The sequence below is a fragment of the Lissotriton vulgaris genome, chromosome 5, assembly GCF_964263255.1.
Source record: "Lissotriton vulgaris chromosome 5, aLisVul1.2, whole genome shotgun sequence".
In the NCBI taxonomy this organism is placed as follows: domain Eukaryota; kingdom Metazoa; phylum Chordata; class Amphibia; order Caudata; family Salamandridae; genus Lissotriton; species Lissotriton vulgaris.
This window is the reverse complement of record NC_141693.1, coordinates 4,126,685-4,198,128: the sequence shown is the minus strand read 5'-3', so window position 1 is coordinate 4,198,128 and position 71,444 is coordinate 4,126,685. Positions and strand designations below refer to the sequence as shown.

Here is a 71,444-nt window from a genome sequence, read left to right as displayed (position 1 = left end):
TACAGATTAAAAATCCTAATACTGTATCTCGGCAATGGAACTAGCAAGAAAAATAATTAAGCAACTATTTTTAAAACGTATTACATATCCAATTTAATGGAGAAGTCGCATTTAATAAATATTAAGGAAAAGTAACTTTTAGAAAGGGTAGGCTAACAGTAATTAGTATTTGAAGAGGTGTGACAACTGCTCCAACAGCAGAGAACAAAGTATTGAGTGTGGGTAAGTGTTTTGATCCCTTGACAGAATACCTAGTGGGGACGGGCCAACAAACTGGATTAACTTCAAAGAGGCCTTGCTTGTCACAGGCAAATGTTAGCGGACATCTGGGCAGGGGCTTTCCTTTGCCCCACCCGGGCAGGCTCTAATCACAGCGGGCGTCTTTTTGAAATTACACTGTAGAATCCTGCTGGAGTATCATATCCTGCTTGACAGGTCTGCTGCTGGGGTTTACATATAACACTAGGAGTTCACTTGAATGTCAGGAAAACAGGATGCCAAAACAATTCTTGTGTATCACCTGACTGGTCGCTAGAAACCCCTGCTTTGGTCTACCAGATTTTGGTCTCTGGGTTTATTTAGGGGCACAGTGACTGCCCCAAAATGGATTTTGGTGTTAGATGTGAGGTAGTGTGGCTCACTGGTTAGAGGCGGCAGACCCGAGAGCAGAGGACGGCCCGGGACCAGGGTTCGATTCCCGGCGCGGCAGGTTTCTGGACCAGGGTCAGCGGACTCGATAATTCTCTCGCCTCGGTGCCCACTCTGATCAGCGATCACACTCGGCAACTCTCGGCATTAGCTTGCCTCATCCTCACTAACGGCCCCACCAGACCGCCGGGGATGCCTGGTCTCACCCTGGAGATACCCATTAAGGGACCATCTCTCAGGGAAACCAGGAAGGGTTTCGCAGCGTTGAAGCGCCTTGGGACCCTCCGGGTAAGTAGTGCGCTATATAAATGCCTATACATTTACATATGGGGAACGACAATAGGGTTACCACAGTACCCTCCACACACACATCCTCAACCCTCAGAGACCAAGTTTAGTATGGCTGAACATTGCTGCCATACTAAATGTCTTGAAAATGCCCAAAGTGGGTGGGTTGGCCCTGGGAACTTTTACCCCATTGGTATGGATCTTATAATGCGCAACTAAGCCCGGAGGCATCAAGGCGCGTACAAAATAATATCATTAAAAAAAATGAACAGATAACAAGCACAATGGTAATAGTAAGGATCTTATAATGCACAACTAAGCCCGGAGGCATTGATTAGGGCGTGTCCAGGAGTCACTCCTCTCCACCTGATCGTGCAAGGCATACATTTTGCCACTCACTTCACAACAATCCTTGACTTATAAAAGATCAGATTGAACCAACTGCTTGAGACCTTAGAAGGGCCTACAAGCCTAGACCTGCTCTCCATCTTGTACCCACTACAAAGAAGTAGACTCCAAGGGTTAGAAGGCTGACCTCCTGTTACAGCTACAGGGGCTGTCCGGGGAGGCCACTTCCTGCAACCACCCAACTCACGATTTGGAAACTAAATCTGGACTGGACCCTGCTGTTTGGCCTCTGCCTGACACCATGTGTCTCCCTCAAGGTCCTGGGGAATTTTAGAAGTTTACTGTTGGAGCGGAGGAGACCATCTATAAAAGCAGAGGTTGTAATAAAAAATGGAAAAAGATCTGGGGGCCTTGGAGGAGGTACAGGGGGATGTGGGGTGGATTGGGGTAGGGGTTTTCAACCTGCACGACTTGCTTGTCGTTAAAGCTGGCCATACTTTATATTGTACACTGTTAACCTATCTCATGCTATTTGACCATTGTACTGTAATGTTGCCTGTCATGAGCGATGTTTATAAAAAGAGTTTTATAAAAAAACGAAGTGCACTTTTGTGGTGGATTGGGACTTAAAGGACTAAGTCGGAAGATAAAATCTATGAGGGGGACAAACCTGGTTGGTGTACCCGACCCATACTCCAATTGCGGTCAGTGTCAAAAGTGCCAGCCCTGGTCTAATGCGACCATTGACTATCATTGGCACTTTGTGTTTCCTGGAGCTATCCCTACTTAAAACGTTAAAAATTCAAATCTTCCATTCCGCTTATTTTTTGGTCATTTAGTTTATTGACATTTACTCTATTTTTCTAATTCGATTTGGGATTTTTATTTGTTAGCCTTTTTGACTTTATTACTGTTTAGGTACTGCATAAATACTTTACACATTGTCTCCAATCTAAGCCTGTTTGCTCTGTGCCATAGTTACTAGGGGACTGAGCTCAAGTTAATTTGGTGACTTTACGGGTTAACTCTGTCAAGGGTTGTGATTTTCCCTTGAGGTGGGTAGTCACTTGCCTCAATTAAGAATATAATTTATTATACTAGGTTATGTAACAAATGTATGGTTTGCTACGTAGGAGTTTTGCAATGATAAAACGTCTTTGTCTTTACGAGACAATACGTTTTTCCTCCCAACACAGTGCAGTAAGCTGGGCACTATTCCTGTCTTAATGTAATGGTGAGAAGGCCTGACACGACTGATCGTTAAGGTTTGTTGCGATAACTGCACACAGATTACAAACCTCAAAGCATTTCCTGGTATATCATGTGCTGTAGTGAAGACAAAACTTAAAAGTGATATTCTCCACTAGTAACCATTCCGCTCATTCTTATAGGACTCGAATCCAAAGTGTGATGAACTGGTATGGCTTTCATTGGTCCTGATGATGTTTTCATGGTCATAAGAGCCAATAAAAAAAGTCTGTCAATATCTTAAACTCATGGCATACGAGTACACTTCCAAGCCCGAAGGTGAAAATAAATCATCCAAGGTGGAGACTGTATCCCACTGCTTTGTGGACTTCATAGTCATGAGCCATTTAAGTCAGGTGTGAAGCTCAAAGAATTTGAGAAAAACATTCAGAATACCAGGGCCCAACAGTTGATGGAAGGGGACTGCATAGTATGTGGATCACCAAGAGAAAGTGCTACAAGCACCACCTGAGGAAGATCCTCTGATGAAGAAGCTGGTTTGAGACCGCAACATTGACAATTCACACATCGGAAAAAAGAAATGCCCCTCACCCTGAAAAGATGCCAGCAGTACACAGATGAGACAGACACAAATAGAGGGAAGAAACCAGGATCTTCATTCTGACTTCAGTCACACAATATATAGGCGCAAGAGTCTGACAAGAGCATAACAGTACATAGCAAAGACTGATCGTCTGATCAGGATAAATACACAACAACAGGTCTAATACACTGACAAGACATACCCCACCCCATCACATCCTATCCACTTAGAGAACCTAATGGTGGATTCTGGACAAAGACAGCTTCCCCTCCCACCCTGCCCATCCCCCCTATTTGCGGTAATATCCAGTAACCTACTAACTGTACCTGCCCTGCTCACAGTAACTAGCTCCTATTCCAAGAAGGCAATGCTTCCATGTCTCCCTCCTCCACTGTCCTGGCCACTGTCCTATCTCCTAGGTTTATCCTAGGGTGCGAGGAACATAAAGGCAGATTTTATTTCTGTAGATCAATGATATCCCATCAAGTTTAGCAAGACAGGTCATTTCCATAAATTGATACTTTTGATTTGGCACTTTTATGTGTATTTAACAGTCCCTGGAAGGAGTTTCACATGTTCATATGTTTACAAGCCTCTTTGCTGGCACCTCATCATGCTAAATTCTCAACTAGACAAATGTATGATTTAAATGAGTACAAATTCAAGATAGACTGAGTTACTATAACATTGGAGAATTAAGGAACATTTCTATCTATTGTTTGGGAAAAAGGGAAACAGAATGAAACGTTTCATTCCCAGCACTGCAACAAGTGGCGGCTACTTTGCAAGTTTATCATGACAGCCCTATTGTCTTTTCCTTCGTTCATTGTAACTGGGTGAGGGAGTCCACTCACGTGTACTTCTGTGGTTTTCCACTTAGACAACCACGGTCGTAGTAGTTACATAAAGCTGTCAATCTACAATAGACCCATGCTGTAAAAGAAATCACTTACCTTTAACATGGGTTGTGCGGCTCTTGAGTATTTCTTCTCACCCAAAGTAAAACATACTTTGGTACTTCAATCTCATCATCACGCTGTAACCGAACAAGTAGACTACAGCAGGATGCTTTAACAATAGCACAGGCCCTCTCCTACACATCAGCTGTAGCTTCCACCGCTGTGCCCTTCTTATCTCACTGCTCCGTGTGAGTTAGCGAAACGTCTCCCTCATGTAAAACTTTCATTAAATATTTTACTCTTCCCTTCACCAATTATTTTTCTTGTTAGCTTCAAATAGCTAAGTATGTTCTTATAACACTGCTCTTTTAACGGAATATCTTTTCATGTACATTCAAGGATTTGTAGAGGGTAGGAATTGAAACATGTGAATGTATGGAAGAGGCACGCTGGTAGATACTCAGCTCCCTAATCCTACGTGTTTTACTAGATGCTCGCTGAGCCACAACAGAAAAGGGTTAAACAGGTGAAACTGAAGAGAAGCCTCTGTTTCTCCTTAGTTCGCCGTAGTGCATTCTCTAGTTAGTGTACATTAGTGTGCAATTACTCATTATGTCAAGCCTGCTTCTCAGAGTACTAAGAACACTTTTAAGCGGTAGCTGTGAAGATCACATCTTCAATTCGTATGTAGCCAGAAGTGCTTCAGATTTCGTGGCGGCTGCTCTGAAGCAGCTCACGTACTTTGGTCTTTACAAGACTAAGTGCTAGGTACTGTAAGGCATGAGGTCTACAGGTTGACTCCCACAATCCTGAAGGTTAAGGTGGGTGATTTTGCATCAGCACAGACATTCCAGGCAGCTGCTTTAGACTTAAAAGAAAATGTAACTTTGACTTTCCTAACTGATTTTTCCCATTAAAACATAATTAGCACGAGGGGCGGAGGGAAGGCTTTACCAGCAAGCCTTATCCATATTTCAATACAACATAGTTGTATTGGCCTTTATGTAAATTGGACTATTAGGTTTCTTCCTTCTGGCCAAGTGACTTTTTTGATCCTTTGTCCTATGGCCCGCAGTCTTTCCACTCTTTGGCCAACATAAGTCTTTGGGCGGGGGCGCCCATTCAGAGCATGTGGTGGAAATACTCCTTATATTCAGCCTGGATTCGGGTTTTATATATAAAGAAGTGGTTCTGTCAGGAATGTGACAATTCCTTTGTTCAAATGTCATTAATATATCCAAAACATTCAATTTTTTGTGGAAAACATTTACCAAATTAATTAAAGACAAAGGTTCAACATCACATTTAAAGAACCAATTAGGGATACGCGGAACACACCACAAGGACAAAATACTTTCTGGTCAAAAATGATAATTGTATTGCATGAGTATTATGCACACAAATTAATGCAAAAGGCTGTCAATAAAACAATACAACGCAAGGCGATAAAGTGACTGAAGTGCAGGAAAAGTAACTCCTGGTGATAAGTGAAAAAAGTGCACGACCCAAGGGAGACTTTGTGTTGGGGTCAGGGAAGCTGCATGGACTAGTGTAACTGCAACGTCAACGTTTTGACCCTAGGCGGTAGCGCAGCTTAATATGCGTCAAAGTCGGGTCTTCATCAGGCAAACAGAATATGCCAATATGCCAAATGAGAAGCAGACAGAATAGCTCACGTCTCTCCCCATTGTGACTATCACTTGAGGGCGGCGTTGTCAAAATCAGTGCTTAAAAATATTCTTTAACTCGTCTCCAACTAGCTGGTGGAGCCCGCACGAGTTAACATCGCTTGTTTCAGACAACAACCTCCTGTTGTGGGTCTTCCCAGTTCTTCAAAATCGGAATCTATTCGGATCCTACACTACTTACCTCATAGGATCTCCGGCATTCATTCATTGCAGCTGTCAACAATTGTTGTTCTACCCCCATGCCCTAATGAAGACCCGCCTTTGACGCATATTAAGCTGTGCTACCGCCTAGGGTCGAAACGTCGACGTTGCAGTCACAGTAGTCCATGCAGCTTACCTGACCCCAACACAAAGTCTCCCTTGGGTCGTGTATTCCTGCTTTGAAAAATAGACAGTACAACATAACTATTCTTGTCCTTACGTTTTATCTGTTTGTATAATATATGTAAAGCACTTTTTTCACTTATCACCACGAGTCACTTTTCCTGCACTTCAATCACTTTATCGCCTTGCGTTGTACTGTTATATTGACAGCCTTTTGCATTAATTTGTGTGCATAATACTCATACAATACAATTGTCATTTTTGACCAAAAAGTATTTTGTCCTTGTGATGTGTTCCGTGTATCTCTAATTGGTTCTTTAACCACATGGCTGCTGGGCGTTTTCCCCCCCCTGTGCTGGAAAATGCCATTTTAGTGGCACTATGACGAGCTGAGCTCGTCATCAGCACACAACACCCGTGGGTGATGACGAGCTCAGCTCGTCATCAGCATCGAAAGGGTTAAATGTGATGTTTAACCTTGGTCTCCCATTAATTTGGTAAATGTTTCCGACTAAAAATGTAATGTTTTGAATATATTAATTACATTTGAACAAAGACATTGTCTCATTCCTGACAGAACCACTTCTTTACATATCATACATACCCATGTTCTGAGGGACACAGGGTCACCCCATTACTGCTAATGGATTCTGGTTTTTACACTTGCATGAGTGGACATAAAGGGAAGAGCATGTCTTTACAGCCCCACTATCTTGAGACCTTGGTGTACGTATAAATTAATGGCTAATAAAGTATGGGGGTGCAGCAGTATTTCACTGTTGCCGATGCCTTTGAAGATTACCCCAAGGACATCCAACCGTACCACTTTACCATGGTCTTCCTCAGTGAACAATCACCAGATACACATGGATGTGGATGAGGCACCACAGCGCATAGCAACTTTACTGCCTTTAAAGCCAGCCATTCACTGTTGTTCCTCGCACGCCAAATCCAATCAACAAGTCACGGTGGCTACTGAACATCTCCATACAATGCTTCTGAGTGGCTGGCAGAGAAGTGGGGATGGTTGTGTATTGCTTAAACTACAACACAGCACAACGTTCAAGTGCTTATACCCTGGACAATCAAGCTCTGTCACCAGGTGCTATATACAAGAGGCACAATTTCCACCAGCTCCGAGACCTCAAGTATCCACAGGTGTCATCTCAGAAGCTTAGTAAGAAGCACTTTTCAGTTGCATTGTTTGCAGTCTGTCCAGTGCTTCATTACACCCTGCACTGGTTTTAGCACCGGTCTTTCCCCGCTGCTAGAGACAGGAGTAGCCTGGTTAAAGATAGCTTGCTCTGTATTTGCTGAGAAGGGATGGAGTCAGGGGTGTGGAACCTCTCCTTTAGATCATCTAGCTAAGTGCAGTCTTTCCAAAACGAAGACTTCAAAGAAAAACAAGTTGCAGTATTCCGAAACCAACTTTAGATGGTATGAGAGTGTAATGGGTGTGAATTACAACACATGCTGCAAACAATATGTGCTCCTGGTGTGGAGTTCTCCTAGTAGGTGGGAAGCAGGGCTCAGAGAGACTGTTTGCCATAATTCAAGACATGCGAGTGTGAAAAAGTAGACTCCCCTTAACTTCCAGCCTTTTTTTCAGCTGACCCTTCCTTCCTCGTGATACTAGGGATGAAAACTTCATAATGTGCTCCCAAAGGCTACTCCTATATTTAGAGATCATTGCTGGCTTCTATTGAACACGTACTACGGTAACACTGGTGTAGGTGTACAGTACACCTACAGGTACAAGGTGCACATGCAGAATGTCCGGACTCCATCTGCTCTGCAGACACGATGCAAATGTGCATTAGTACATTTAATATTTGTCTCGCGAAGGGGAAATATATCTCCATGCGCAGGAACCCCTTTCCCTGCACCCCAGTAACTATGGAGGTATTTCCTCTCCATTGCCATCCTCGATACACCATTGTACCTACGATTGACAGTAGTTAACCTGTGAGCATTTCACAAATGGGCAACTATCGACTAAGGGTATGTGGATAACTACGAACCTACGAGTTTCTCTACTGCTGCAGATAGGGCCACCCAGGGCTGTCCACACCAACTGGAGACCACACATTTGCAAATGAGGAAATCTGAGTTTCCCTAAAAATCAAACCCATTTGCGAGGGTAAAATTCTACTAACTCCAATTCTTTGGACTGCTGTCGTGATTTTGTCCTTGCAAATGCAGTTATTTGTGCTTCTAAACTGAGAATGGATATGTAAAAGATTTGTGCATTTGGCCATAGGATGTAATGTCAGAAGAATTAGCTGGCTTTAAATGAACATGAAGGGCCAAAGCTGTTAGGGAAGTTGCTCTTCACCCCTTTTTAGAGGGCACATTAATTTTTTAGGCATACCCCTTTTTTTCCTACGCATGGTTTTATCTGTCTGATCACGTGAATGGAACAGGCTAACCTTTCCTAAGAAAACATGGTGTTAATTGAGTGCTGAACAAGCACAAACAAAATTGCAAACTGCTGAAGGATAAGAACGCTCAGTGGCAATAGCCACAGCTCGAATCGTCCTGCAGCAGCTGATGCACAGGCCCACACACTGCTTCAGCAACTGTCCTGGAGCAACTTTATGCACGAGTACCCACACTGAAGATATAATCATTCTGCAGCAGCTGATGCACAGGCCCACACACTGCTTCAGCAACTGTCCTGGAGCAACTTATGCATGAGTACGCACAGTGAACAGATAATCATTCTGCAACAGCTGATATACAGGCCCACACACTGCTTCAGCAACTTTCTCGGAGCAACTTATGCACAAGTACGCACACTTAACCGAAATCATTCTGCAGCAGCAGATGCACAGGCCCACACACTGCTTCAGCAACTGTCCTGGAGCAACTTATGCATGAGTACCTACACTGAACAGATAATCATTCTGCAGCAGCTGATGCACAGGCCCACACACTGCTTCAGCAACTGTCCTGGAGCAACTTATGCATGAGTACGCACAGTGAACAAATAATCAGTCTGCAATTGCTGATATACAGGCCCACACACTGCTTCAGCAACTGTCCTGGAGCAACTTATGCATGAGTACCTACACTGAACAGATAATCATTCTGCAACAGCTGATATACAGGCCCACACACTGCTTCAGCAACTTTCTCGGAGCAACTTATGCACATGTACGCACACTTAACCGAAATCATTCTGCAGCAGCTGATGCACAGGCCCACACACTGCTTCAGCAACTGTCCTGGAGCAACTTATGCATGAGTACCTACACTGAACAGATAATCATTCTGCAGCAGCAGATGCACAGGCCCTCACACTGCTTCAGCAACTGTCCTGGAGCAACTTATGCATGAGTACCTACACTGAACAGATAATCATTCTGCAACAGCTGATATACAGGCCCACACACTGCTTCAGCAACTTTCTCGGAGCAACTTATGCACAAGTACGCACACTTAACCGAAATCATTCTGCAGCAGCAGATGCACAGGCCCACACACTGCTTCAGCAACTGTCCTGGAGCAACTTATGCATGAGTACCTACACTGAACAGATAATCATTCTGCAGCAGCTGATGCACAGGCCCACACACTGCTTCAGCAACTGTCCTGGAGCAACTTATGCATGAGTACGCACAGTGAACAAATAATCAGTCTGCAATTGCTGATATACAGGCCCACACACTGCTTCAGCAACTGTCCTGGAGCAACTTATGCATGAGTACCTACACTGAACAGATAATCATTCTGCAACAGCTGATATACAGGCCCACACACTGCTTCAGCAACTTTCTCGGAGCAACTTATGCACAAGTACGCACACTTAACCGAAATCATTCTGCAGCAGCTGATGCACAGGCCCACACACTGCTTCAGCAACTGTCCTGGAGCAACTTATGCATGAGTACCTACACTGAACAGATAATCATTCTGCAGCAGCAGATGCACAGGCCCTCACACTGCTTCAGCAACTGTCCTGGAGCAACTTATGCATGAGTACGCACAGTGAACAAATAATCAGTCTGCAATGGCTGATATACAGGCCCACACACTGCTTCAGCAACTTTCTCAGAGCGACTTATGCACAAGTACACACACTTAACCGATAATCATTCTGCAACAGTTGATGTACGGGCCCACACATTGCTTCAGCAACTGTCCCTCAGCAACTTATGCATGGAGTGGGCACACTGCACTGAATCCTTCTGCAGCAGCTGATGCACCTGGCATGCTTACTGCATCTGCACATGCATACTGCCTCCACGGAAAGAGAACACATGGATCAAACTTGGAACGCTGTGACAAAAACATAGAGGACCCCACAAGCTGCAAACAGGCGATTCCACCAACATGCAGAGAGAGAAGGTTTCAAGTGGGCACTAACATGCCTCTGAATTCGATACTGGCTCATGGTGAAAACAACAAATTGATGTATGTGAATGATGCACGAATCGGGGCAGAGCAAAACATATTTTCGATGACCTCCGCTTGAAATGGAAAGGACCTCCTTTCTAGCAGGTAATGTAGCATCTCCTCCACTCATGCAAAGTTACAGCAAAAAGAACTGAATTCAAACTTAGCATGCAAGAGATACCAGGAGGCTGTAAACTGCAGGAAATAGAAAAACCTAAGACGGCCTGGCCCAATAACACTTCCGACATGAATACATTGAAATACAGGAATGTACCTTGTGGGTGAGCTCGATTAGGGACATAGATGATGCTTTAGGTGATCTGCGCAGACTACGTGAGAGTGGAGAATTGCTGGGCTTCAAAACGCCTTCAGCACTGCATAGCCTGGAAGAAGCCGGGGAAAGTCCTCAACTGACAAGTGAGACGAGCCCTGGCAGTCAAAGACACACACTACACTTCAGATTTCTGTTCTGACTGTCCAGATACAGAGCCGTTAGATCTAGAAAACAATGTGGGAGCAGCATCTGTTCCTCAATCTTAATTCTGTGCCCCGCACATTGTGAGCTACCTGACAGCAGGTCTTAAAAAAACATAAGAATTCTACTGCAACAATAAAGCCATAGTGTACGATCTCATTTAAGGGAACGTTTCATAACATTAGTGTAAGTGATTTACTTCAGAGACAACATCTGAACACTGATGGGTGAGCGTGGACATGCCTTAGTGTGTGTGTGTGCGTGTGCGAGTGAAATGTGTAGGACTGTGTGTGTGCGCATGAAAGATGTGTGTAGGACTGGGCACGTATAACCCATGCTGTGAGGACTAGATAGTTCATTATAGCATGGGTAAACCCTGACAGAACCAGACAAACACTTTCTTTGTGAGGATCAGTGCATTAGGAGGACCGGTCCCCATAGTGTGTAGGTACTTTTGAGCGAGGGTATCGAAAAGACTTCAGTTATGCTTTCCTCGGTCCGCCTTTTAACCTACCCTACTATCAAAGCGCCCGTAGGGTTAGAATAGCAAATACACACTTCATTACGGCACATGGCCGGACCTCATAATAACAGGTATGTTATGCTGTGTGTGAGTGTTTGTCTGAGACTGCAAGTGCCTGTGAGACTGTGCCCAGGAGCTGGATCAAAAGGGAAGTGTACAGATCCACTGTCTGACAAGGCAGTGAGGACAGATTTGTGCAACATCTGCCAGTTCATAGAACAGGGGCATCAGCTTAAATGCAGTAAGATGCACAGCACAGATACGCATGCATGGTTGCTGAATACGGCATAGAAGGAAGTGTCACTGTATGGAGGGTTGAATTACAGTCCCATTCCACAAATCCTTAATCCCTCCTCTAGTCGCCAAAACAGTTTTCTGCCCCCTGCTAAGCAGGTGAACAGACCTAAGTCCTACCCTTCTGAAGCCGTGAGCCTGGAAGCACTGGCCACCTTCCAGCCTCCCCCCTAACACTGGAACATACGTGCTACGTAAAGAGACGATTCAGAGAGTCCAGCTGTTTTGTCCGTTCTAGAAACGAGTTTGACTAATGCTGTAGGAGATATGGTTCTCCCAAATCCAGACAGTCTGGCTCCGAAACTGCTACAAGAATGAGAATTAAAAAGTCATGGCTGCCGCAGGCAGGCTTATAATGGCCACCCATCAAATGTCCCGCTCATGCACCGCTGTGGCCGTCCGACCTGTCCCTTGCCCCGAGTGCAGCTGCCGTGTCGCATGAGCCTCCTGCTGCAGATGCTGCAGCCGGATGGCATCACCGCCGCAGGGCTCATCATTCTTGCAGGGATCGTCAGCACCCTCTTTCTTGCAGCTGCCGCTCATACGGTGCCGCCGCTCACAGTGGCCCTTGTGCCGCATGAAGCTATCGCGCCACATGAACTTCTTGTTACAGAGACTGCACTCGTAGGGCTTCAGGCCAGTGTGCGTCTTCATGTGCTCCGTTAGGTGGTGCTTCATCTTGAACTTCTTGTTGCAGACCGGGCAGTCGAAGGGCCGCAGATTGAGGTGCATGTTCACATGCCGGTCCCGCATACTCTTGTGGGAGAAGGCCTTGCCACAGTGACACATAAAAATCTTGTTGCCGTCTGTAGAGCTGCTGTTGAGTTGCACAGCACCATGCTCCACTGGAGCCTGGGGAGGGTAGACCAGGATCTGGTTGCCTTGCATGTCCATGGGCATGAGAGAGCGCTGCGAGAACTGACCTGGCATGTCCTCAAGTGCTTCATAGCTGAAATCCTCAGAGGACTCGCAGAAGTTCACTTGCTCTTCTAACCTCTGGTCACCACTGCTTGGCAAGTCCCGGGATTGGAGGGTGCGCACATCAGTGATGCTCAGCGGTGCCTCAGCGAGGTCAGGCTGTCGGGAAGCAGCTGGAACAGTCTCTACGGGATCCTCGTCCTCCTCGCAGGTCAGCACCAGGTCCTCCTGTGGCTTTTCCTTCTTGATATAAACCCACTGCTTCTGCGGCATGATACTAGGCTGAATGTAAGCGGGCCGCCTACTTGAGCACTCCCCGCTGCCACCACCATCACTCATTTCGTCATCTGTCTCCAGAACAAAGTGGCTAGCGTGGGAAAAAGGGTCACGGCCCTTCTCGGCCAGTGTGTGCTGGAATATGACATCACCATCATTGGCATCAGAGCCCTCTCTCTCTGATCGCAAATACTTGCCTGGCTCGTGGACCCCTGCAAATTCTGTAGCAGCTTCCCGGGGGCTAAAATAGTTGCTGCTGCTGGGTGACTGGTTCTCACTGGTGCGGCATGAGTGGGCTCGGGAGGGAGCTCTGGATGGGCCACGGCCCTCCTTCAGCAGTTCGGAGCATTTGTCAACGATGTGCCACATCTGCAGCACACTGCCCACAGTCAGGTAATTCACAATCTCATCTGAAACCATGCTCAGCTTCCCAGTATATGCAGACGACAGGACTGTCTCAAAGGCCAGAGGGTCCATGACGTTGGGTAGGGAGATCGAGGTCATGTTCTTCAGGAGAACCTGGTCATGGAAGTAGGGCGAGGAGGCTGCCAGCACAGCACGGTGAGCTTTGAAGATCTGGCCCTGGACATGAATGGTAATGTCGCAGAGCTTTCCCTCTCGCCGCTGCTGGTTCAGGTTCTCCAGCAAGGCACAGGTGATCTCCGGGAAGTCCAAGTGGACGATGGCGCTGGAAGAATCCATGTTGCCAAGCTGCTTTGGAAGACTTCTGGAAAACAAGAGGGAAACTGTTAGGTCGGGTGAATGTTCCATGATCCAATCACAATAAAATGCCTGTCCCTAGTTTGTCTATCCTCCATCCTGCTCAGCTATTGCTTCCCTTCCTCTTTGTGTGTCCCCACCAAGGCATCTACTATCCATCTCTCATGTGGGAGTAAACTATTTAGGAAATAGAGGGAAAGTGGACCTAGAAATATATAAATATACTATAGGACCAGAAAAGAGGAAGATGAAGATTTGTTTCAAAAATTCACATTTTTAATATTTTTATAAATTAGATTATAGTAGAGAAATTTATATTTTCATAAATATTGTAAGAAAAAAGAAATGACATACAATCTTTAGTCATATTAGTGGTACATCTATAATTACATGTACGGCCTATGCATGATGTGCAAAATACTTCTTGTTGGTGTTTTAGGGACTTATCATACATACTTGTCCATTCACACATAGCCTAAGTTAAATAATTACACAGATATCAAAATATGATGTTGTCGATAAAAGACACGGATGGATATGTGTACCAACAATAAAAGACTTAACAAAGAAAAAAATGTATTCATCAGAAGTGAAGTACACAGACATGGTCATGGCTATCATAGTTCAAGTCTACACGCGTTTCGGCTCGACGCCTTCATCAGGTAGCCATGATGGTCTAAAAAAGATCTGTAGAAAAAATGTGAATGTATGAATTGATACTGGTCACATGAAGTTCAGGTCCTACTCAAGTTCAAATACATTATTAATTAAAACGTTATACAAAAGTTTAAAACATGTCACACACAAAGAACTGCTGTAAGTTACTAAAGTTCTCACCATGAAATTAACAAAGAGAAAAAAGAAAAAAAGAAGGTGGATGAAGGTGAGGAACAAGAAAAAAGTATTCTGATACTAAATGTACCACTCCTAAAACATCTTTTAATATGTCAGACCACAACGTTTTAGAGAAACGGATAAGAACTGAAAAGAGCAGCAGACCCTTAGGTTAAGACACCAATGTGATGTATAAAAACAACATGGAGAGGAATAGTAGAATTAGGAGTCCCAATATTTCAGATACTATTGTTACACATACTATCTATCTCTCATATCATCTCCCTCCTTGTCTGTCTAGATTAAGGCCCGCTGTCTCTCCTCCAAGTCACTCCTTAGTATTTGCTTCTTCTTCCTTTCAGTTGGTTATGGCTCTTCTTTCTAATAATTCCTCTCTTTTGCTAGCTTCCCCCAGAAGGAATGAAGATGCAGAGAACGCCAGGGGTAACTAATGCTTCCCAGAAATTGGTTACAGCCACTGCCTCAAGACCAATGTCCCATCAACAACTTGTTACCGGTCCCTTGTGTACTGTTGCCTGGTAATACTCCTAAGCCAGCAACACTTCACAAGTCGGAGAAAGGGGGTCACAGATCTGCTGAAAGAAAGGATGCAGCTATTTAAATAAAGCATACTCTAGAACAAAGGCTGCTTTTGTTCTACAATGGTCTTTGTTTCTCAAGATTCAAGCTCAGGCCCGCTCTAGATGCTAGCATCATTAATAAACTGGTAGAAGAAGCAACACGCCGAGGTTGCCAACATTTGATTGGTTTTGGCAGCCACCAGCCAATCTGAGCTCAGTACACCAGCTACATTTAGAAAAAAACATGATCTACTAAAGGTTTCTAAAACATTTTTCTTTTTTCTCTTGAACTTTCAGGTTGATAAAACGCAGCTTAGAAAGAAGATGTAGACTACCAACACAATAACGTCTTGTTCAGAAAATTTCTGAGTGCTGTCAAAAAGTTCCTAACAGAGAAAAACACGTTAATAAAAGCTTAAATTAATAATAAGAACAGAGAGTACAACAATGATAAATGCTGCTGAAAGATTCTTGAGATAGCAAGACACTATTAGCTATAAAAATGCAACATTTCAATCCAACAACTGTAGACATTCGAAAACTTTGGAAGAAAATTCCGAAAATGTGGGATAAATCTAGAGAACAATTTGTTGTCCACAACTTTCCCTCCATATTTTGACTTTCCCTCCATATTTTGACTTTCCCTCCATATTTTCCAGATTCCTACTGGTTCACAAAGGCTAATCCATTACTGTTTGTACCCCAGCGTATATTGTGTTGAAGGCTATCTGATGAACAGGGAGGCAAATGTATCCCACCAGAAGAAACAGGCGAGTGAGCCTCTTGAAGGGACTTGGGGACGAGCACTGGAAGCGCGAGAGGGAATTGCAGTTGAATTCGAAGTTGAGACCTTGGGCAAGGCTTTAAGACATGCTGGCAATGCTGGTAAGCTCTTCTCCGTGGCTTTTAAATTGTTAGTGCCAGTCCTAGATGGGTGCCCCGCATGAAATTTCTAGAACTGTTTGATTCGACAACAAAGTCTTCAAACACCTATTTACGGAACGGAAATGAATCCAACAAACGCATTTGCAAAGAGGCCCTGCAGTACAAGTGGCACATGTTTTTACAAACTTTACAAACAAAAGCATTTAATATTTGCAAATTGTGAAATGAATAATTATTTCCCAAATGCTTGTTTGTTCTTTTACTAGGTAGGCACCCAGCAAAGAAGAATAGTTGAGTCTTGTGTAAGCTGCATGGTTTCTTACTGACACAAAACCAATGTTGAAACAATTCTTTATGTGTACGCTCTTGCTGCTATCCAAAGCCCTGAGGCTCACATTCCACTAGTTTAGAAACTCTTTGAACGCTTTGCTGCTGGTTTTTGACGGAGCTCCATGAAATTCCATGAAATGTCAACAATCTGCTTTCTGGACACCAGTGCTGGTGAGAGAAAGTGGTACTCAAAGTATGTCCTGATTTGGGAAAATAATAAATGAATTATGAAGAATTGAGATATTTCTGCATTGCATTCCATTCAGATGCATGGACCAAGAGGAAAAAAACTAATAGGTTTAATAATTACCATCATAATACCGGGACTCTTTAACTGCGATTTCATGAGCTCGGCTATATTAAAACCAGATATTTATCATTGGGGGGGGGTGGGGGGGGGCAGGATCTGCATTTTGATGGCTTTTAGGATTGCTGCTACAGGTATGTCACAATGGCGGTGCCAGCATCCATATTTAGGAAATACATCAAGATGCGCAAAATCAGTTCTCAAAGACACTCAAATGAATTTACAGACTTCCAGGCACAGGTCTTTCGTGAGTAGAAAAGCTTTCAAATTTAAGATAAGTTAACATAGAATGCGACTTGAAGACTGTAAAGCAAATGTAGGAGAAAGAAAAAACTGCGAGAAAACAAAAATGGCTTGGGGAAATGATGGCATACAAAATAGGATGGCAAAGGAAAAAAATAAAAGACTTGATACAATTACATATTCTTGAGACATGCTGAAAATGACCCATTCGTTATTTTAAGTGATGAATCGTCTGGTAATACAACCTCGCAGCGCTGGGCTTGATCAAGACATATGGTAAACCTTCCACGTATCACAGTTTGAATCTACCCAAGCACTTGTAGGGTGGGAGTGATGGGAGAAAGGGCCATCGACAATGACTTGGAGGCTGAATAAGCCAGGCTCCTTCACAGAGATCTGCGGCCTCACACTGACTCGAAGGCGGTGAGATGAGCAGAAACATATGCTTTGCAACTGATCTTGCAATGTCAGACCACATACCAACCTAGAAATTGCAAAGCAAGGGAGATCTCGCAGATACAGGCAAGAGAAGAGGTATTGCAACAAAGAGAATACCCATAACATAAAATGGAAGAACATCAGACCAAACGAGAGAGTCACTGCACTTGTCCTGGCAGAAAGCCTCAGTGACTTCAAGTCTGCATCATAACCCATGACAACACAAAACAGAAGTAGCTATGCTAAATGCTTGCACATTTAAATATGTATAGAGTAGTGAAAAGAAGCGTCCAGTATCAAAAACAAACAAAGAGAGAGAAGTCCTGTCCAGTGGCGTTCACATGGTGAGCGCACCCAGCCACCTAACGTGCAAAATACCATCCTGTGTGACTGTCCAGAAACCTTGGCAATCTGACACCGAAGCACACACTCTTGTTCCTATTGAATCATTGATAAGAGTGTCAAATGGATGCATAGGAAATTTCAATTTCTTCTGTTTATTCACCACACAGTTCTGTAATTAGCGTGCATAAATTAATCACAAAAGTAGACACTTGTTTCGTCCACAGGACTTTTTCAAGGCTAGAGCAGAGTTCAACTACAGAAATACTGGACTAAAATATAATCCAAACCTATTGCGTTTGGTAGGTCCTTCCAACACAAAGTCAATTCTAATAGTTGCCAAAGAATTAGACCAAGTTCTAAAAACCCGGCCCAGAACCACACCTAAAAACAGTAACAACCAGAAAATGTCTGTAGGTAACTGTCAGTCAATCAGGAGAAGTAAAAAATAGCATTTTATCCAAGCAGGAACATGATAAGCCCGACACCGGTAACGGCCTACAAAGCCAACCAACGATGCTTGGTTGATTTTTTACAGTTCACACTAATAGTTCCAGATCTTCCTAGTGCTAACAGAGTAAAATAGCCTCAACTCCAGAAAGAGTAACAGGTTATAGCTTACTGCCAGCACCAGAAACATAAAACACACTATAGATCATTGACAAAGACATACCTCAATTGTTTTGTAAAGTTTGTAAATAAGCAGTTGATGATTTTTACTCAGGGAGGGGCGTGTTCCACATTTTGGGCATAACCTAGCAGAAAGTTAGCCCCTTGCACGCACATTTAATCCTGAGAATAACAACAAGCCAATCGCTTGTGGATCTAAGATCCAGGGAAGGATGAAAGCAATGTAATTTAGAGACCTAGTCAGCTGATCCCTTGTTAGGCAGAGCAGAGTATTGCAAAAGAAATTACTTTCCCTAGCTACACACAAGGATGATATTATATCTGATGGAGGCAGCACACTGACATTGCCCACTGAGACTACACAAAGGTCGTGAATCCTGGATCACTAACATTTGTGGAGCAGGTTTGAAGCGATGGTGGCACACCTTGCACACAACATGGACGTTAGCTGTTAAAGTTATAAGATTAATGTTCTGGCTGGTTATTGCTCCTTCTCTCAGTCTGGTTATTGCACCTTCTCTCTAAGTCTGGTTATTGCACCTACTCTCCCTCTGGTTATTGCTCCTTCTCTCCCTCTGGGTATTGCTCCTTCTCTAAGTCTGGTTATTGCTCCTTCTCTCCCTCTGGGTATTGCTCCTTCTCTAAGTCTGGTTATTGCTCCTTCTCTCAGTCTGGTTATTGCACCTACTCTCCCTCTGGTTATTGCTCCTTCTCTCCCTCTGGGTATTGCTCCTTCTCTCTACGTCTGGTTATTGCTCCTTCTCTCCCTCTGGTTATTGCTCCTTCTCTCCCTCTGGTTATTGCTCCTTCTCTCTCTCTGGTTATTGCTCCTTCTCTCTCTCTCTGTCTGGTTATTGCTCCTTCTCTCTCTCTCTATCTGGTTATTGCTCCTTCTCTCAGTCTGGTTATTGCTCCTTCTCCCTCTCTGTCTGGTTATTGCTCCTTCTCTCAGTCTGGTTATTGCTCCTTCTCCCTCTCTATCTGGTTATTGCTCCTTCTCTCAGTCTGGTTATTGCTCCTTCTCCCTCTCTGTCTGGTTATTGCTCCTTCTCTCAGTCTGGTTATTGCTCCTTCTCTCTAAGTCTGGTTATGGCACCTTCTCTCTCAGTCTGGTTATTGCTCCTTCTCTCTCTCTGTCTGGTTATTGCTCCTTCTCTCTCCCTCTGGTTATTGCTCCTTCTCTCTCAGTCTGGTTATTGCTCCTTCTCTCTCTCTGTCTGGTAATTGCTCCTTCTCTCCAAGTCTGGTTATTGCTCCTTCTCTCCAAGTCTGGTTATTGCACCTTCTCTCTCTCTAAGTCTGGTTATTGCTTCTTCTCTCTCTCTCCCTCTGGCTATTGCTCCTTCTCTCTCTCTGTCTGGGTATTGCTCCTTCTCTCTCCCTCAGTCTGGTTATTGCTCCTTCTCTCCCTCTGGTTATTGCTCCTTCTCTCTCAGTCTGGTTATTGCTCGTTCTCTCTCTCTGCCTGGTTATTGCTTGTTCTCTCTCTCTGTCTGGTTATTGCACGTTCTCTCTCGCTCAGTTTGGTTATTGCTCCTTCTCTCTCTCTGTCTGGTTATTACTCCTTCTCTCTCTCTGTCTGGTTATTGCACGTTCTCTCTCGCTCAGTTTGGTTATTGCTCCTTCTCTCTCTCTGTCTGGTTATTGCACGTTCTGTCTCGCTCAGTTTGGTTATTGCTCCTTCTCTCTCTGTGTCTGGTTATTACTCCTTCTCTCTCTCTGTCTGGTTATTGCACGTTCTCTCTCGCTCAGTTTGGTTATTGCTCCTTCTCTCTCAGTCTGGTTATTGCTCCTTCTCTCTCAGTGTGGTTATTGCTCCTTCTCTCTCTCTGTCTGGTTATTGCTCCTTCTCTCTCTCAGTTTGGTTATTGTTCCTTCTCTCTCTCAGTCTGGTTATTGCTCCTTCTCTCTCTCAGTCTGGTTATTGCGCCTTCTCTCTCAGTCTGGTTATTGCTCCTTTTCTCTCTCAGTCTGGGTATTGCTCCTTCTCTCTCTCAGTCTGGTTATTGCTCCTTCTCTCTCAGTCTGGTTATTGCTCCTTCTCTCTAAGTCTGGTTATTGCACCTTCTCTCTCAGTCTGGTTATTGCTCGTTCTCTCTCTCTGCCTGGTTATTGCTCGTTCTCTCTCTCTGTCTGGTTATTAAACGTTCTCTCTCACTCAGTTTGGTTATTGCTCCTTCTCTCTCTCTGTCTGGTTATTGCTCCTTCTCTCTCTCTGTTTGGTTATTGCCCGTTCTCTCTCGCTCAGTTTGGTTATTGCTCCTTCTCTCACTGTGTCTGGTTATTGCTCCTTCTCTCTCAGTCTGGTTATTGCTCCTTCTCTCTCAGTGTGGTTATTGCTCCTTCTCTCTCTCTGTCTGGTTATTGCTCCTTCTCTCTTTCTGTCTGGTTATTGCACGTTCTCTCTCGCTCAGTTTGGTTATTGCTCCTTCTCTCTCTCTCTGTCTGGTTATTGCTCCTTCTCTCTCTGTCTGGTTATTGCTCCTTCTCTCTCTCAGTCTGGTTATTGTTCCTTCTCTCTCTCAGTCCGGTTATTGCTCCTTCTCTCTCAGTCTGATTATTGCTCCTTCTCTCCATCTGGTTATTGCTCCTTCTCTCTCTGTCTGGTTATTAAACGTTCTCTCTCACTCAGTTTGGTTATTGCTCCTTCTCTCTCTCTGCCTGGTTATTGCTCGTTCTCTCTCTCTGTCTGGTTATTGCACGTTCTCTCTCGCTCAGTTTGGTTATTGCTCCTTCTCTCTCTCTGTCTGGTTATTGCTCCTTCTCTCTCAGTCTGGTTATTGCTCCTTCTCTCTCAGTGTGGTTATTGCTCCTTCTCTCTCTCTGTCTGGTTATTGCTCCTTCTCTCTCTCTGTCTGGTTATTGCACGTTCTCTCTCGCTCAGTTTGGTTATTGCTCCTTCTCTGTCTGGTTATTGCTTCTTCTCTCTCTCAGTCTGGTTATTGCTCCTTCTCTCTCTCTCAGTCTGGTTATTACTCCTTCTCTCTCTCTGTCTGGTTATTGCTCCTTCTCTCTCTCTGTCTGGTTATTGCACGTTCTCTCTCGCTCAGTTTGGTTATTGCTCCTTCTCTCTCTGTGTCTGGTTATTGCTCCTTCTCTCTCAGTCTGGTTATTGCTCCTTCTCTCTCAGTGTGGTTATTGCTCCTTCTCTCTCTCTGTCTGGTTATTGCTCCTTCTCTCTCTCTGTCTGGTTATTGCACGTTCTCTCTCGCTCAGTTTGGTTATTGCTCCTTCTCTGTCTCTGTCTGGTTATTGCTTCTTCTCTCTCTCAGTCTGGTTATTGCTCCTTCTCTCTCTCTGTCTGGTTATTGCTCCTTCTCTCTCTCAGTCTGGTTATTACTCCTTCTCTCTCTCAGTCTGGTTATTGTTCCTTCTCTCTCTCAGTCTGGTTATTGCTCCTTCTCTCTCAGTCTGGTTATTACTCCTTCTCTCTCTCAGTCTGGTTATTGTTCCTTCTCTCTCTCAGTCTGGTTATTGCTCCTTCTCTCTCAGTCTGGTTATTGCTCCTTCTCTCTCAGTCTGGTTATTGCTCCTTCTCTCTAAGTCTGGTTATTGCACCTTCTCTCTCAGTCTGGTTATTGCTCGTTCTCTCTCTCTCTGCCTGGTTATTGCTCGTTCTCTCTCTCTGTCTGGTTATGGCACATTCTCTCTCACTCAGTTTGGTTATTGCTCCTTCTCTCTCTCAGTCTGGTTACTGCTCCTTCTCCCTCAGTCTGGTTATTGCTCCTTCTATCAGTCTGGTTATTGCTCCTTCTCTTTAAGTCTGGTTATTGCTCCTTCTCTCCCTCTGGTTAGTGCTTCCTCTCTCTTTCTCTGTCCGGTTATTGCTCCTTCTCTCTCTCTCTTTGTCTGGTTATTGATCCTTCTCCCTCAGTCTGGTTATTGCTCCTTCTCTCCAAGTCTGGTTATTGCTCCTTTTCTCTCTCTGTCTGGTTATTGCTCATTCTCTCTCTCTCTCCCTCTGGTTATTGCCCCTTCTCTCTCTGTCTGATTATTGCTCCTTCTCTCTCTCTCTCTGTCTGGTTATTGCTCTTTCTTTCTCAGTCTGGTCATTGCTCCTTCTCTCAGTCTGGTTATTGCTCCTTCTCTCTAAGCCTGGTTATTGCACCTTCTCTCTCTATAAGTCTGGTTATTGCACCTTCTCTCTCTCTCGGTCTGGTGATTGCTCCTTTTCTCAGTCTTGTTATTGCTCTTTCTCTCTAAGTCTGGTTATTGCTCCTTCTCTCTGTCTGGTTATTGCTCCTCCTCTCTCAGTCTGGTTATTAATCCTTCTCTCTAAGTCTGGTTATTGCACCTTCTCTCTCTCTAAGTCTGGTTATTGCTCCTTCTCTCTCAGTCTGGTTATTGCTCCTTCTCTCTCTCTCAGTCTGGTTAGTGCTCCTTTTCTCAGTCTGGGTATTGCTCCTTCTCTCTCTCTCAGTCTGGTTATTGTTCCATCTCTCCCTCTGGTTATTGCTCCTTCTCTCTCTCTCTCTGGTTATTGCTCCTTCTCTCTCCGTCTGGTTATTGCTCCTTCCCTCTCTCTGTCTGGTTATTGCTCCTTCTCTCTCTGTCTGGCTATTGCTCCTTCTCTCTCCTTCTGGTTATTGCTCCTTCTCTCTCTGTGTCAGGTTATTACTTCTTCTCTCGGTCTGGTTATTGCTCCTTCTCTCTCCTTCTAGTTATTGCTCCTTCTCTCTCTCTGTCTGGTTATTGCACGTTCTCTCTCTCTCAGTTTGGTTATTGCTTCTTCTCTCTCCTTCTGGTTATTGCTCCTTTTCTCTCCTTCTGGTTATTGCTCCTTCTCTCTCTTTGTCTGGTTATTACTTCTTCTCTCGGTCTGGTTATTGCTCCTTCTCTCTCCTTCTGGTTATTGCTCCTTCTCTCTCTCTGTCTGGTTATTGCACGTTCTCTCTCTCTCAGTTTGGTTATTGCTCCTTCTCTCTCTCTGTCTGGTTATTGCACGTTCTCTCTCTCTGTTTGGTTATTGCTCCTTCTCTCTCTCTGTCTGGTTACTGCTCCTTCTCTCGCTCAGTTTAGTTTTTGCTCCTTCTCCCTGGTCTGGTATTTGCTTTTTCTCTCTCTAAGTCTGGTTATTGCTCCTTCTCTCTGGTCTGGTATTTGCTTTTTCTCTCTCTAAGTCTGGTTATTGCTTCTTCTCTCGGGTCTGGTATTTGCCCTTTCTCTCCCTCAGTCAGGTCACTGCTCCTTCTCTCTCTCTCTCTGTTTATTGCTCCTTCTCTCTGTCTGGTTATTGCTCCTTCTCTCTCTCGGTCTCGTTATTTCTCCTTCTCTCTCTTTCTTTCTTTCTGGTTATTGCACATTCTCTCACTCAGTCTGGTTATTCGACCTGCTCTCACTCAGTCTGGTTATTGCTCCTTCTCTCAGCCTGGTTACTGCTGCTTCTCTCAGCCCGGTTACTGCTCCTTCTCTCAGCCTGGTTACTGCTCCTCAGCTCTCAGTCTGGTTATTGCGCCTTCTCTCTCTCACATTCTGGTTATTACTCCTTCTCTCTCACATTCTGGTTATTTCTCCTTCTCTTTCTCAGTCTGGTTATTGCTCCTTCTCTCCAAGTCTGGTTATTACTCCTTCTCTCTCTCTCTGTCTGGTTATTGCTCTTTCTCTCTCAGTCTGGTTATTGCACCTTCTCTCAGTCTGGTTATTGCACCTTCTCTCCCTCTGGTTATTGCTCCTTCTCTCTCAGTCTGGTTAATGCTCCTTCTCTCTAAGCCTGGTTATTACACCTTCTCTCTCTATAAGTCTGGTTATTGCTCCTTCTCTCTCTCTGGTTATTGCTCCTTCTCCCTCTCTCTGTCTGGTTATTGCTTCTTCTCTCTCTCTGTGTCTGGTTATTGCTCCTTCTCTCTCAGTCTGGTTATTGCACCTTCTCTCTCTCTAAGTCTGGTTATTGATCCTTCTCTCTCAGTCTGGTTATTGCACCATCTCTCTCTCTAAGTCTGGTTATTGCTCCTTCTCTCTCAGTCTGGTTATTGCACCTTCTCTCTCTCTAAGTCTGGTTATTGCTCCTTCTCTCTCAGTCTGGTTATTGCTCCTTCCCTCTCTGTCTGGTTATTGCTCCTTCTCTCTCTGTCTGGTTATTGCTCCTTCTCTCTCCTTCTGGTTATTGCTCCTTCTCTCTCTGTGTCAGGTTATTACTTCTTCTCTCTGTCTGGTTATTGCTCCTTCTCTCTCCTTCTGGTTATTGCTCCTTCTCTCTCTCTGTCTGGTTATTGCACGTTCTCTCTCTCTCTGTTTGGTTATTGCTCCTTCTCTCTCCTTCTGGTTATTGCTCCTTCTATCTCCTTCTGGTTATTGCTCCTTCTCTCTCTCTGTCTGGTTATTACTTCTTCTCTCTGACTGGTTATTGCTCCTTCTCTCTCCTTCTGGTTATTGCTCCTTCTCTCTCTCTGTCTGGTTATTGCATGTTCTCTCTCTCTCTGTTTGGTTATTGCTCCTTCTCTCTCCTTCTGGTTATTGCTCCTTCTATCTCCTTCTGGTTATTGCTCCTTCTCTCTCTCTCTGTCTGGTTATTACTTCTTCTCTCTGTCTGGTTATTGCTCCTTCTCTCTCCTGGTTATTGCTCCTTCTCTCTCTCTGTCTGGTTATTGTACGTTCTCTCTCTCTCAGTTTAGTTATTGCTCCTTCTCTCTGGTCTGGTATTTGCTTTTTCTCTCTCTAAGTCTGGTTATTGCTCCTTCTCTCGGGTCTGGTATTTGCCCTTTCTCTCCCTCAGTCAGGTCACTGCTCCTTCTCTCTCTGTTTATTGCTCCTTCTCTCTGTCTGGTTATTGCTCCTTCTCTCTCTCGGTCTCGTTATTTCTCCTTCTCTCTCTTTCTTTCTTTCTGGTTATTGCACATTCTCTCACTCAGTCTGGTTATTGCTCCTTCTCTCAGCCTGGTTACTGCTGCTTCTCTCAGCCCGGTTACTGCTCCTTCTCTCAGCCTGGTTACTGCTCCTCAGCTCTCAGTCTGGTTATTGCGCCTTCTCTCTCTCACATTCTGGTTATTTCTCCTTCTCTTTCTCAGTCTGATTATTGTTCCTTCTCTCTCTCTGTCTGGTTATTGCTCCTTCTCTCCAAGTCTGGTTATTGCTCCTTCTCTCTCTCTGTCTGTCTGGTTATTGCTCTTTCTCTCTCAGTCTGGTTATTGCTCCTTCTCTCTCTGTGTCTGGTTATTGCTCTTTCTCTCTCAGTCTGGTTATTGCTCCTTATCTCTCTGTTTGGTTATTGCTCCTTCTCTCTCTCAGTCTGGTTATTGCTCCTTCTCTCTCAGTCTGGTTATTGCTCCTTCTCTCTCTCTGTCTGGTTATTGCTCCTTCTCTCTCTCTCTGTCTGGTTATTGCTCCATCTCTCTCAGTCTGGTTATTGCTCCTTCTCTCTCTGTCTGGTTATTGCTCCTTCTCTCTAAGTCTGGTTATTGCTCCTTCTCTCTCTGTCTGGTTATTGCTCCTTCTCTCTCAGTCTGGTTATTGCTCCTTCTCTCTCTGTCTGGTTATTGCTCCTTCTCTCTCTGTCTGGTTATTGCTCCTTCTCTCTCAGTCTGGTTATTGCTCCTTCTCTCTCTCTGTCTGGTTATTGCTCCTTCTCTCTCTCTCTGTCTGGTTATTGCTCCTTCTCTCTCAGTCTGGTTATTGCTCCTTCTCTCTCTCTGTCTGGTTATTGCTCCTTCTCTCTCTCTCTGTCTGGTTATTGCTCCTTCTCTCTCTCTCTGTCTGGTTATTGCTCCATCTCTCTCAGTCTGGTTATTGCTCCTTCTCTCTCTCTGTCTGGTTATTGCTCCTTCTCTCTCTCTGTCTGGTTATTGCTCCTTCTCTCCAAGTCTGGTTATTGCTCCTTCTCTCTCTCTCTCTCTCTCCCTCTCTGGTTACTGCTCCTTATCTCTCTGTCTAGTTATTGCTCCTTATCTCTCTGTCTAGTTATTGCTCCTTCTCTCTCTCTCAGTCTGGTTATTGCTCCTTCTCTCTCTCAGTCTGGTTATTGCTCCTTCTCTCTCTCTCTGTCTGGTTATTGCTCCATCTCTCAGTCTGGTTATTGCTCCATCTCTCAGTCTGGTTATTGCTCCTTCTCTCAGTCTGGTTATTGCTCCTTCTCTCTCTCTCTGTCTGGTTATTGCTCCATCTCTCAGTCTGGTTATTGCTCCTTCTCTCAGTCTGGTTATTGCTCCTTCTCTCTCTCTCTGTCTGGTTATTGCTCCATCTCTCAGTCTGGTTATTGCTCCTTCTCTCAGTCTGGTTATTGCACCTTCTCTCTCTCTCAGTCTGGTTATTGCTCCTTCTCTCTCTCTCAGTCTGGTTATTGCTCCTTCTCTCTCTCAGTCTGGTTAGTGCTCATTCTCTCTAAGTCTGGTTATTGCACCTTCTCTCTCTCAGTCTGGTTAGTGCTCATTCTCTCTAAGTCTGGTTATTGCACCTTCTCTCTCTCTAAGTCTGGTTATTGCACCTTCTATCTCTCTAAGTCTGGTTATTGCACCTTCTATCTCTCTAAGTCTGGTTATTGCACCTTCTCTCTCTCAGTCTGGTTATTGCTCCTTCTCTCTCTCTCAGTCTGGTTAGTGCTCCTACTCTCAGTCTGGGTATTGCTCCTTCTCTCTGGTCTGGTATTTGCCCTTTCTCTCCCTCAGTCAGGTCACTGCTCCTTCTCTCTCTCTCTCTCTATTTATTACTCCTTCTCTCTGTCTGGTTATTGCGCCTTCTCTCTCTCTGTCTGGTTATTGCTCCTTCTCTTAGTCTGGTTATTGCTCCTTCTCTCTAAGCCTGGTTATTGCACCTTCTCTCTCTATAAGTCTGGTTATTGCACCTTCTCTCTCTCTCAGTCTGGTGATTGCTCCTTTTCTCAGTCTGGTTATTGCTCCTTCTCTCTAAGTCTGGTTATTGCTCCTTCTCTCGGGTCTGGTATTTGCCCTTTCTCTCCCTCAGTCAGGTCACTGCTCCTTCTCTCTGTCTGGTTATTGCTCCTTCTCTCTCTCGGTCTCGTTATTTCTCCTTCTCTCTCTTTCTTTCTTTCTGGTTATTGCACATTCTCTCACTCAGTCTGGTTATTCGACCTGCACTCACTCAGTCTGGTTATTGCTCCTTCTCTCAGCCTGGTTACTGCTGCTTCTCTCAGCCCGGTTACTGCTCCTTCTCTCAGCCTGGTTACTGCTCCTCAGCTCTCAGTCTGGTTATTGCTCCTTCTCTCAGTCTGGTTACTGCTGCTTCTCTCAGCCCGGTTACTGCTCCTTCTCTCAGCCCGGTTACTGCTCCTTCTCTCAGCCTGGTTACTGCTCCTCAGCTCTCAGTCTGGTTATTTCTCCTTCTCTTTCTCAGTCTGATTATTGTTCCTTCTCTCTCTGTCTGGTTATTGCACATTTTCTCCCTCTGTCTGGTTACTGCTCCTGCTCTCTCTCTGTCTAGTTATTAATACTTCTCTCTCTCTCTCAGGGTCTGGTTATTGCTCCTTCTCTCGCTCTCAGGGTCTGGTTTTTCCTCCTTTTCTGTCTTAATGATTATTGCTCCTTCCTTCGCTGTCTGGTTTTTGCTCCGACTCTCTCGGTCTGGTTATTGCTCCTTCTCTCTCTCGGTCTGGTTGTTCCTCCTTCTCTGTCTGTCTGGTTATAGCTCCTTCCCTCGCTGTCTGGTTATTGCTCCGACTCTCTCGGTCTGGTTATTGCTTCCTCTCTCTTTCTCTGTCCGGTTATTGCTCCCTCTCTCTCTCTCTGGTTATTGCTCCTTTTCTCCATCTGTCTGGTTATTGCTCCTTCTTTCTCCTACAGTCTAGTTGTTGCTTCTTTTCTCTCTCGGTCTGGTTATTTCACCTTCTCCCTCTCTGTTTGGTTTTTGGCCCTGCTTTCTCTCCTTTAGGTATTGCTTCTGTCCTCTCTCAGTCTGGTTACTGCTCCTTCTCCGGCAGTCTGGTTATTGCTCCTTCTCCCTCAGTCTGGTTATTGCTTCTTTTCTCTCAGTCTGGTTACTGGTCCTTTTCTCTCTCTCTCTCTCTCTCTCTATCTGTCTCGTTATTGCTTCTGCTCACTCTCTCAGTCTGGTTACTGGTCCTTTTCTCTCTCTCTCTGTCTGGTTATTACGCCTGCTCTCGCTCTGTCTGGTTATTGCTCCTGCTCTCTCTGTCTGGTTATTGCTCCTGCTCTATCTCCTACTGGTTATTGTTCCTCCTCTCTCTTAGTCTGGTTCATGCTCCCTCCCTCTCTGTCTGGTTACTGTTCCTTCTCTCTCTCTGCCTGCTTATTGCTCTCTCTTTCTCTCGCTGCCTGGTGATTACTCTCTCTCTGGGTTGCGCTCCAAGAGTATGGTTATTGCTCCTTCTCTCTGTCTGGTTATTGCTCCTTCTCTCTCCTTCTGGTTATTGCTCGTTCTCTATCAGGTTATTGCTCATTCTCTCGCCTAGTCTGGTTATTGCTCCTTCTCTCCCTCTCAGTCTGGTTATTGCTCCTTTTCTCTCAGTCTGGTTATTGCTCTTTATCTGTCTCAGTCTGATTATTGCTCCTTCTCTGTCTCTCTTTCTGGTTATTGCTCCTTCTCTGTTTCAGTTTGATTATTGCTCCTTCTCTGTCTCTCTCTCTGGTTATTGCTCCTTCTCTGTCTCAGTCTGATTATTGCTCCTTCTCGGTCTCTCTCTCTGGTTATTGCCCCTTCTCTGTCTCAGTCTGGTTATTGCTCTTTCTCGGTCTCAGCCTGATTATTGCTTGTTCTCCATTTCTCTGTCAGGTTATTGCCATTCTCTCTCGGGGTCCGGTTATTGCTCCTTCTCTTTCTCAGTCTGCTTATTGCTCTTTCTCTGTCTGTCTGATTATTGCTCCTTCTCGGTCTCTCTCTCTGGTTAATGCTCCTTCTCTGTCTCAGTCTGGTTATTGCTCTTTCTCTGTCTCAGCCTGATTATTGCTCGTTCTCCAATTCTCTGTTGGGTTATTGCCATTCTCTTTCGGGGTCAGGTTATTGCTCCTTCTCTCCCTCTGGTTATTGCTCCTTCTCTGTCTCAGTCTGGTTATTGCTCCTTCTCCATATCTCTGTCAGGTTATTGCCATTCTCTCTCGGGTCCGGTTATTGCTCCTTCGCTTTCTCAGTCTGGTTACTGATCCTCCTCTCTCAGTCGGGTTACTGTTCCTTCTCTCTCTCGGTCTGGTTATTGCTCCTTCTCTCGCTCTGTCTGGTTACTATCCCTTTTCTCTCAGTCTGGTTACTAGTCCTTTTCTCTCTCTATGTCTGGTTATTACTCCTGCTCTCTGTCCTTCTGGTTATTGCTCCTTCTCTCCGTCAGTCTGGTTCTTGCTCCCTCCCTCTCTCAGTCTGGTTACTGTTCCTTCTCTCTCTCTGCCTGCTTATTGCTCTCTCTTTCTCTCGCTGCCTGGTGATTACTCTCTCTCTCAGTTTATCGCTCCAAGAGTATGGTTATTGCTCCTTCTCTCCCTCTGGTTATTGCACTTTCTCTCTCAGTCTGGTTATTCCTCCTTCTCTCTCTCTCAGTCTGGTTATTGCTCCTTCTCTCTCTCTGGTTATTGCTCCTTCTCTGTCTCAGTCTGTTTATTGCTCCTTCTCTGTCTCAGTCTGATTATTGCTCGTTCTCCATTTCTCTGTCGGGTTATTGCCATTCTCTCTCAGGGTCCGGTTTTGCTTTTTCTCTTTCTCAGTCTGGTTACTGATCCTCCTCTCTCAGTCGGGTTCCTGTTCCTTCTCTCTCTTGGTCTGCTTATTGTTCTCTCTCTCGCTACCTGGTGATCACTCTCTCTCTGTTTTTCGCTCCCAGAGTATGGTTATTGCTCCTTCTCTCATTAGTACTCTTTCTCGCACTCTCTCTTTCAGATTAGAGTTCTGACCGGTTATTGCTTCTTCTCTCTCTCTCTTTCTTGATACTGTACCCTCCCAAAGTCTGGTGGTGATCCGTTTTTCCCAAGACTGATTATTGCTCCCTCTCGGTCTGATCAATGCCCTCTCTCTAGGGCAATTAGCCTTTGTCTGGCTGCTGCTCCCATTCTAGCTATCTGGCTATACACCCACTTTATGTATCTGGTCATTGCTCCCACTCACTCTGATTAGCGCTCTCTCTTGTTTATTGTTACCCTCTCAGTCTGATTATTATTACGCTTTCACCATACCTGGGCATTGCCTTCTCTCTTAGTCTGGCTATTGTTCTTCCTGGGTCCCAGGTTGGTTATTGCACCCTCTAAGTCGGATTATTGCACGCTCTCCCTCACTCAGTCTAAATTACTCCCTTTGTAAACCTGGAAACCTGGTTTCTGCTTCCTCTCTCAATCTGGTTATTGCTTTTGCTCTCTGTCTGGACGTCACTCGCTCTCTGTGAGACAGGTCTCAGTCCCTCTCTCTCGCCAAGTCTGTTTACTGCTCCCTGAGTCTGGTTATAGCTTCTTCTCTCAATCTGGTACCTGCTCCCTCTCCTTGTCTGGTTCATGCACGCTCTTTCTTTGTCTGGTTATTTCTGTCTTTCTGGTTATTGCTCCATCTCTATGTATGCCCTCTCTCTCCCTCTATGTCTATAAGTCACCCCCACAGGCTGGTTATTATTTCATCTTTGAAACTGTAACTGCCCCCCCTCTCTCTCTCAATCTGGTTCTTGCTCCCTCTCTCTACATCTATTGCTCTTCTCTCGAAGGCTGTGTTTTTTGTTACTACATTTACGATAAGCTCCCCAAGGACCTTTGACTGCTGCTTGCACTCTGGATCATTTGCCCCTCAGACTGGCTATGCCTCCTTAGAACAGTGCATTACTATTTCTTTCTCTCTTTATTGCCTCCTCTCTCCTAGGCCAACAATGCTAAGCCCCGCCCCTTTTGGACCAACCCGCTGGGTTCCATTGGTCCACCTGGGCGGACCTCTCTCAGTTCACTGGTTCGGACACACGTCTGGCAAGCAAGAAGGCGTGACTTTGTCAATCGCCATAGCGTCAGCACGATTCTCTGCGTGGATTGGCTGACTTACCTGTCGGTCATGTCGAGGCGGTTCTCTAGCTGCGATTGGTGGAGCTGCAGGAGCTGTAGCCACGGACCGCCGCCTACCTATTTCGGGACGGCGACTAGGGCGGGCCGGGGATGCCGGGGCCCTATGGTTACAGGTGCCCGTGGAGCCGGGGAGAATACACCAGACCGGCGCTGCTCTGTTCTGCGGCGCCGGGCTCTCCAGACGCTGCTTTGCCACAGCGCCAATTGGTCCGCCGGGACGAGGCCCGCCCCCAACCGCTGCCGGCTTTCAATTCTGATTGGGTGCGCGGGGCAGCAGGTGCCCTGCTATGGGAAGACTTTGCAGTCCGTCAGGCAGTAGGCGGAGCCGGCTCATCACACAATAAAGCAGACAGGGTGACACCCAGCAGGCAATGGAAATAAAAGAAAGGCAAGCCCCTAATGAAATGTGAGTCATGGCAATCGAGATAGGACTACTCATTGTAGGCAGAGGGGAAGATGACAACTTTCAGTCCCAGTGTACAGAGGCAATGCATCCTTGGGCCAAACAAATGTTAAATGCAGCAGATTTGATGTCAGGACCAGAGGCAAAACTTATGCTTCATCTTTCTTTTATTTTAGTGCAGATTTTCTGTACCACAAATTTAGCCCAAAGACATTAGAATGCTTTACATGAGCACCATATTACATTACAGAAGGTCAGATTTTTTTTTGCTGAGAAAAATTAAGTTGACCCCAGATTCACCAGGGCCATAATGTCAAGTGATGATGACACCCCCAAATAAATGTGTTTGGGCTTTGTAATTGGGCCTGGGGATCTACTGTGTCTCTGCCAGATTTTGTTGTTGTGCACCAAGAATAAAAGACAAAACAGTTACCTTTGTTGGAAAACATGAGCGATCTGGCAGAATTTTAAGTGTGATACCAGATAACCTGGAATGAATACGACATAATTACCAACAGACCTGATTCAGATGGGACGTTCCTGTTTTTTAAGCCAAAAATTGCTTTAATTTGGTACCTTTCTACCCCCAAATTGCCTCTGCTTCAATTGAAGTTAATGGAGAAAATACAATCCCCAGATTTTCTTTTTAAAATCTCCCTCTTTCTAATTTCAAAATGTTGGCATGTGTGATACCGGCTTGCCAGATTGTCCAAATTGTGTGATCCCAGGCAAACATTTTATTTTACAGAGCCTCCTTTTTATTTATTATAACATATAAGAGCATTTCTAAATACCCGGTTTGAGAATGCACGATGTTCAATCACCGATCATGTTTTATTTGAGGCTATAATGTTGCTCCATCTATAAAAAGAATCTAGGGCTTGTTTAGAGTTTAAACACCTAGAAAAAATCTAATTATATCTTATGGAACCAAACTTATATACTAGTCACCATATATGTAGCAAGTCTCTATACTTCTGTTAGACATATGGAATGGAATAAATGCGGTACGCAAAGCCCTTGGAACCAAACCAGCACAGTTCATGTAACTTAATATGATAATTGAAATGTTGTCTTTCTGTATATCAAACAATATTTTCAGCTTCAAAAGAGAATTTTACAAACACAAGGTACCGCAATGGGTGCCCAATTCGTGCCACCATATGCATGTATAGTTATGGGAGACATCAAGAGATTCTGTCTGTGGGACAACCAATTTGTTAAATATACCCAACACAAATATTTAGGGAAGGTACATTGATGTTATACTATGCATATGGCAAGGCCCAGAAGCAACTTTAAATACATGTCTTGAGAAAATCAATACCAATCAATGGAATATTAAGACAACCTCAATTCTTTCCACCAAACATGTTGACTACTTGGATATCACCATCTATATCAATGAGAGTAAAATCCATACTAAACTTTACAGAAAAAAAGCAGCTAACTCAACCCTACAATAAGACTGTTATCCACATAGTACTATTAAAAACATCCTCAAAGGAGAATTACAACATATCAACGAAACTGAAGTGACAAGGAAACATACATGACTTCATCAAAAGATCCGCATAAAAGTTTGAAACAGAGTTATTATGACAGAAACCACAGCAAGAGAAATTGACCAAACATACCATACACTATTACAAACAAAACCCTATCAACCTATGGAAACCCAAAATAATATTTGGTTCCTAATGAATTTTCACAATGGACACTACATAATAAGAAAGGTCCTAAAACGTCACCGATATCTTTTGTCCAACAATCCATCCATTAACAACATTCAAAACTACTCAGAAACTGAGTCTTGTCAGGTGAATACCTTAAGACAACTATTATGCAAATCAGAATTCACTGACAATAGGAAAACACATGAAACCTTTCTAGATAAACCAGTAGACTTCCACGATTGCAACATCTACAAGCTAGGCATAAACAAAACCAAGGAATTTGAACCTGGACCAGGAATTAAACTTTAGGAGAGAGAATGGATCAATTGCAATAGAATATTCATAAGACCCACGGAACCCTATGCTACTGGAGATTAACGTGTTCTCAAAAAAAAAAACTCATGCCCTCCGGCAGGACGACAGCTTTCTGCATCTGAGTGTGCCCCTGTGGCATAATGGACCCATTACTTTCAACCACTCACCATTGTCTTGGTTGGATTGGATCCAAATTAGGATGCTGGAGATATGACATTGACTGTCTGAGGATGCTCGTAAATCCTTCAAGAGTCTCGCTGCAGAATTCCACCTTCCATGCTACCACTTCTGGAGGTATTCCCAGTTCTGCCATTGCCTCTACTCACAACGATGCTTGGGGGATTGGTCTCCTCCTCCATCTTTGATCCACGCATATTTGGTGCAATAAGGCAACTATAAAAATCGGATGTTGCAAAGTCATCCTGTGCCCTGGGCACCCCCCAACTTTTTGCTGAGTGGAACTGGTGGTGACTGACTGAGTCAAACCTTTACCCTTACTTGGCAGAGAGACACGTTGCGGACTTCACAAGAAAAGTGCAGGAGGAGTCCAGCCGACCCACGCCACGCCGGATAGCACCATCTTCAGTGACCACCATCACCAGGCACGCCACCGCCGCTCCGGGACTCCAAATCCCGGCAGCCTTTGCGGCGGCGGCGCGTTCCCTGACGCGCGATTAAGGCGCCAGGAGGGGCTACAAAAGCAGCAAGCCCTCAGCTCCGCGGGACGCGAGCGGGACGCCCGGGGCTAAGCCCGGGCAAAGGGCGGGCCCTCTGTGGCCCTCAGAGGCCTGAGGAGGCTGGGCTGGGCCACCCCTCTAAATTCCTCTAAGGCACTGCGCATATCAGGTATTTAATCGTGACTTACTTAACCTAGTCAAATCTATCCATCGCCTTCGCACCCTTTATCATTAGACTATGAGGAAGACTGCTAAGAAGTCCAAGATGCCCACATTAAGATCAAGCACAAAATCCAAAGTGGATCCTCCTCCACCATTACCAACTCTAACTGCCATTGATAAGATGCTTAAACAAACTATAGGGGCGGTATCCAATGCCATCGCAAACACGGAGAGAAGGCTGTCTCTACCACCCGTGACTATCGTCCAAGACACCCAGGAAGCTCTTATCAATTTATCTGCAGTTTCCCTAGACTCTGCAGATGACCCTGACACTAGTCCGGCCATTTCCCCTTCTTCTTTCGTCGATCTCCCATGTGCCCAGGTGCCCGCCGAAATTAGTAGGGAGCGAACGGATCTACAAACAAACAACAACAAGAGGAAACTAAATACCACAGAAAAAATTTTGCCCAAGGAAGGTTCCAAATGCGGAGGTAAAAAAGGCCCAACTAAAACTAGAAATCACAATCTGGTGACGCCTATAAATCCAGCTACGCCAGGAATACCCTGTTGGATCACCAACATGGTGGCTGACCTTAAAACTGATCTTGAACACTCCATCACTGTGCTGATAAAACCTCTTATAGCCAAGATCAACAGACTAACATCACTTGTAAACAACAAGGGTGTTGGCCTCAAAGGCCAATCAGCACAAGAGGGTGCCTCAACAAAACAGAACGAGGCCATACCTAAAAGACTAATTAAAGATTAGACAGACTAAGGGGACCAGCATGGGGGCCACCTGTGCCCCCAGTCTGGCATGTCTGTGTGTGTCAAATTTTGAAGAACACCACATTTTTAACACAGTATCACCGTTCTATGAAAACATCTCGGTGTGGTCTCGTTACATAGACAACGTCTTTTTCATCTGGACGGGCCCTATAGAGACACTAAGAGAGTTTATTACATGGCTTAATCTTGGCGACAATAATCTTAAGTTCACCTCTCACATAGATAATAATAGTTGTGAATTCCTTGACCTTATTATCAAAAACACTAATGGAACCCTAAACGTAGAACTCTTCACAAAACCGACGGACAGAAATACTATGCTTCATCATAAAAGTAACCATCCACCTAGGCAAGTCAACAATATTCCATTTGGTCAATTTCTGAGACTTAAGAGAAACTGCACGACATCCCAAGACTTCGAAAAACATGCCAGCGTTCTACGAACTAAATTCTTAGAACGCGGATACCCTAAACGACTCATTAGACACTTGTACAAGCGTGCTAAATACTATAATCGCGAGAATCTATTCCAACCCAAAGAAAAGAAAGAGCCTACCACACAGCCAATAATCTTTGTTACAAACTACAACCCAATTAGCAACAAACTCAAAAACATCATTAACAGAAATTGGCATCTGGTTAATGATAAACACCAAAACAGATTGCCCAAACCCATGTTCTCCTACAGGAGAAACAGAACGATCAGAAATAGTTTGGTGCATACATATAGGGAAACCAAGAGAGTAAACCAGCCCTGTATTGATAATGCACCTATGCCAACAGGCACTTTCCCGTGCTCAGGTTGCAGCAATTGTAAAAATATTATCCGTGGGAATACTATCACCATCAAAGATGTAGTATTAAAACCGACGAGCCTCATGAACTGTCGAACAAGTAGTGTAATCTACCTCATCAGTTGCCCCTGTAAACTTATTTACATAGGGGAAACTTCCAGAGAAGTCCGGACAAGGCTGAATGAGCATAGATCAGCTCTTCGTACAAGTAAGGTAGGGGCCCCCCTAACTGAACACTGGAAGACAGCTAAGCATGAGATTAGTGACCTTCGCTGGTGCTGCCTTGAGCATGTTAGTCTTAGTACAAGAGGCGGAAACTTGACCCAAAAAAGAAAAAGACGCAAGCAATTTTATATGTCCAAGTGTAACAGTGTTCGTGCCGGCCTCAACAGCAGAGAAGACTGGGAAAAGATAATTTAATTCAATGGAGAGCTATGAATAATTAAGGTCAGTCAAGAGTAGGTACCGATATTTAGAACAAGGGTCCAATATTATACAATTACATATATATATATATGCACTACATAGGGATATATTAATACCTTTAGCCGTCGATACGCGTCAAAAAGTATTTTATCAAGGGGCAACGCCTATGTGTTACCCTGTGAATGTAGCATCCAAAACAAAACTAATGACTTTATAGTACCCAGCTGCACAAACAAAGGCTGAGCGCTAACGTATCATCAAAAATTAAACCAATGACTCCCTAGCACCTAGCTGTATAAGTACAGACTCAGTGCTAGCGTATCATCTAGTGCCAATGCCCTCTAATGCCCCACACGACTTCATGACAGACACAACCCTAGTATGTAGGGCAGACCTGAGAGGGGTATCTGTAGTCTTAATAACTGGTTGTTTCTACTCTGGCTTATGAGACGTCATAGAATCTTGCTGCCTATAGATACATTATAATTGAGCTTAGAACATACATCGTTCGAATCTTGCACATTGCCCTCAGTTATCGCATAACATTTCCTAAAGGCGACAAAATACCGCACATACTAAGCAGGTAATACAGTGGTAACGACGCTGTCTAGCGCGCCACTTACGTTTGTTTGTAAACAAACGAGATGTCATGTGACATCTCTTCAACCAATCAACGAGTAGGAGATTGTCCGCCCAATCAGGAGCGCTGTACTATAAATATACCGAAACTAGCGTCCACTCCATACTTTCAACCTCAACAGAACCCACGATACGCTGACGGAGTAGGAGCAGGGAGGCTGAATTCAAATTCCCAGGTAAGCCGAGCACGACCGCCCCCTTTACCAGTTTACTTGTTCCGCGCTGAACAGAGTCCGTTTAGCACTCTGCCTGTTCTGCGCTTAACTAATCATCGGTTTTGTCACCCTCAAGCTATAAGACCGGCTTGTGGGTCCCTACATGTATTGGGCAGCTCCTTAGCGAGTTAACTTTATTTAAAAAAACCCTGTAACTTAATAATATACGCTGAAAGACTTAGGTTTGTAATTCTACTCTCATGTTTTGACAAACTGATAAGCTATGAGACTCGTTATAGACACCATAAGTTATGAGACGCGTTATGGTACATTAGAACTTTACGCCATTAAAACATATCAGCGATAAGTTACTGTATAGTGTGCCACACCTAATGTGAGAGTAAAAACTAGGAACAACATCACTAGCAGACCCAGGGTAGACACATTATATATTTTTAAAAACGAAGAGGATCTCCTTAACAATGGTTGATAAATGGGGTCTTAGACTAATGGGTGTAATTGCACCGCTATGCCTGAACATAAAAATAGAACTAACAATAGGTTTGCCATTATCAACACGCTATAAATAATGCAACATGCATGTGTGCACTAAACTAACAAAGAGGTAGAGATCTAAAACCCTATGTTAAAACTAGAAATTATAATGACTAAACGAATAGTAATTATAACAAAAGTTCCATCCTTTATATTATCAGTGGCAGGAGAATCCCCGCCATGCTATGAACGCCAAAACCGAAACACAAGCCAATTGAAAAGCTCGTGATAGCATTAAGTTGCCAGTCATTAAAATCTGGGTAAGTACGAACAACAGTATTCTACATGACAATTGGTAATCACTCCTTTAACTACAATATGGTAATAGATGTGTATTTATCTACAGCATATTTGAAAACCAATATCGGTGGCTCCTACTACCAGAGCGTGAATCTTCCCAATACAAATACAAGGTAGTTGCTCGTTATCAATATTAGTAATACCGAATACAAATAGAGCATATAACTGATTGATCCATATTTTATTACCACTTTCAGAGATCAATACTGCGCATGCTATATCAAAAGCATTGTGAATACATAACACAGTTACTGCCCGGATTTTACAACCGGCCCCCGGCACTCCAGGATATATCTGGAAGCCATTATAAAACACAGGTAACTTTGTTGTCTGTTAGACATGATGAATGAGATGATGTCGCTGCCATAAATGTCTCCCCATAATTAAATTCTGGGATTCACTAAACGGTGCCCTTAACAGTAGGTTCCGTGTTTTAACAATACCAATAAATTTATGAATAATCAGTTTTTGACTAGTGCCAACCATCTAATGATTATAAAACGCCGCAAAAGTTTAGCCAACAGGAAATGTTTTTTGGTAATATGCTTTGTCTGTGAAAATCTGTAAACGCAAAAAAGTAATTGTTTGTTTCCTTCTAGAACTTGGTCCTGAAGAAGGTTGTTTATTGTTTCTCCTTAACCGAAACGCCGCGTCGACCCCTGTTCTTACGAATTTTTTTAAACCCATATTGTTTTGTTTATCTTTGTGATTTTTATATGCTTTTAATGAAATGTATAATATACTTCACGTATATTTTTTAAACTATTTGTTACGACTGTGATAATTGTGAATACTTGAATAAATACACAAATGACATATATTTTTCCAAAAACAATTTTCCGGCTTTCTTTTCCTAGCTTTGACCTGAATTTAAGTAATATGTGTGCCATATTGGTATAATTTGCCGTTTGATAAATGTTCATAATGGTTGGCCTATGTCCAGTGATTTGATTTCCTGTTCCACCTATACCTGTGTGATTGGTATTGCTAAACAACAAAAAACCTGGCACCACTAGTACATTTCTTACCAACTTAGTGGCAAACGCGTGGGACATCTTTGTTTTGCAATACAACTCCCCTGTCCCAAACTTGACAGATAAGGGGGCCTCCTTTTACTTTTTATAATTAAAGATAAGGCCACCCCAATATCTGACACGGTAGCAAAATAACCCCACCAGAGTTACACAAAAAAGTATCAAAGATACACAAAAGGTCGTTACCACACTGAACACAGGCAAAATCAATACACAAACAACTACTGAAACTAACAAACTACCCCTTGGACCCCCCCCAAACATCTCAAGGAAATAACGTTCAAACTCCCAAAGCGACTTCTAAGACTAATCCGACTCCATCTGCAACTACTAAAGAAAATAAAACAGCAACTCGCTTCAGGACAATTAACCTCCCGCCTGAAGCCTTACCTTTTGTAGTTGTTTTAACAGGAGTCCCACCTTTAAGAGAGGGCAAAAGGGAAACACAAGTAGAGTTAAAAAACAAATGCGCACAGTGGCTACAAATACATAGACCACTACCCCCCAACATTCATGGGGAGATTCTCTCAGTAAGAAGGGGGGAGTGGATCGGTAAAGGCACAAAGACTATAGCAGGGGACATAATTACGGTAAACTTTAGAGACATTGAAGCAGTCAATTTTATCTGTAATGCCCCCCCTAGTTATACCCACTCACAAATTCATCCGGTACACCTATCCTACTTTCACCCATTTGCACCTCATAGACCCATGCAGAGCAACAGACCACCGACGATCAGAATGCCCCAAATGGATCCCCAATACAGACTACCCCAGTGGCAAAGGCCATATCATGTAACCCCAAACTATGACCCTTTCCTAATGCAGCGCGCACATTGGAACAGGTTTAGCGTACTGGAAGAGGTCGACTGACAGGGACGGGAAAAACAACCCTCTAATTACGCATGGTTGAAGGAGGAAAGTACACTTATAACAGGAAGGAGAACGGGGGCGGGAAATAGATCAGAACCCGCGCCCAGCAAAGGAGGTAGCAATAAGTCACCGAACAGAAGTAGGGGAAAAGGCGACTTGATAAAATCCCCAAATCACAGGTCAACTATCAAACAGAGTACATCAGCTTTCCTTTGCAGCTTACAACCTAGCCTCGACATATCACCTAAAGGGGGAAAACAGGCAACGCCCCCATCAAGAGACCTAATAGGAACCCTAAAGGAAAACACTTATGAAAACTTACAAGTTGTATCCTGGAATATAGCAGGATTAGCGGCCAAATTTGAATCCCAAGAATGGCTTAGCTATATAAATAAATTCCAAATTATATGCCTGCAAGAAACATGGGTTACCGAACTAAACGACTATAGCCTAGAGGGCTACAAAAGTTTCTCTGTTCCGGCCAAAAAGGTAGCCTCGGGGAGAGCCAGTGGGGGACTTGTAATATACATCAACCTAGACATCAAGGGCACCTGGTCAAACATTAACTGGGTCTTACACAACCTCCAAGTACTAAGGTTCGTCTCCACAAGACTAAACTTTTTCCTAGTCAACTGGTATAATGCTCCTGGAACGATGGAAAAGGGAACAGCCGTAAACGAGCTGGATGCCTGCCTAGAAAATTTGAACTCCTCAAATAAGACACCAAACCCCCTAAGTTTAATACTCACGGGGGATTTTAATTGCCACCTTTGTGATAAACTAAAACCATTTAACAAAGACTGGTCGAGATGCACCATAATGAAAGGCCCACATTTCACTCACTCAAAAGAGGGATGGGACCTGGAGAGACTAACGAAAAGGCATAACCTGATTCAAACTCTAGATCTTGTTGTGCTGGGCGAAAAAGGAGAATTAACCCCAACATACAAAGGAAGAGGTTGCCACTCTTACATTGACTATATTCTAGTCTCGCCTATATTAAAAAGAAATATTAGTAAAATTATAATAGATACAAGCATCTTTAGTGACCATAATCCGGTTATTATCACAACAGAAGGCTTTGATTTTAACCTGGGCTCAAAGAGATCCGACACCATAGAAAAAGCAGTGGACCAAGGAAGAAGAATTAAATGGGCCAGGATCAACGGGGATAGTTTTTATTAAAGACTGATAGCGGAGGGCTTAGAAGCAATAAACATATGCCTTGACCCAAGCGTGGATGGAGTTTTGGTGGTCAGGGCATTTGAAGAAATTGCATCCCATGTAAACAATTTTTTAAAGACTACTGGGACTAATAAAGTGCCCTCAAATCCACGTTGGTTTGACTCGATCTGTACCAAGGCGCTTAAAAAACTGAAAGTCAGCCTCCATGCCAAACCAAGGGATAAGATCATGGTTGCACAGAATAGAGCCGAATACAAAAAAGCCCTGAAGAAACGTAAACAAAGCTTACAAAATCAAGCCTGGGAGGACCTAAGGGATGCTGCTGAAAGGAAAGACTCTGCAAGTTTCTGGAAAGTTATTAATTCCCCATGTTTTCAGGACCAAGGAGCACCAAAAATAATGAATATTATCCTGCCGGAACAATGGCAGAACCACTTTCAGAGTCTATACAACCACTCGAGCTATTCAACCCAGGGGGACGTACCATGGAGCTTTCAGCCGGCTAAATTGGACTTCTCCCTTAAAGAAGTTGAAATGGGAATAGCAGGGCTCAGTAAAAATAAAGCACCCGGCCCGGATGGAATTCCACCTGACTTATTCCTAAGTAGACCTGAGCTATGGGCCCCGCTGCTCACCAGGGTTTTGAACGAGGCAGTGTTGGCAGGTCTGCCTCGTTCCTGGTCAACAGCGACCATAGTTCCTATCTACAAAAAGGGAATTGTGACGACCCTCAATGCTACCGACCCATTTCACTCATTGATGTGACCGCAAAAGTATTGGGGTGAGTCATTTTACAGCGGTTACAAGATTGGGCTGAGGAGCACCAGTTCCTCTCGGAAATACAATATGGCTTCAGGGAGGGTAGATCCACCACCGACCAATGCCTGAACTTATATCTTCTGACAGCTAAATATACCATCGCTGGGAAGGGGTCCATTTATATGGGGTTTATGGACCTTTCAGCGGCTTTTGACCGCGTAAACAGAAGAAAGCTCTGGTCCATGCTGTTAGAATTAGGAGTGGATCAACCGCTAGTTGATACCCTGCAAAACCTCCACTGGAATACAACTGCATGCGTGAGGTACAACCAAGAGGGAAAAAAGACCGATCCCTTTGCTTGCACCAGTGGAGTAAGGCAGCGATGTATCCTCGCGCCCTTCCTTTTTTCCATATATATTAATTCGCTGGAAAAAGACCTCCTCAAACTAAAGGTGGACTCACCCCAAATCGGTCATCGCGCAGTGCCTGTATTACTATACGCCGATGACGCGGTATTGCTTGCCAGAACTCCTCTAGGATTACAAAAACTGATCGACGGCTTTGTCATGTTCATGGACAAACTGGACCTAGCGACAAACCTGGAAAAATCCTATATCATGTCATCAGGGCAACGGACAAAAGGGAACTTCACCTATCACATTGGGTCACACAAGATAGACCAGGTCAAGACCTTTTCATACCTGGGGGTATTGTTTGATAACCACCTCAACTTCAAACCTCTGGTAGAGAAGCATTCAATGAAACTGGCAGCATCAGTAGGAGCCATCATGGGGTACGGTCAAAGACTAGGAAGATGGTCTCCAGAGCAAATACTGAACCTGTACAGGTCAATTTGCTGCGCAAAGTTATCCTATGGGGCAGAAGTGTGGGGCTTCATGGATAACAAAGCACAGCAAATTCAGACAGAAGAAAACAAATTCTTGAGAAGAATACTGAAAGTGCCCCAGAGTGTACCGGCTTACATCATCCATGAGGAAGTGGGAGAACCCTTCATAGAAGACCGGATTAAAATTAAACCTCTCCTGGCATTGGTAAAAGTATGGACCAACCCTGAGGCGGCCCTAACCAGACAAATTATATTGGATTGCCTCAAATGAGATAAAGGTCACGACATACCCTGGTTGAAGTATGTCAAGAACTCACTAGCAGAGATTGATTGTATAAACTTCTTCACATCCCCAGACTCTCTAACCATCGAGAGCAAAGCTTTGGTGAAAAAACTTTTCCCGGTACGGCTTCAGACATTAAGGGCTGAGAAAGAAAGTCACAAACCCACTATCCTATCTTACAGTGAACTCACAGCGAAGCAAGGAATGGAACCTTATCTGAGGGTCATGTATAATGCTCAGGACCGCTATGTCATGACCCGTTTTAGACTGAACATGCTCCACCATCATTTTGCGGTTCCGGCCGGGTTCACCCAACAGTGGCAGAGAAGGGTACCTGCGGCTGCGACCACAGGTCTCCGCAGGATACCCTTCACTTTGTTTTATTGTGTCCATTTTATACTGTACCAAGACGTAAGTTTCTGGTGGGGATTTTGAAAGACTTAAAGTTTAAACAAGCAAAATTGGCCCTGAAGTTCCTACAGGAAGCTGAAGAAGCTTATTCTCTTTTCTCCATTATAAACTTTATCCGGATGGCTCTACGGCTGAGAAACACCAGAGAACCTGGACCCTAACATTGCCTGACCCCTTGGATAATTAACTCCTACTCCCCTAGCTTAATGAATTATGGTGGTAGATAATTTTATCTTTTATAACTTTTTAATGGAAACTCACTTTTAAAAAAAAATATTTTCTGTGTGTATATTGTATATGTGCTTTTATGGTGTATTTTTAAGAACCGAATAAAGATTATAAATTGAAAATTGAAATTGACTGACTGACTGACCCTGGGCTCTGTTTAACCAGGCCCAGTGCCAAGCTAAAAGGAACACATTAGAATACAGTTAAGACACCCAACATACACTAGGGTACACTATGGTATGGTGGGGTACCCCTGTAATTGGCATGACCTACCCCATAAGCCCCTAGTATGTAATAGGGCAGGGGATTGAAACTACCTAGAAGTCTCCAGTATCCTGGGGCATGGCAGTTTAGAGACCAGCAGATTTTCGGCAATAGCATGTCTGCAGTGCTGAAGCCTGAGGTCAGTTTAAAAGCATCCCTGGTGGCCAGGACAGCTTTTAAACCCTAAATTGTGCTCAAACTCGACTTTGGGGGAAGGGGCCCTTAAAAATGAAAAACCTACCATGTTTTTGCATTTTAGGGACCCCCAGGGTCACCCCTAGGTATCCCAGGGGTGGGGGGTCAGTTATCTATAAGGAGCGCCCTTATAAAATAAGTTTATATATGCCTGGGTAAAGTGAAATTTTACATGTCACTCTCCATATTGTGTTAAAGAGCTGCTCAATTTTGACTTTGATGCTAGAAGAATTGGGTAAGGATAATGTGGTATAAGGTTATTGTTTGAAATGACGCGCGTGAATGCACGCGCGTCATTCACAAACAATAAGTGTGTTGTAATGGTTTGAATGTGTGTATGTCGCGTGTTGTGTTCGCGTGCGGTGTGTATGCAGATTTGTGCCGCGTGTCAGTATGTTGTTCTTTGGATGTTGCGGTGTGCATGCGGATCTGTGTCGCGTGTCTGTGGTTGTTTCTTGAATGTTAGGTGAGTTACATAAATAGCATTGCTGGGCAGTTAAACAGCATTCAAATTGTACGCTGCTGATCTGGCTGGATATTAAAGGATCTGCTTACTTACTTTTACCGGATTCCGCTTTATTATTATCCTGGAAGGTTTCTTTGGCTTTCTTTACACTGGCGACGATCAGGAACACGTTTCCATGCGTGCAACGAGTACATTTTCAGAAGATTTTCCACATTTCGGCATAAATCGTTTTCATTGGCTGTTTCTCTCGAAGATTTTTCCATTGGCATTTTCTATTGGATGCTTCATAATGACTTTTATTGGATAATACAAGAAAGGATTTATGAGAGCTCCTTTTACTGGATGTTGTTTGATATCATCGTTTTTTTTTTTTTTTTAAAAAGGAAACTTTATTTTCTTCAGTTGACTTGAGGATTGTGAACAACTTGAATAAATCTGCCTTTGAGGAGTATTTACAAGAAGAAAATAAACAGTAAGTGACATCTGTGACTCGCACACACTGTTGTGAGTCACAAACATTTCAACTGTAAAATAATGTATCTATATTTACTGTTTAGATCGCTTATTCATTAACTATGACAGGGATTCAACCCCCTCCTTCATTTTTAGCCAGTAAAGGTGATCCTCCAATTGAATGGGACATTTGGGAACCTATGTTTTTAGCATATGTTGAAGTCTTAGAGGAAGAAGATTGTGGAGCAGAAAGGAAATTAGCTTTATTAAAGCACTGCCTTGGAGGGATAGCACTTAAAGAATTTAAAAGTCTACCTCCCTTAAGTGATACTTCTAATTTGGATGTATATCAGATTGCTACTACGCAATTAGCTATTAGATATGGAAAAAAAATTAATATGGTCATGGAAAGATTTAAATTTTACTCAAGAAAACAACAAACAGATGAGTCCATTGATAACTATGTATCTACATTGAGAGCATTAGCAGTCACATGTGATTTCGAACATATTAATTATGATCAAGTTTTAAGAGATCAAATTCTTATGTGTACTAATAACAGAAAGATACAACAAAGGTTATGGACAACTTCTGATATGACCTTGAATGCTGCAATTGAAATTGCAAAGTCAATAGAACACTCTGAAAAATTTGTAGATGAAATTCGTTCGCAGAGCAACAATAAACCTGATGTTCTAATTATAAATAAAGAAAATGAGAAATTTAAAGATTCAGGAAAATATGGGAAAACTGTTAATACAAGGAATGATAACCAGTATAAAAATGAAAACAGAAATAGATGGCAAAAACCTGATCAGAGAACAAATATGTGGCAAAGATCAGATCAAAGGATGAATACGTGGCAAAGAGCAGACTCAAGAACATACAATATGTACTGTTTTAGATGTGGTAGTGGTTACCATCTAGGGAATTCGAAATTATGTCCAGCACTGGACAAAGTATGTTCAAGATGTGAAAAAAAGGGCATTTTTCAAAAGTTTGCAGATCTGCACCAAGGAGAGTCAGTTTAGTCCAAGATCAGGAACATGAAGGTTCAAGTGATTGTGAATTTGATGTAAATACCATAATGTGCATAACTAAGGAACCTAAAGTAAAAAAAATTCCCTCATGGAATATCACCGTTAATGGAGTTTCTACCAAAGTATTTGTTGACTCTTGCTCATGGTACACTATTCTACCTGACACCTTATTTAAGTCTAATTGGCCTGATGTTAATTTGATACAACCAGATATCACACCAAGTGGATATACAGGCCATAGATTGCAACTTATTGGTTACTTCATTGCTGAACTCAAATTCAAAAACCATTCTACACATGGGAAGGTGTATATTACAAAATCTGGTGATTCATTATTAGGTTGGCCACACGCGGAACAATTGGGAATGAAACTTGATCCTAATGCTGATCCTCCTGTTTATTCTCTCGACTCTGAACCAAGCAAATCTGTACAAAGTAAAAGTGGAGAAGATTTGTTTTCTGAAATTAAAGAGAAATTTCCAAAATTATTCTGTGATGTTTTAGGAAAATATAAAGGATTTTAACATCGGATAAAAGTACATGCGAATGCTTTGCCTGTCCGTCAGGAATGTGCCTCTTTCTTATAGAGAAAAATTAAGAGAAATTCTAAATGATATGTGTCAAAAGAAAATAATCGAACCCATCGAATCATCTCCATGGGTTTCACCCATTGTAATTTCGATCAAATCTGGGGGAGATCTTCGTGTATGCATAGATTTACGCAGTTTGAACAATGCAATTTGTGTGGACTCACATCCTTTACCCAATCTGCATGAAATGGTTTCCACTTTAGATAATGCCAAGATATTCTTGTGTCTAGATTTAGCAAGTGCGTATCATCAAGTGGTCCTGCATGAAGATTCAAAAGACTTAACTGCCTTTATTACACCTGAAGGTCTATACAGATTTTGCAGGATGCCTTTTGGGTTAGCAAGCACAGCTGCAGTATTTCAAAGGTTGATGAAAGAGACACTAAGTGGATTAACTGGGGCAATTGCATTCCAAGATGACATTTTGATCTTTGGGAAGGATATAATTGAACATGACAAACACTTATTTAAAGTACTGAACGCCTTATCGGAGAAAGGTTTAACTCTGCGTGCGTCCAAGTGCAAATTCAGGAAAGAAGAAGTGGAATATCTTGGACATTGTATTAGTGCAAATGGCTTTAGAACTAAAACTTCACATTTGGAAAACATTAGCAAAGCTCCTGTTCCTCAAAACAAAGAACAGTTAATTGCTTTTTTAGGTCTTGTGGAATTTTATGCAAAATTTATTCAGAACTATGCAAGTGTGATTGAACCTTTCAGGATGCTCCTGAAGAAGAATGCAAAATTTGAATGGACAGAAACTATGACAGCAACTTTTAACGCTGTAAAGTCAATGATTATTAAGGCACCTTGTCTCAAACCATTTGTGATTGGGAAGAAGTGTATTGTGACGGTTGATGCAAGTAATTGTGGTTTGGGTGCCGTGCTGATCCAAGAGGAATGGGGTAAAGAATGGATTGTAGCATATGCTTCAAGAACGTTGAGAGAGTCTGAACGTCATTATTCCGTGATTGAAAGAGAACTTTTGGCATGTGTTTGGGGCGCTGAACATTTTCGACCTTTTTTGTGGGGAACGAAATTCACCATTAAAACTGATCACAAGCCCTTGGTGCATATATTATCACCAGGTGGAGGACGTACGCTTTCTTCTAGGTTAGCTAGACTTTCATCTAGGTTACAAAATTTTCAGTATTCTTTAGAATACATTCCTGGAAAATCAAATGTTCATGCTGATTGCATGTCAAGGCTTCCATTGGCATGCAGAGATTCTGATGTGGTTGATAAAGATGAATGTGAGGTAGTACATGTTTATAGTGATGTTAATTTAGTGTTTGGAGAAAATTCAATAGTAGAAGAGGAGACATGGAATGAAGAAATGAACAAAGACTTAGAACTCAAAGAAGTTAAGGAATATGTGCTGAAGGGTTGGCCTGAAGGAAGGAATTTTACAGGAGGCTTAATGAGTTATCATAAAATTAAGGATGAACTGGCGATAGAAAATGGCATCCTATTAAGGAATGATACATTTATTCCACCTTTTGGTCTTAGGAAAAAATTTCTGGATTTAGCTCATGTGGGGCATTTTGGAATATCAATCACTAGAAGACGTTTAAAGAACAATTTCTGGTGGCCGGGTATTGATTATTTTGTTGAGCAACAGGTAAAACTGTGTGAATTGTGTGCTAAAAGTGATAAAACAGCTAAAGCTTTACCCAGTGTACCACAACCTGTTGAATTACCTGCATCACCCTGGAATAAGATTGGTATTGATATTATTGGACCATTTGGCGTATTGCCACAACAACATTCTTTTGGTATAGTACTTATAGACTATTTTTCGAAATGGCCAGAAATAAAGACGGTCAAGGAAGTTACTAGTGATGTTATTATACAGTTTATGGATGAAGTTTTCTGCAGAGAGGGTATTCCTCAAGAAGTAGTAACGGATAATGGTCCACAGTTTGTCAGTAAGCAAATGGAGAGGTACTTTAATAGATGTGGTATTTTTTACAGAAGAATAGCAGTATTCCATCCCGAAGCCAATGGTCAAATAGAGAGATTCAATAGAGTGGTCAAGGAGGCTATTCAATTAGCTGTCAAAGGTGGTTTGTGCTGGAACAAAGCATTACAGTCCATGCCGTTATCATACAGGACTGCACCCAATGCCATTACATTGCTATCTCCTTTTGAGATGTTGAGAGGGCGTAAACCCAGTACTAATTTGGTTCCTTGGTGGTTAAAGAACAAGGATAGTAGTCGTATTGATTTTGCAGAAGTTGATTTTGGAGAAATTCGCAGGAAAGTTGATGTTTATAAGGAAAAAATGTAGAAGGATCTGTCAAAAGTGGGAACAAGGAGTTGTGTGCCCGTTCGTGTGGGAGATCTTGTGAGATTAAAAAAAGGTAGTTATGTACATAAAGGACTAGCGAAGTGGTCTGATCCTGTTGAGGTTGTTGAAGTATTTAAGAATGCTGTAAGGGTATTCGATGGAAGTGTTTGGCATTTTAGCAGAGTTTCAAAATTTAACATCAGCAAAGAATTTTCTGAAGATGATTCATCTAATGTGGTTTCGGATGAGGATGACTCATTTAATGTGTTTTTGGATGTTGATGCAAACAATTCAAAGTCATCTGAATCACCTACTGTTTCTACCAATTGTGATTCCAACACGCAAGGGTTATTGAGAAGTTCGAGGTATCGCAGAATTCCATCAAGGTTCAATGACTTTGTCCTTACTTAAAAAAAAAAAAAAAGGAGGGAGGTGTGTGGTATAAGGTTATTGTTTGAAATGACGCGCGTGAATGCACGCGTGTCATTCACAAACAATAAGTGTGTTGTAATGGTTTGAATGTGTGTATGTCGCGTGTTGTGTTCGCGTGCGGTGTGTATGCAGATTTGTGCCACGTGTCAGTATGTTGTTCTTTGGATGTTGCGGTGTGCATGCGGATCTGTGTCGCGTGTCTGTGGTTGTTTCTTGAATGTTAGGTGAGTTACATAAATAGCATTGCTGGGCAGTTAAACGGCATTCAAATTGTACTCTGCTGATCTGGCTGGATATTAAAGGATCTGCTTACTTACTTTTACCGGATTCCGCTTTATTATTATCCTGGAAGGTTTCTTTGGCTTTCTTTACAGATAATCTGCACGATTTCTGCAGATTCAGAACCCCTGAAGTCTCCCCTAATTGCACAGGGGGGGGGGTCCTGTAGAAATTAGGGAAATACTTATGAAATATGGTTAATAAGCCCTGCTTCTTGAAAATTGGGCCAAGTTATTTTTCCCATTGCAAACCCCATGTCCCATAGGTTAACATGGTAGGAAGTGATTGATTAATAAATATTGATAGGAGAGGACTAGCCGGACCATTCAAAGACTTCCCTGAATGGTAGTAGTAAATCCAACAATATTATATTGCTGAATTTCTCCTAAAGTGTACATACAAGAAGTTATGAGACTTTCTTGTTTGCAAGTCCAAATTCAGCCTTTCAGTGGTCTGCCCTGATTGGTCAGAGTTAAGTGGATTAGCCAGGCTGCTGGGAGGGCAGTGTGCTGGTCTATAGGAATGCCAGGCCAGGAGGTGGCGTCGTAAACTATGCTCTTCAAAGGCAGAGGGGAGGCCTGGGTTTCAGCTTCACTCTGACAGTCTTGACCCAGAGTCAGGGCTAGGCTTAGAAAAGGTATGTGCAGATGGTAGGGGGAGAGTCCATTGAAATAAGCCATCCCAGGGGGTCAGTTTAGCCAGCTCTTACCTCCTTGCTGGAAAATCAGCCATTATGGATTTGGAAGAATGATGCACTCTGGGACTCCAAGGCCTGACCTATGAAGACTGCACCAACTGAAACTACAGCCCTGTGGATTACCTTGCTGCCAAAAGACTCAAGAGTGGAAATCCCTGCAAGCTACAGGTTAACAGAGCTCACCTGGACAGCCCCACAAAGAATTCAAAGCCTGGAGTACCAGTGGACTTGTAAGGGTTTTGTTCAAGTGGATTGCGGAATTGAAGTTTTACACTTTCAAGGACCCTCGTGGAGATCCCAGAACAAGGATAGTAGTCGTATTGATTTTGCAGAAGTTGATTTTGGAGAAATTTGCAGGAAAGTTGATGTTTATAAGGAAAAAATGAAGAAGGATCTGTCAAAAGTGGGAACAAGGAGTTGTGTGCCCGTTCGTGTGGGAGATCTTGTGAGATTAAAAAAAGGTAGTTATGTACATAAAGGACTAGCGAAGTGGTCTGATCCTGTTGAGGTTGTTGAAGTATTTAAGAATGCTGTAAGGGTATTCGATGGAAGTGTTTGGCATTTTAGCAGAGTTTCAAAATTTAACATCAGCAAAGAATTTTCTGAAGATGATTCATCTAATGTGGTTTCGGATGAGGATGACTCATTTAATGTGTTTTTGGATGTTGATGCAAACAATTCAAAGTCATCTGAATCACCTACTGTTTCTACCAATTGTGATTCCAACACGCAAGGGTTATTGAGAAGTTCGAGGTATCGCAGAATTCCATCAAGGTTCAATGACTTTGTCCTTACTTAAAAAAAAAAAAAAAGGAGGGAGGTGTGTGGTATAAGGTTATTGTTTGAAATGACGCGCGTGAATGCACGCGTGTCATTCACAAACAATAAGTGTGTTGTAATGGTTTGAATGTGTGTATGTCGCGTGTTGTGTTCGCGTGCGGTGTGTATGCAGATTTGTGCCACGTGTCAGTATGTTGTTCTTTGGATGTTGCGGTGTGCATGCGGATCTGTGTCGCGTGTCTGTGGTTGTTTCTTGAATGTTAGGTGAGTTACATAAATAGCATTGCTGGGCAGTTAAACGGCATTCAAATTGTACTCTGCTGATCTGGCTGGATATTAAAGGATCTGCTTACTTACTTTTACCGGATTCCGCTTTATTATTATCCTGGAAGGTTTCTTTGGCTTTCTTTACAGATAATCTGCACGATTTCTGCAGATTCAGAACCCCTGAAGTCTCCCCTAATTGCACAGGGGGGGGGGTCCTGTAGAAATTAGGGAAATACTTATGAAATATGGTTAATAAGCCCTGCTTCTTGAAAATTGGGCCAAGTTATTTTTCCCATTGCAAACCCCATGTCCCATAGGTTAACATGGTAGGAAGTGATTGATTAATAAATATTGATAGGAGAGGACTAGCCGGACCATTCAAAGACTTCCCTGAATGGTAGTAGTAAATCCAACAATATTATATTGCTGAATTTCTCCTAAAGTGTACATACAAGAAGTTATGAGACTTTCTTGTTTGCAAGTCCAAATTCAGCCTTTCAGTGGTCTGCCCTGATTGGTCAGAGTTAAGTGGATTAGCCAGGCTGCTGGGAGGGCAGTGTGCTGGTCTATAGGAATGCCAGGCCAGGAGGTGGCGTCGTAAACTATGCTCTTCAAAGGCAGAGGGGAGGCCTGGGTTTCAGCTTCACTCTGACAGTCTTGACCCAGAGTCAGGGCTAGGCTTAGAAAAGGTATGTGCAGATGGTAGGGGGAGAGTCCATTGAAATAAGCCATCCCAGGGGGTGAGTTTAGCCAGCTCTTACCTCCTTGCTGGAAAATCAGCCATTATGGATTTGGAAGAATGATGCAATCTGGGACTCCAAGGCCTGACCTATGAAGACTGCACCAACTGAAACTACAGCCCTGTGGATTACCTTGCTGCCAAAAGACTCAAGAGTGGAAATCCCTGCAAGCTACAGGTTAACAGAGCTCACCTGGACAGCCCCACAAAGAATTCAAAGCCTGGAGTACCAGTGGATTTGTAAGGGTTTTGTTCAAGTGGATTGCGGAATTGAAGTTTTACACTTTCAAGGACCCTCGTGGAGATCCCAGAACCTTGGATTGTGTGTTGGATACTTTGGCCCCACAAGCAGAATGCCAGGAAGGTGTTCTAACTGGACCCCGCTTGCTGAAGAAGGCGGCCCACTACAGAGGTGAGAATTCTTAAGAACAATTTATAAAGGTGTGTCCCTGACAGAGAAAACAAAATGACTTAAAGGGACGCAGTTGGTTTCTAAGCACTAGAAAGTGACTAACCTTCAAAAATTCATATCTCTGGTTCCCTACAGTGGATTAGTTTCGTTTTGGTGTCATTTAAAAGATAAAAATATTACCTATTTCTATAAAGTGTTGGATTTTTATTTTGTGTTGTCTTAATTATTTACTGAAATGGTGTTTTTAAATGCTTTACATACCTGTCTTTGAAGTTAAGCCTTCTGCTCGCAGCCACGTCACCAAGGGTTGAGCAAAGGAATAATTTACTGAGACCTATGCTGAGTCCTATTATGTGATGGTGGCCCTATTGCCAGTGGAAGACCTACATTTGCCCCTACCAATAACCCACTTTCCAACAGCGGATCTTTTGAATTTATAGTCTCCTGGTGTCTAGATTGTTTTCTGAGCTACTGGACCACCTTTTCCGGACTCAGTAACAGACCCAAGCACAAATCGATTACTTGCCACCACGCAGGTCGCAGCTTCTTGCCTCTCAGAGCAGGGGTATGAGAGAAGCTCGAATGAAGGTCTCCTACTTCAAGATTTTACAAGACTGGCACTGGTCTCCAGCTAAATTACACATAGCACAGCTGACACCCACAATGGATTGTTGGTGATGTCACCATCCAGACTGCAACATACTACACATTCTCTGGTCCTTCCCTGCACGCAAGACTATCTGAGATGGTGAGGTAATATAAATTTTAATGGTCAAGTTGTGTTCCCTAGCGAGTACCCCACCGTCTCCATGTACGAGTTAAAGTGCATGTAACTTCCCTCCTGTGTCAGCTATGAAGACGCAAATACATTTGCGTCCAACGTTAACATGTCCTCTTTCAGACCCACCATGAATGGGTTGAATGGTCCGTTCCTAAGTATGCTATGCCAACGTCTTTTTGTAGTGTACTCCGACGTTTTTCAGCCCTGGCTGAAGTAGGCCCTGAATCTCTGCCACCGAGCCTCTTTTCTGGCTTCTGACTCTGAGAAATCTCTGCCCAGGCAGCCCCCGTACCCGTGAACTCTGACTTACTTCTAGCGCGGCCCTCCGTGCTTGGCTCAGCCTGCTGCCTGCCAAGATTGACTATAACCTTCGAGTTATCTGTTTCCCTCCCCGAAAATACATTCCTTCCTGCTAGTTTCAGTAAACATCCTTCCTCAGCTACAGGGCTAAAGGGCCGACCTGTCTCTATGCAAGTAATTCATAGCTTCTGTTGCCATGCTTCCATGGAAGGCCCCATGCCCCACGCCTCTCATACAGACACCCAGGCGCTTATACACGCACTCACAGCAAGTATAGAATAGCTTCTGCTCTAGAGACCTTTCTGCCCAGATAGCTTAGTTCCTAAACATCAGATATCAGATATGATAGAAGCACAAGTTGATCTGACATGCCAGACTTCTGTCTCTTTCCGTCAGTGTAAATGTCAAGTCCCCTGCACCCCTCCAATTACACGTCATGCAGCTGCGCACGCATCCAAGCTTCCGATTTCTGCTGACATTGTCACATTTTCTGTTAGTGCCACCCCTTTGTGACACCTATCAGTGACGTTTCCAGAACACACCTCTAGTTCACGCCTCTTGATTACGCACATGTACCACGTGTATATTGTTATCTTGTCTTCTCTCAGCTGTTACGCCTCTTGCACTGTTACTTATGGAATGAAATAAGTATATAAGCTATGTACTGTTAATAAAATGTAGCGCTCTATCCCTTCTGACACCCTGTGTGGTTGTCAGAACATGATATCTTGGCCATGACAATTCCTTTTTAAGGAATAAAACCCCTTAGAACTCTCACACCACGGACTCTGTCTTTTTTCATCCGATCTGAGTTATTATTGATTAAGTACTTACCTGCATAGAAATTAAGAGAGTAAATTAATTATTTACGTCATTTTGGCGCCCGAATAGGGACCCCTCCCCCACCTCACGCGCCGGTTGGCGCATTGCAAGCTCTGTCCCCTGCCATCAGTTAGAAGGAACATACGCGTACCGGCAGGATTTCCTGCATCTCCCTCTGACCCACGGAGGTGACGAAGACTGCGATCAGTGCCCAGACGAGGCGGTGAGGAGTGCGGAGGATCCCGACCAGAGCCTAGCCGAAAGAAGCAAGGTCCGAGGTGTCAAGAGGCCCACCAGGTTTCCGAAGTTTTCCGAAAATTCCCGAAGTTTTCCGAAGTTTTCCGAAGTATCGAGTCGAGTCCAGTCGAGTTTTCCGAGGCCTTCTGTTTCCGTGCTTCCCGGTGAGTACCATTGCTGGGTCGTATCTAGACGGGTTTGGGTACGCAAGTCCGGTCTGCACTGTTTTTAGGCAGTGTATCTGTACTGTTTAGCAGTATATCTAGTATTCCGAAATTTCTGAATTTTTGCACTGTTACAACAGTGCATCTGTACTGTTTAGCAGTACATCTAGTATAGTGGGGTAGTCATCTATGTTTTAAATGTTTTTGTGATTAATGTCGTGGTATGAATGTGATTGTTTTCTTGTGCATTATTGTGTTTCTTGTATAAATAGTTACATTCAGAATTAAGTATCAAGGATCGAGCATTTCAGTATCAAGTAGGCACAATGCCGTTTTTCAACAAGTTAAAGCAGATAGGAACTAGGAAAGGGATGTTAGAGGAAGAAATTCCGATCCCCCCTAGGGACACTCCAGGTAATTTCATGTATAACAAACATGGCATAGACGCCATATTGTATCTAGAGTTATGGACCGATTATACCAAGCACCTAGAGGAAAGATACCGATGGCCAGTTAACGGAACATGGGATGCCGAGTGCATCATAAAGGTAGAAGAAGCATTACGGAAAAAGAAAGCCAGACAATCGCAGAAAGACGCCATAGAATTTTGGCGTAAGGAATCACATAAACGTGCTGAAAGGGCACTCCGTAGAGAAGACAGACTTAAAGAATCAGAAAAGGCCCAAGAAAACGAATTAGTTATTGAAGGAATTCGAGTAAAATCAGAACAAATAGATCGCATCCGAAATAGCCAAGTGAACAACATGTATCTTTTGGCCGAAGGTACCCCTGACGCCATTTCAGAAATACCGAAAAATTTGCCGTCATCATTAGTTCCAACTAAAGTAATGCACAAAACTACTAAAGACATATTCCTAAATTCATACTTAGACGATGTAGCACCAGCTTACACCAATCTGCCTGTTCGTGCCCTGCCTACTGACAGGGACGGGGGTGGCACCCCACCCCCAGGTCACGTTCCGCCGGTACCGCAACAGACCTCTCCCGTTCCGCCAGCCCCGCCACTTCCCGTACTCAAAACTGACCTACCGAAACCACGTTTGCCTGATCCACCTAAGCGACAAGTCCAAGCCCAGATACAGACTCCACAGGGAGGTAATGTACAAGCATCCGCTTCAGGAGGTGCGACCGCGGGTCCTCAGACCCCGCCACCAACTCACAGATTCAATCTCAGAGATATGCAGAGTCCTCTCACGTACAGGTCTCCCCACTCCTCTAATTCATCCCGCCTTGACGCATTAAAAGAAAACATGTCAGTTTGCAGATATGATCCAGTACCCGGAAAAGACTATTTAATGATATTGGCATCATTACGGTTAAGATCCGCTACTGATAGCTTGTTATGCTATGCAGGAATGAAGGATCGTCTAGACAGAATATATGAGTTCGTTCAGACAGGAAAGGACTCTGACAGTATTAAGGATGCCATGGAGAAACAGAAAGTTGGCATGCAAGCACTGATACTACGATTTTTCATAAATTGTCTAATAAGAGAACGAGACAGGCCCGGAACAGATCAGAGTGAATTAGACGCATTGAACAAGTGGGGTCAAAATATAGCTGATGGAAGACATGATAGACAAAATTGCATAGACTCTATGTACAAGAAAATTAGGAAAGCAGTGATAGCAGTACACCAGAAAGAGAAAGAAAAGGCTTCCTCCGAGGAGGAAGAAGTACAGGAAGAATCCGAAAGGAATGTAGGAACAATAGCATATGTAGGTAAGGGAACTTACCTTAGGAAAGGTATCCGTCCAGAGAGCAAGAGAGTTTTCTTCTCTGCCTTAACAAATCCGAATTCTTCTGAGCATCAGTTCCAGGAAACTGATAAAAGGCTTCGAGATCGAGTTGGGTACCATGTACTCAATTCTATGGATGAACAAGAACTAGCCCGATCAGCTGTATCATGGGCCGAAAATGCAGACATATATAATGATGACACGGTAGCGCAGACATTTCTGAACCTCTCCCCCGACGAACAGAAATTAGCAGGTGTATACATGATTCAGCACCTTCTCATTAAATACAGAAAACATTATTCCGATCCAGGTCCCTTACACGAAACACTAGAAGCACTACTGATGGATAGATGGAGAGGTCTAAGCACTAAATTAATTCAAATAATTCTAGAACAACGACACAGATATGATACCTTTGTAAGCTCTGAATATGTTCCCGCCCCACCTCCAGAAAGGAAAATGTACCATATGCAATGCGGGGGTGGTATTGAAAGTCAGAACCCCTTACGAGAAGTGCACCCCGTTATGGGTGAGGATAAAACTTTGAAACGCGTGTATGTTCACACGCCTCTGACTAAATTAGAACTGTTAGAAATAAAGAAACTAGTACCATGCCATGATAAAGACCCTGCAGGTTTCCATAGAGAGCTTAAAGACATGTTATTAATGGGGGACTACACATATGATGATATCATGAAAATGTTGAAAGTATTATTACCTACGGGTATATTCGAGAAATTAAAGGAAAAGGAATGGGAGGTGGGAGACACAAAAATTGCCTGGGCAGAAATAGAGGAAGAAGAGAAGAAACGGGTCCCAGGGTTAGGCCTTGGGGACAAAACTAAAGCATTACCAGGTTTGATAGTACAGGTCCTGCCCAGATTATTGACAACTAGAAAGGAGGATTGGGATGCAATCTCGTCCTGTAAACAGAAACATGATGAAGATACTAGTGACTTCTATTCAAGATTCGAGAAATGTTTTATTATTAATAGCGGCCTCCAGCCAAGTAGCGAGTCGTACCCACATCTTTTTGTATCAAAGTTAGTCGAGAATTCCCTACCGTTAGTTAAAAATAGAGTGTACAAGGTCGAGAGTACATGGCAAGCAAATACGCCATCCCAGATGTTACAAATGTTACAATACCATCAGAACAGAATTAGAGAAGAACAAGATCAGGAACAAAAGCGCATGAAAGACACAAAGATGAAAATGTTAGTAGCTCAGACAGTCCCATCCGACGGACACAGAAAGGGTACGACCCAGACAAGTCACACTGCAGCTCCCGTTAAAGGGACATGCAATTATTGCAAGCAGCCAGGTCACTACGTACACGAATGCCCAGTTCTGAAACATAACATAGCGACAGGTAAAACTAAAGAAAGACCGCATCCGCCTAGACAAGACCATAACCAGCACCAGTCTACACAGAATACACAGCCTATGCATGCTTCCTCGACTCCAGTACAGACCGTAGCAGTACCACAGCCACAGCCCATTGCCGCAACTCAGCAAGTTTCACAGCAGATGTACCAGTATGCCCAGTCTGCTTACCCCGAATATTCCCGATATACATGAAACAGCCTAGAGAGGGAAGGTGGCTTGCCTCTTATTGAGATTCCTGTAGATCAAGAAGGTCCTTATGTACACAGTCAAGTATTGGGAAAAGACAGAAAGTTTTTAATTGACACAGGGGCAAGTCGCACTACAATAAGTCATGATGAAGTTCCAGGGGCACCCCTCTCAGGCTCACAGAATGTTTCCCTGGGTTTTTCAGGACAGCCTATTGTAAATGAAGTATCCGAACCAGTCCCCCTGGCTGTGGGTCCATTATCACGCGTTACAGACCTGTTACTCACGAAATCATGTCCAGAAAATCTGTTAGGAATTAAAACATTGAAGGCTCTAGGAGCTATAATACGCTGTTCCCCGGAGGGAGTTAGACTCTTTCTGCGGGATTTCAAGGGTCATTATGTTCTGCGTGAGTTTGATGTCAGATTGAAAAATGTACCTGATTACTTGTGGGCAAAAGGCCCAACTGATGTAGGCTGTATGCACATTACACCATACCGCGTTACACTCAAGGCAGGTGTTGTATTACCCAGAATCAGACAATATAAGTTACCACCCGATGCTGTAGTGGCTTTACTGAAAATCATTGAAGAGCTCATTGCCCAAGGAGTGGTCGTCGAGACCGACTCCAATATCTGTAATTCACCCATCATTCCGATTCTTAAACGTACTGATCCCAATGCACCGCCAGTATATCGGCTGGTGATTGATCTTCGAGAATTGAATAAATGCATTATTCCACAGTATCCTGTGGTCCCCGATATCTCCTCTCTATTGACTGCTATTGATTCAGAAGCAACGTTCTTTACTGTAATTGATCTCAAGAACGCCTTCTTCAGCGTGCCTATTGATCCAGAGAGCCAATATCTCTTCGGATTCAGTTTAAATGGACGCAGTTTCAAATTTTCGCGCGCACCTCAAGGATTCACAGAAAGCCCCAGCATCTATAGTCAAGCACTGAAAAGACAACTAGATTGTATTCAAATGCCAGTTAACACCGCTTTACTGCAATACGTCGATGATCTGCTGATCACCGCACGAAGTGAGCCCGAATGTGAAAAAGCATCACTGACCGTTTTACTCTTTCTGGCCGACAAGGGACACAAGGTGTCTCCTTCGAAGCTACAATTCTGTGTTCAGCAAGTTGTGTACTTGGGTCACTTGCTGTCCAAAGTGGGGAGACAGCTCACTCCCGATCGCATTCAGTTAATTGCAAATATGCCGCAACCCCAGACACAAAAGGAAGTGCGGGCCTTCATAGGCCTCACCTCGTACTGCAGACAATGGATTCCCCAGTATGCATTTCTAGCCAAGCCACTCATCCAGTTAACGACACAGGAGGCAGCGACTTCGACTGCCCTCCCTTGGACTCAGGAACACACACAAGCTTTTGAAGACTTAAAGAAAGCCTTATGTCAAGCACCAGTTTTAGCAACACCATGTTACAGCAAACCGTTTACACTTTTTGTTACAGAACGTGACGGTACAGCGTTGTCTGTCCTCACCCAAGATCAAGCAGGTTCACATAAGCCTTGTGCTTATTTTTCTAGTACATTGGATTCAGTAGCCCAAGCACTCCCTGCGTGCTTAAAGTCAGTAGCAGCAACAGCGTTAGCAATAAGACAAAGTGATTCAATTGTTTTAGGTCATCAGTTAACAGTTCAAGTACCACATTCTGTAGAGGTTTTGTTAAACAGAACCCAGACTCAACACTTGACTATAGCACGACTGACAGGTTATGAATTAACACTATTCCAGCCACACATAGAAATCAGACGCTGCAGTATCCTGAACCCCGCAACACTGTTACCAACAAGTATGACAGATCCAGCCTCACATGATTGTATAGAAATCATTAATGCAGTAACAAAGCCTAGACGAGATTTAACAGATGTTCCATTGACAAATCCAGACCTGACACTTTATGTGGACGGTTCATGCATGAGAACAAGTACAGGAGAATTAGTGGCCGCGTATGCCGTGACCACTGAAACTGAAGTTAAAGAAACACATCGTATTGATACACTGTCTGCTCAAGCAGCAGAGCTCATCGCTCTGACCCGAGCCTGTATACTAGCCAAGAACAGAAATGTTAACATATACACTGATTCCCGTTATGCCTTCGGAGTTGTACACGACTTCGGAGTCCTCTGGCAAGAACGAGGTTTCCTGACCTCTCATGGGGCCAAGATTCAGCATGGTCCCCTCATTCAAGCACTGTTAGAAGCAATACATTTGCCCTCGGGCATATCAGTCATGAAGTGTAAAGCACATACTAAAGTTACAGATTCTGTTTCCCAGGGTAACGACTTGGCAGACCAGACAGCAAAACATACAGCACTGACTCACATCCAGATTACTGATGTGACAAAGACAATAGTACCGACAAAGTGTATGACAATTAGAGATCCCGCCCTAGACGTAATTGACATTCAGACACATGCTACTCCAGATGAAATAAAGAAATGGACTGAACTAGGAGGGATTCAGACAGATCAAGGTTGGGTGACGAAGGGAAAATCTATATGGTTTCTCCCTGACTCAATGGTTCAAGTCATGATAAATACAGCACATAGCCCGGCACATCTAGGAGAGAAGGCGATGTTAGACAGTTTACAGAATCTCTGGTACAACAAACACTTACGAGCAGCAGCAAAACAGAAAGTGCGTACTTGCATGATCTGTTGTCAGTTCAATCCAGGTAAAAGCGTCCCTGTAGAGCAAGGAGGATTTCATCCTCCCGATCACCCTTTTGAAGTCCTCCAGATGGATTATATCCAGATGAACAGTTGTCGAGGTTTTAAATATGTCCTTGTAGTTGTTTGTGCTCTGTCCCGCTGGACCCAAGCATACCCAGTTCCAGACTACACTGCTCCGACCACTGCCAGACAGTTGGTTCGTGAATTCTTCCCACGGTACGGTTTGCCCCGTGTCGTGTATTCAGATAACGGACAGCCGTTCTCGTCCGAGTTGATGAAACAGGTTTCCCTTTTGCTAGGATATCAGTGGAGGTTCCACTGTGTCCGACATCCCGAAGCAGCAGGCCTTGTAGAAAGGCATAATCAGACACTAAAAATACGCCTTGCCAAGATCTGTCGGGAAAAAGGGGTCGACTGGATAGTCGCCCTGCCCGTGGCACTATTCTACATGAGAATGGTCGCCCATTCAAGATCAGGGCTATCCCCGTACGAAGTGGTCTTTGGCAGACCACCGAATATGTGGGGGACGCCCATTCCGAAGAAAATAACTGATGTTGATTGCAATATGTTGACAGATTACCTTGCCTCCTTGATGTCTGCACTCCAATCATGTCGTTCACAGGTTGCCGCAGCCTTCCCTGACAATACCGATGTAAAGGCGCATGAGGTCCGTCCTGGGGACCTGGTACTCGTCCGGAATTTCGACCGGAAAAGTCCGCTGGAGCCCCGCTGGAAGTCCCCGAAGACCGTTCTCCTTACCACCAGGACCGCCGTGAAGATAGAGGGGAGAAAGGGGTGGGTCCACACGAGTCACATCAAACTTTGCAATGAACTAAAAAACGGACTAAACCAGGACTCTGACTCATCCACCCCCACCAAAGACTGTGTTGAAAGAAAAGACGTTACAGTGTCTGAACGAGAAAAGACTCCCCAAGAACTGTACCGTATGAAGCTCCGATCTAGCAAGTCAGACAGTTTAATTGTTTAAGTCCTCCCCTAGGTGAATCGGTTAAATAGTTTCTGACATGTATCCCCTAGATCGAGATAGAGAGAGAGAGAGAGAAGCAAAGAAACGTACATACTGCAAATCACTGCGTAGTCACTGTATAGTGACGTTGTTAATAATGTTTTTTCTAAGTATTCTAATTATTATTGCCAGCATTCTGCTACCTATATATTGGCCTATTTTCAGGCGTGAACAATCTGTTTACAATGTCTCTGCTGAACACACTTTTAGTGAACTTCCTGCACATGAACTCTCTTACAGACTTGCACTGCGCAACAATACATTCATTAGTATGTTACACCACTCCCATCAGACAAATAATGCCACAGACTGCTGGATATGTGGTCGACTCCCTCCCTACCAGAATTACAAGGGAGCTCTGCCCCTCTTTCCGTACCCGTTCACTCACAATGGCTCCTGTGGGGCATGGTTTAAAATAATTAATTCCTTAGATCCTGATATTGCTGTTTTCGATGGGGGCTGGGTTTGGGGAAACTTGAACTTAGTCCTGCTCAACGTCTGTTATCCTGATAAAGAGGGACTTCCCACTCGAATAGGAACTGATCTAGAAAATGAAGTATATGGATTGGGTAATTACACAATTAGCCTTATGATCCTTACTGTTGAATCCGAAGCCGCTCCAGTTTTGCCCCATATGTTAGTATTACCAGTCACAGGTGAACTATGTGTTAGCAAGAAAGGTTCAGTACACGTAGGTCATAGTAAATGCACTACTGTGGTCGAGTTCAGTGACCATGGTAAATCGTCCTTTAAAGCTACCAGTCACTCTTATTTTGTTTGTGGTCATACCGCATACATACGTTTGCCTCCAGATTGGGATGGTACCTGTTATATTGCATTCCTTCTGCCACCTGTTTTTCTAGCTCCCCCTGATTATCATAGAAATACGAATCTAGTGCAGAATAGACCCAAAAGAGATATTCCACTTGTCGACTACACAGAAACGGCATGGGAACAGTACACTGATTTCAATAAAGGATTCTTTTTCTTTCTAGGACCTGTCCAAAACAGTAAATTAATACGCAGATTAACCAGAACACTTGAAGCAGTAGTACATGAAACTGCCTCCGCCTTAGGTAACTTAACAGAGGAGCAATCTGCTATACGGGTTGTTGTCCTTCAAAATCGTCTTGTAATTGACGTCATCTTGGCAGATAGAGGTGGAGCCTGTAAGGTCATCGGGTCAAGTTGCTGTGTTTTCATCCCACAAAACGCACCATCTGTCTATCAAGCTATTACCCGTCTGCATAAAATTGCAAATCAGATACATCAGAATCCAGGCACCTGGACTTGGTCCGGTTGGTTCTGGACTACGTTAACAGCTTGGGGATGGAAGATCTTATCATTCTTAGGCATTGGCCTCGTTATAGTATTCAGCTGCTGCCTGTGCCTACAGTGTGGGCCAGCGATTTGTGGACTGTGTGCCACATCGTGCATTGAACATTCCAGTTGCCTCTCGAACAGTCAAAGAAAGAAAGATGAACATATAATGTTACAAGAACAAACCGATCGATTTATGAGGATCGATATATCATGAAGGGTCCGTAGGGAACAAGGAGGGAATGAGGTAATATAAATTTTAATGGTCAAGTTGTGTTCCCTAGCGAGTACCCCACCGTCTCCATGTACGAGTTAAAGTGCATGTAACTTCCCTCCTGTGTCAGCTATGAAGACGCAAATACATTTGCGTCCAACGTTAACATGTCCTCTTTCAGACCCACCATGAATGGGTTGAATGGTCCGTTCCTAAGTATGCTATGCCAACGTCTTTTTGTAGTGTACTCCGACGTTTTTCAGCCCTGGCTGAAGTAGGCCCTGAATCTCTGCCACCGAGCCTCTTTTCTGGCTTCTGACTCCGAGAAATCTCTGCCCAGGCAGCCCCCGTACCCGTGAACTCTGACTTACTTCTAGCGCGGCCCTCCGTGCTTGGCTCAGCCTGCTGCCTGCCGAGATTGACTATAACCTTCGAGTTATCTGTTTCCCTCCCCGAAAATACATTCCTTCCTGCTAGTTTCAGTAAACATCCTTCCTCAGCTACAGGGCTAAAGGGCCGACCTGTCTCTATGCAAGTAATTCATAGCTTCTGTTGCCATGCTTCCATGGAAGGCCCCATGCCCCACGCCTCTCATACAGACACCCAGGCGCTTATACACGCACTCACAGCAAGTATAGAATAGCTTCTGCTCTAGAGACCTTTCTGCCCAGATAGCTTAGTTCCTAAACATCAGATATCAGATATGATAGAAGCACAAGTTGATCTGACATGCCAGACTTCTGTCTCTTTCCGTCAGTGTAAATGTCAAGTCCCCTGCACCCCTCCAATTACACGTCATGCAGCTGCGCACGCATCCAAGCTTCCGATTTCTGCTGACATTGTCACATTTTCTGTTAGTGCCACCCCTTTGTGACACCTATCAGTGACGTTTCCAGAACACACCTCTAGTTCACGCCTCTTGATTACGCACATGTACCACGTGTATATTGTTATCTTGTCTTCTCTCAGCTGTTACGCCTCTTGCACTGTTACTTATGGAATGAAATAAGTATATAAGCTATGTACTGTTAATAAAATGTAGCGCTCTATCCCTTCTGACACCCTGTGTGGTGGTCAGAACATGATATCTTGGCCATGACAATTCCTTTTTAAGGAATAAAACCCCTTAGAACTCTCACACCACGGACTCTGTCTTTTTTCATCCGATCTGAGTTATTATTGATTAAGTACTTACCTGCATAGAAATTAAGAGAGTAAATTAATTATTTACGTCAATGGGATCAATTTTCTTCTGCTAGACTCACATAGCCATACCGCTCCCCACCAAACTCCACTAGCAATCCTGCATGACAGCCATGGCTTCCGCATCCGGAAAGAGCAACGGACCCACTTCACTTCTGCACTACAGATTTCTTTGGTGACGGTTTGAACCCGCCCGTGGTCCATCGCTCCTGCTTTATGGGGACGAGACCAATCCGTCCTCTCCTCGTTTCCCCTCATCCATCAACGCCACTACTGGCCCTCCCCTTGTTTCAAACCCACTCTGGCCGGGTTGGAAATATCACCGGCCATACGATCCCGTATTTGTTTTGTATCACTCAGCCCTGAAGAGTCACGGGTGACTGCCCGATTGACAAAACACGTGTCAGCTGCTTTTTTCCTTTGATGTTCCCCTTTTGAAGAAGGTGTAGTGTAGTTCCTATTTTCCAAATAGGCTCTGCGCATTGGAATAACATAAACAGCAGTGTAGACTTAGGACTGAGGTCATCTAGGTCTCTACTGACTATGTTAAACTTAATTTAGGTTTGCGCCAGCTAGCTCAGAGGTCACTGGAAACTTTCTAGAATGAATAGGGAGGGACAAACTCCCCTGGCTCAGACAAGAAGGGATTCAGTTTCCGACAACCGCATAAACATGACAACTTTGCTCCCTCAGAATAAGAGTGTATCTCTAGAGTTGTGTGAAAACAACAGACCGCTATTTCACTCAGTCAGCAGTGCATACTTAGTTTCACCAGAATGCAGAAAAATAGAAAGACGGGCGTTTTTCAATAAAAGGTGTTATTTATTGAGCAGTCTTCTTCCTCATGCAAGAGAAATGAAGTGCCACAATTGCAATACTTAAAGTAAAGTGCGTACAGTAAATGTAGTATTATGAAATAATACTGTAAAAGCATTGATATGGTTTCTTAGCCATATGATACTTTAAAATGGATAAAATATATACATATATAAAAACATTGACTAACGTACTCAACTGGTGCTTCTAACTAAGCCTACCCCGGTGTACCTGGCCTTAGCCTAATACGTGGGTTGGGACGAGTAAGTAGCAGTTTTAAGTTAAGTTGGTTAAGATAATTTTGCCAAGAATCTGCATCAAGAATTCTCTTAAGGGTTTAGTCAGCTCCATACCTTGGTAATAGAATGTGGGAGGTCTGGTATCTCTTTCCTCAGGACTCGATTTCCCAGAAACCCGCAAGGGTAGGCTGCAAACACCAGAGCTGGATTTTCTCGGCTGGAGAAAAAGACAGCGTCTCTCTCAGTGCGTCAAACAGGAGGGGCGGCTTCCGTGGGCACTCGCATCAGCTGGGCTCTCGGGCAAGTAGATGGCCGCTCTGCTCCAAACCACTGTGTGTTTGCTTAAGGCAACTGTTGGTATTTTATACCTGGAAGGTGCCGAGTTTGACGTAAGGTTGGACATAAGACGTCACTAAGAACTAACAGTTCTTTCTGGACTTCAGGAGTTCTTGTTCAAATCAGAACAAAAGCAGGGGGGTTTTCCGGGCTGCTGGAGGCTTGGTTTGTTTAAAGAACGCGTTGTGCTTTCTAGGAGTCGATGGGAGTAGCTGTGCAGTGCTTTGGACTGCATGGGCTATTACTGAATATGAATCTGATTCTTATGCCTTTATCAGGATATTATTGATTAAAACCTCACAAGGGCATAAATCGGGAATATAGAATTAGGGTGCTAGATATGAACACAGCACCCACTCCACGGATTGATGTCCATCATTACTAAAAACTAAGCAATAGTAAACATTCAATGATGCATGTGTTTTTTCGGACCCACCCCAAAATACATATTTCGCATTTGAAATGGTATAAGGTAAATACACGAAAAATAAGTGTTTGTACTGTACGCTTTTTTTTCAAGCAGTGTCATCATTCATATATATATCAGCTGAATGAATTGCGAAAATTACACATGAAATGGCTCTAAATACAGAAAAGAAGGTCGAGACCATTTCATCATATATTTATACAAATTGCTGTATATGTGCTAGAGGCTGAGGTAAAATATTGTCGCTAGTATCCTAAAATAGAAGCTCTGTTCTCGAAGAATAGTTCTACTTTAAGCAGAGTACCATGTGCCAAAATAAAAGGTAAATATTTTGAAAATATGGGCAAAAATAATTTCGCTTTCAGGGGAAAAGTTCCAAATATTTTCTGTAGCTTTGTTTATCAAAAACTGAAGGCCGAATTCAGAGTTTAGGGAACGCAGTGTGCACATTGTTTTTATTTAAGAGTTATTCTCGTTGACTGGAGAGAACATTATTTCAGACAGACCTGCAAAAAATTGGTCTACCACATCAGGTGAAAGTTCGACCAAGTTCGAAAATACTGCAACTGTGCAGTTCTCTGCGTGATTGCTATCATCGCTAGTTGGATCAGCAATGCTCACAGAAGGCTGTACCTGTTTGGTGCTGCTTTCCTCTCGTACTTCACCGCCACCTATTCGTAGTGGCGAGGTCTCAACGAATGCCGTCATCAGAATCGGTAGCCGCTGGGGACAACACAATGCATGAGTCGTTACAGGACCTAGAAAAGTATCGATATCCATTGGTACTGCTGATTGTAGTGTAAGACAGACGTCCAACACACATTCTTCTCCGCATAGCAGACATGAAGCACAGGTATGATGCAATCTTGCCAGATCGGTCTGAATGAAAGAAACCAGGTTGTACTTCGATCTCTTAGCCGGGCCAATCCAAGGACCTTAGTGATACGGTCTCGGTATCGTATTGCTAGGATCGTTTCTTCTATCGTTGCTAGAGTCTTGTCTGTGGATTTGCTTGCCATATCGGTGCAGAAGGAGCAAAAATAAAATTCCTGCCACGAGTCCCAAGATTAAAGGTAGGCCGCTGAAGACAGAATGGACAAAATTCGGGAAGATGCCCAGAACTGTTTCAAAGGGTGCTAACAGTCCCGAAAAAATTGTCTTAAATACATGTGCGATGCCACTGGTATCAGACATGTTTAAGATTTGGCTTAACACTTCTACGAAATGTATGGGGCAATTTGTTGATAAAAGGGTATGTATCTCTGCTGCTGTCCTTGCAACTTGCAGATCATATGTTTCTTTTGATGACGTTAAAGGCACAGTTGTTTGTAAAAGAATAGACTTCATTCTGCTTAAAATATCAATTCGAATAGAAGAGATATTCAACCGAGGCCACAACACAGCCCCCATATCTGGATTGCTGTGTGGATACAATACTTGCATACAGCAAATGGCCCTGGAAGTTACAGTTGTCAGATAGGCTTTTCCTGGCAGCATGCCACAACAGCTGTGGTCACTTATTAAAATGTAACTACCGTTAGAAAGTGGTCTAAAGAATGGCTCTATCTGTTTTGCAGGCGTGCCATGCAGGTGACATGAAAGGTTGTTTGAAGACCCTCCGCAGGCCGCCATGCAAATTAATTCCTTGACACAGAAGTGTACCGCTTAGTGATTTTTTTAAACAATTTTTACCACTAAGAATTACCTCCTTGTTTCATTCACTATAACATCTGTGTGTATAAGGTAAATCCCAAGTTGATTTGATGTATTCTTTACCCAACCTTTGATACTGGCCTGCTGGTATATACTCTTGACAGTATTTAAACTGGAAAGTTGTTATCGGAATTGTAATCGTTCCATGTATTATCCATTCGATGACAGGTCTCTCTGACATTGTCAATGGTAATCTCTCGAGTTTTTCAATGCTCAGAATCGTATAGTCTGCTCCTTTTTGTGCCAAACTGATTTGTTTATCAGTAAGGTTAAAGATGCCGAATAATGACGTTGTGTTGATTAAACGCCATGGTACGTAGCCTGAACGCAGATTTTGCAAAGTCCATCCAAGCTGTACAATAGAACGTAATTGGGACTGACCATGTTGTAACATTAGTAAGTCCTGCTCTATTATATCAAAGGCAGATGATACAATGCTGTCCAGTGAATATATTCTGGAAGACCACCATTTCACCTTCTCTGGCCTGCTTATCTACCGGCCTCCGGGTCCGGACGCTGCCTTTAGGGCAGCTCTTCCTGATGCAGTCAGTTCACTGGCTTTAAGAGCTGCCAATTTTAGTATTGTGGGTGATTTAAATCTCCACTTTGATTCCCCCCGCCCCCCTGCGGCTAATAGTACTCTAGCCGACTTGGAGGCTCTCCAGCTATTCCAGCTAGTTAATCACCACACCCATGTTGGTGGTCATATTCTGGACCCTATTTTTACAAACCTAACTATGGCTAAGGTGTTGCCCCCGAGGCCTATGGCCTGGACTGATCACCATTTAATAGAGCTGCACCTTACGCTTAATGATTCACCCCTTAAAGCCCCTATTCCTGTCACTCTCAGACGTCCTTGGAAAAAACTGAAATTGGCCGATTTTCATCAGCTTCTCAGTCTTTATCCTCTGGCCCCTTTTACTGATGCGGAGTCTGGCTACAATCTCTTTTGTAAGTGGCTGACTAAAGCCCTAGACAGGTTGATTCCAATTGCTGAGAGTAAGCATCGGTGCACCGAATCCAGCCCCTGGTACGATGATTCGCTTCGACTCCTAAATAAATCTTGTAAACAAGCTGAAAGAGCCTGGCGTAAGTCATATCAGCCTGAAAGGAAAACTCAGTACCTTGCTAGGATTAAGAAGTACCATAGAGCGATCTGTAAGGCACGTGCTGCCTACTTCTCTCTTGAATTTAGTACCAGCACTAACCCGACTAAACTAATATTCAAGGTGCTTAAGGATCTCATAGCCAGTAGAGCCCCAGTTGCTGAGATCTGCTCCTCCTCCCATTGTGAGGATCTGGCCGCTTTTTTTGTTGAAGAGGTGGAGGCCATTTACCGCTCCTTTCCCGGTTCTACCGGGTCATTGGAGAAACAGGAATCTGCTTCGAAAACAACCATGTCTGACTTATTTCCCAGAGCTTTCGATGGAGGAATTTAACAAGCTTGTAGTGAAAGTTAAATCAGGTTCTCCAATGGATCCTTTATGACCTGCCCAATTCAGAGAATCTGCTTCTTTCTGCCTCCCGCCTTTACGCGACCTTATCAATCTATCTTTGTCCCTTAAAATGAGTAGGGTCCGCTCTAGATAGTGGGGTGCACTCCTGTGGGAGTTGATTTCAGTAGCTGGGAGGGATAGGCTCCTGACCCTGAAGGGAGAGAATGCAGAATGATACCAGTAGATGAAGGCATGCTTAGTCAAGAGATTTGGTCTGACTCCAGAACAGTACAGGATGAAGTTTAGAGGCACGCAGAAATTGAGTTCAAAGTCTTGAGTAGATTTTGTGGATGTTTCAGTGAAGGCACTGGAAGGCTGGATTGTTGGTAAAAAAGTTGACACATATGAGGGATTGTATAATTTGTTTTTGAAAGAACACATTTTGACTCATTGTGCAGAAGAGAAGTTACGTCAGTATCTAGTGGACTCTAAGCTGACAGACCCCAGAGAGCTGGGGGATTCAGGTATCCCAGGTTTGGGGGGTCAGTTATCTAGAAGGAGCGCACTTATAAAATGAGTTTTTCTATGCCTGGGTAAAGTGAAATTTTACATGTCACTCTCCATATTGTGTTAAAGAGCTGCTCAAATTCGACTTTGATGCTAGAAGAATTGGGTAAGGATAATCTGCACGATTTCTGCAGATTCAGAACCCCTGAAGTCTCCCCTAGTTGCACAGGGGGTGGGGTCCTGTAGAAATTAGGGAAATACTTAATAAATATGGTTTTATAAGCCCTGGTTCTTGAAAAGTGGCCCCAGTCATTTTCCCCATTGCAAACCCCATGGCCCATAGGTTAACATGGTAGGAAGTGATTAATTAATAAATATTGATAGGAGAGGACTAGCCGGACCATTCAAAGACTTCCCAGAATGGTAGTGGTAAATCCAACAATATTATATTATTGAATTTCTCCTAAAGTGTACAATCAAGAAGTTATGAGACTTTCTTGTTTGTAAGTCCAAATTCAGCCTTTCAGTGGTCTGCCCTGATTGGTCAGAGTTAAGTGGATTAGCCAGGCTGCTGGGAGGGCAGTGTGCTGGTCTATAGGAATGCCAGGCCAGGAGGTGGCGTCGTAAACTATGCTCTTCAAAGGCAGAGGGGAGGCCTGGGTTTCAGCTTCACTCTGACAATCTTGACCCAGAGTCAGGGCTAGGCTTAAGGAAGGTATGTGCAGATGGTAGGGGGAGAGTCCATTGAAATAAGCCATCCCAGGGGGTGAGTTTAGCCAGCTCTTACCTCCTTGCTGGAAAATCAGCCATTATGGATTTGGAAGAATGATGCACTCTGGGACTCCAAGGCCTGACCTATGAAGACTGCACCAACTGAAACTACCGCCCTGTGGATTACCTTGCTGCCAAAAGACTCAAGAGTGGAAATCCCTGCAAGCTACAGGTTAACAGAGCTCACCTGGACAGCCCCACAAAGAATTCAAAGCCTGGAGTACCAGTGGATTTGTAAGGGTTTTGTTCAAGTGGATTGCGGAATTGAAGTTTTACACTTTCAAGGACCCTCGTGGAGATCCCAGAACCTTGGATTGTGTGTTGGATACTTTGGCCCCACAAGCAGAATGCCAGGAAGGTGTTCTAACTGGACCCCGCTTGCTGAAGAAGGCGGCCCACTACAGTGGTGAGAATTATTAAGAACAATTTATAAAGGTGTGTCCCTGACAGAGAAAACAAAATTACTTAAAGGGACGCAGTTGGTTTCTAAGCACTAGAAAGTGACTAATCTTCAAAAATGCATATCTCTGGTTCCCTACAGTGGATTAGTTTCGTTTTGGTGTCATTTAAAAGATAAAAATA

General features: G+C 43.7%; 1 protein-coding gene across 1 annotated transcript; it reads right to left on the bottom strand.

Moving 5' to 3' along the window:
- Positions 1 to 10,736: 10,736 nt before the first annotated feature.
- Positions 10,737 to 31,300, bottom strand: ZBTB22 (zinc finger and BTB domain containing 22). Its single transcript, XM_086920616.1, has 2 exons — positions 31,085 to 31,300; positions 10,737 to 13,598 (listed from the first exon to the last, which is right to left on the bottom strand). The coding sequence occupies exons 1-2, from the start codon at positions 31,093 to 31,095 to the stop codon at positions 12,044 to 12,046; spliced, it is 1,566 nt and encodes a 521-aa protein (XP_086776742.1). The 5' UTR covers positions 31,096 to 31,300; the 3' UTR covers positions 10,737 to 12,043.
- Between the last annotated feature and the right edge of the window lie 40,144 nt (positions 31,301 to 71,444).